Source organism: Oratosquilla oratoria, chromosome 4 (assembly GCF_046742065.1).
Source record: "Oratosquilla oratoria isolate Oo_2021 chromosome 4, ASM4674206v1, whole genome shotgun sequence".
NCBI lineage: Eukaryota > Metazoa > Arthropoda > Malacostraca > Stomatopoda > Squillidae > Oratosquilla > Oratosquilla oratoria.
The window spans coordinates 26,456,900-26,519,393 of NC_134780.1; the positions used below are offsets into that span (position 1 = coordinate 26,456,900).

Genomic DNA, 62,494 nt, shown 5'->3' on the forward strand with positions numbered 1-62,494 from the left:
CCTGCCGTCCTAATGCCTTCCGGGCCATCGCCCTCCACCACCTGTCAGCGCCCGCAATGCGCTGCCCTTCGCAGGTGTGTAAATCACGGGGATGGGCCCACGCGGTCGACGTATCTCACGCGACCCCCTCCCCCCCAACAGGACACTTCTGGGTGACCACACTCCGTCACCTGTCAGTGCCCATGCCGTATCGCCTGACAACGCAGGTGCGGAATCGCAGGGATAGGCACTCGGCACCTAGGCATGTTGGAGATATCAAGAGCTCTGCAGCCGCCGCTCTCAGCGCAGACAACGCGGTCGACGTATCTCACGCGACCCCCTCCCCCCCAACAGGACACTTCTGGGTGACCGCCCCCCGTCACCTGTCAGTGCCCGTGCCGTATCGCCTGACAACGCAGGTGCGGAATTACAGGGATAGGCACTCGGCACCTAGACACGCCGCTCTTGGCGCCGACGACGCACTCGATCTCACGTGAACCCCCCGCGACGAACGCTCCCCGGACCCTGTCCTGGCGATGACATACGCAAACAGGTGCGCCGAGCTGACATTGCCCATGGACAGCTCCCGGCCGCCACTCGCGACTGCTTCCTACGGTACTTTAGTGACGTGCTGGTCTCCAAGGACGACCCCAGCATCTCCTGCCCTAGGAAAGACCATGGTTCTCCCCCCCCCCCTTCGTGAGAACCCACCTGCAAGCCGACGCGACGCCCCACGCCGCCCGCACGCCCAGGCCGATACCGCTCGCATTTTAGGTTCAAGCGAAGGAAGACTTGACTCAATGGTGCAGCAAGGTATCGTTACGCCCGTCGTGAGGCGAGCTCTGTCGCCACCGCCCGTGCTGGCGCCCTTCGAGCATCGGGCTGACCTCTCCGCTCGGCGAAGGATTTGTCGTCCTCGTGGGCGGACCCCCTTCGGTTCCGCCCCCGACGCAGTTTATATGCGTGACTGAAATATCGCGCACTTCCGCCTCGTCCAGTGTGGCTTACGGTTTCCGACGGATGCCGAAACCTGATACGCCACTACCACTGGAGACGCTTGCTGCCATCTGGGCCGCACCCAATTGCAAGCCATGCCCGTTTGGATGGCCCCACTTCTCGTGGATGACGGACCACCGTTCGTTCATCCCCTTCTTCACGTCAGGAACTCCGTCACCGGCAATACCGGCGCCCCGCATTGACGACCCGTCTCCAGCCGCCGACACCGACGGAGCGCTCTGAAGATCACGCCGCGGCACGGATAAGCCCCGCCTACGGTCACCCGCTGACCTGCGTGACCTCCGGGCTCCTGTCCGACTACCGCGCCCTACCCAACTCCATCTCTCCGTATTGGAACCTCCGCACCGCCTCTTCCGTTGACGAACCCCGGCATCTCCAGGAGCGACCACAGGTCTTGAAAGAAGCCGCCCCGTCGCGTTCCTTTGGTGGAGGACATGCCGTCCTCATGCGCGGATCCCCCTACTTCCGCCTCCGCCGCTCGCCCGCGAGCGCGGAGGGTGGGGGAGGTGTGGTGTAGTGTTATCCTGGGCCCTGGCGCTCGACACGACGAGCAGGGCACCATAGGTTTAGAAGGACTCTCGGGCACAAGGCCCTCATTGTTAGATATGTAGGACAAGGCATAGATTTCCCTCTGCGCAGGGAATACGGCGTACCCACCAAGTCAGTCTAGAACTGTCCCTCATACGGTGAGCATGTAGCTCTCCTGTTGTGACTCACCTATGTACGCATAACCCACTTAGTAATAAAGACACCAAACGTCCCCTCGCGTTTCTGTTGCACACGAAGAAACACTAGGTATAGAAATGAAGAAGAACCATCAAGACTAGACCTAATAATCACATCAGAACCTGAAATAGTGGAAAAGATAGAATACCAGGCACCAATAAGTAAAAGTGACCACATATTGATAGAACTAGAACTAAATGAGAAAAAATATATGAAAAGAAATGAACAATATAGAAAAGGAAGAATGATGTATGAAAAAACAAACTGATAAAATAAGAGAATTCTTTCAAAAAGAAAACTGGGAAGGAATATACAAATAAGAAACAACAGTGGAAGAGAAATGGAATATTTTGACAAAAATTTATAAAAAAAAAAAAAAAAAAAGGAGTGGGGAAGTATGTCCCAAGACAAAAACAAGAAGAAGAAAAAAAAAAGTAAAATGCTGGTACAACAAAAGTTGTAGGGAATTAAAAGACAAAAGAGACAAAGCTTGGACCAGATGGAAAAAATACAAAAGGCCTGAAAAATGGAAAATATATACTTGTTATAGAAATGAATATGTACAAACGTGCAGAGAGGAAAAGAGAAAATATGAAAAAGATGTCATAGAAAAATGTAAAGATCAACCAAATCTATTTTACAGATTTGTAAACAACAAACTGAAAAACAAACAAGACTTGGAGAAATTAAGACAAGGAGTTGAATACACAGAGGAAATTGAAATGGCGGAAATTATGAACAAACATTTTAAATCAGTGTTTACAAGGGAGAACATACAACCTGAAGAGATCGAATGGAAAGAGAAAGTCCCCCTTATGAAAGAAATAGAAGTAACAAAGAATGAAATGTTGAAACACTTGAGTAATCTTGATGTCAGAAAATCGCATGGACCAGATGAAATAGCAAACTGGATTTTGAAAAAAAAATGCATGAACTGGCAGACAAAATACATAACATAATAAACAGTTCCTTGAAAGAAGAAAAAGTTCCAGAAGATTGGAAAAAAAGCAAATATAGTACCTATTTATAAAGGGGGAAATAAAGAAGACCCTAACAACTATAGACCAGTCTCTCTAACAAGTACAATAGCAAAAACTTGTGAAAGAATTGTCAAAAGTAGATGGGTAAAATATTTAGAAAAAAACAACAACGTGCTAAATCCAAGGCAATTTGGATTCAGACAAGGACGATCATGCGTCACCAATTTAATATGTTTCTATTCAAGGCTAATAGATATAATACAAGAAAGAGATGGATGGGCTGATTGTGCATTTCTAGACCTAAAAAAAGCTTTTGACAAAGTACCACATAAGAAGTTGCTTAAGAAATTAGAAACTCAAGGAGGAATACAGGGAAAACTGCTTAATTGGATGGAAGACTTTTTGCAAGAAAGAAAAATGAGAGTAGTGATAAGAGACAAACACTCAAAATGGGATGAAGTAATAAGCAGTGTTCCACAAGGAACAGTTCTGGCCCCAATAATGTTTGCGATATATATCAATGATATGGATGAAGGAATTGAAAGCTATATGAGCTTCTTTGCAGATGATGCAAAACTATTGAAAAAAGTGAACATGGAAGAAGATTGTGAATCACTACAGAATTATCTAAATAAAGTACAGGAATTGAGTAGGAAGTGGGAGATGGAGTTCAATACAAAAAAAATGTAGTATAATGGAATTTGGAAAAAACAAAAACAGAATAACAGGATCATATAAATTGGGAGAAGAAGGAATAAAAAAAAAGTAGAAAATGAGAAGGACCTGGGAGTCATTGTTATGAATAATATGTCACCTGAGAAACATATAAATAAGATTTTTGGAGAAACTTATAATTTAATAAGAACAATCAAAGTTGCATTTACATACCTGGATGAAGAAATGGTGAAGAAAATTCTAATCACCCTGATAAGACCAAGATTGGAATATGCAGCAATGATATGGTCACCAAGTACAAAAAAAATGTATAAAAAAAAACTTGAAAGAATACAAAGAGCAATTACAAAATTGGCACCAACACTCTCAAAACTATCATATGAAGAGAGACTAGCAAAACTTGAACTACAGACACTAGAGCAAAGAAGAGAGAGAGGAGATTTGATAGCTATTTACAGAATCATGAAAGGCATAGAAATTACTGATAGAGAGAATCTGATAAAATGGGATGATAGAAATACAAGAGGACACGGAAAGAAAATCAAGAAAGACAGCTATAGAAGAGATGTGAAAAAGAACAGCTTTCCTCACAGAGTAATAGACAGTTGGAACAAGTTAGATGAGAAAGTGGTGTGTGCAAAAACAATACATGAATTTAAAAATAGTTTAGATAAAATGAGATATGAAGACGGGACCCCACGAGCATAGCTCCCCTTCCCGTAAAATACAACTAGGTAAATACACACACACACACACATATATATATATATATATATATATATATATATATATATAATATATATATATATACACATATATATGTATGTATATAAGTATAGTACGTATATCGTGTTAATGTATGCATTCCTTTAAAATATCAAGCCTGACTGCTAAGGAAAGTTTTGTTCTCTATTGCATTTTCAAGTTAAAGTAACGGCACTAGTACCACCACTACTTCTACTGATGATGATTATTCATTCGGAAGTTGTGTCGTCTAAATTCTGTTCATCACCAAAAGATTGAGTCGAAAGAAAACTAACGAAGAGGAAATCCCATCTCGATTAATTCATCATCTTGGATATATGTGTTAGGTTTAATGTCGGGTGGTATTCAACAAAGGGACCCCATTTTTTGTAACAGCAATAACGATTTCCTGCATCCTGAGGAATAGTAGCACCCAGGACCTTATCATAACACAACTCGCTCCGGAATGCCATAAGGTTGAGGTGCGGTCGGGACTTGAATCCATATAAAAATAAATAAATAAATAAATGAAATAATAATAATGATAGTAATAATAATAATAATAATAATAATAATAATAATAATAATAATAATAATAATAATAATAATAATAACAATAATAATAATAATAATAAAATTAATAAAATAATAATAATAATAATTATAATAATAATAAAAATAATAAATAAAAGAATAACTTAAAAACAAATCGGGTATCAGTGCGCCTTATCTCCAAAAAGGGAATTAAAACTGTCTCGACTGGATTAAGTTGTACTTCATCAAAAATAAATTGTTTTTGCTGGTGGTTCTCAGTCAGATTCGTCCTAGATATTTCATTGGATTGGCTAATGTCGTGTTACACGTTACGATACTATGCCTACAAGAGAGGCGATGAAATTTTAGAATAGAAATAATGAAGTCTTATGTATTCAGACACTTTTATTCGGTGTCGCGGCGACATATAAGCATGGCCCTAAACATACTGGGGTGGGGGGCATATTCTCGGGGGCGGCAATTCTAACCTGGACTTACCGCTGACAAAATAATAATAAAAAAAGGTCAAAGGCGTCCTGAATTTTTTACCATATTCACAGAATTTTGCGTTAGAATCAACAAAATATTAAATTTTCCCTTATCCTTTCTGTCATAGGGACCTAAAAATATATATATATATATATTTTTTCGCAAGCCAATAGCTAAATTAGGCAGTAAGGGATCGTGGGGGTGGAGAAAGACAAGGTATGTAAGGACTGCGTAAAAGTGGTCAGTACACGGACGTTGGACCTTGGGAAGGAACTTCGTATTTTGAAAATGTGTAGTGTGTTTAAGGTATATGTCAACCACAGCAAACTGATCAAATAATGCTACTGTCAGTCGAGTCGAAAATTCTGTAGACTTGAACAAAAACAAAAGACAACAGGTATTTTAGATGCGAATTTGTGCAGACTGCCTGCCTGGATCTCGGCTTTATTCTAGCATCATACAAACACATTTTCACTAATCTCGCTTTTGCATTTCAAGAATCTATTTTTCCATGGAATAAGTGCGTTAGGTTAGGTCAGGATATTTTGGGCAACATGAATTCCATGCTCGCACGATTCTCGAAAGGTTAGGATTTTGGAAATTCAGGTACCATACCTATAATGCGACTTAAAACACACCCGACCATGACGTGTATTACCGAACTTAGCTTAACCCATTAGCAACCAAAGTTGATTCACCACGGTTTTGGATAATGTGTTGGACTCGTGATTAACACCAATTAGCCTTCCAGATAGGAGTTTAGAGCTCATATACTTATGGGTATTGCATTGGTCTTAGATACACACTACACACACAAACTCCTTGCCCACCAGAGTTTGAGTGCCGACTCATACTGCAGTGATGCTGAATTTTTTTTAGCATTGGGTGGGTCTCGAACTCGGGTCGCTGAATTAGTTATCGAGAACGGTACCGCTACACCGTTGAGCCACGTGTTCATGTGTGCTGAACAAAATTATCTGGCACTAACTGAAACAAGGTATCAAGAAAATATTGGGTGGGTGGAGGTTGCTGCCGTTATGGATTTTGCATATTGTCGTTTTGGCCAAGTAATTGAACCACAATCCCTATTAAAAATATCAGTTTTGATGTAAGAACAGACACTAACTGTGGCAGGCATGGGATGTTAGTAAGGCCTCTCCAGTGAACACCATGGAGAAAAACAAAATGCATGAAAAAGTTTTATATATTTTAGATTATTATATTACAGTGCATGTCTCCATTCAGAAAATCTATGCCACAAAATACACTATTTCACATTGTGGAAAGATTGAATAAACATTAGGTCATTTGTCCGAACAGAATGTGCAAGTTCAAGCCATCATTCAGTCATATATGACAAGATAACAACCATATTGACAACTCTTCAACATATATTCTATGTAAAAACCTGGTGTAAGGCTTGTAATTCTAATTTCAATTATTTGCTTTAATCATTAACATTAAAGTGTTCATAATATTTAATACATTCATAAGATCACAAAATAGATTACAGCATATCACACTCATGTAATAATGATCATGTCTGTTTGCCAAGCTCATTCCCAGCTTCAGTTTTAAAATTCATCCCAGTTGACACTATTATGTCCAAAGCACCACAATTCAAGACTAAAATGGTCTGTGGCTCAGTTGTAAAATATTCTCAAAATTAACGACAAACTTATGTGACCAACATATATGCTATGCTGTATGTCTTCTTGAACATCTCTGAACTCTATTCATGGAGAAATAATAGGGTCGTGTATGGACGTGACTCATATACAACTGAATACATAAAGTGCAGGCACATCTTGTCAGATACTCTATTTATCCACATGAAATCAAAGTATGGGTTTGCAAAGTGCCTTCAGATTTTATTGTAATAACAGCTCCATCTTCATTGTACTTTTGAGTAAAGGAATGAAAATATATGCATGTACCAGCAACTTCTGTGTTCAGCACTGTACATACAGCAATAAATTATGTGTCTCAAATATAAAATAAGACTAGTTTAAAATCATAATTTTTCCATGAGAACACTGGCTAAACCCCCCACACACACAACAGACACTATATCCTGATAGAAATTACACAGTAATGCCAGTTCAGTCTAAATACCCACTGGCAAATTACTACAGCTGAATATATAAAAAATCAAACATCATACATACAGATATAACAAAAGGCTTTATTTCTCCCTATAAAAGGGATGGCCAAATCAAAACGTACATTCACCCTACACCTATACCCCACCCAACCAAAAACCCATTCATTGTCCCTCCCATCTTAGCACCTCGTGGATGATTGGTCATCCCTGTCCCTCACCACACTGCTTGGGTCAGAGGTAATGCCGCAGGATGTAGCACTTCTACAGCAGGACGCAACACCCAGTTAGTTTACCTCCACTGCTTCATTACATGGCATTCCCCATTCCCCTAACCAATTTGAGAAATTTACAGCAGACAAGAACATCCCTTCAGGTTGCACCATTCTTTCATCCATTTATAACCACTCTCCTTTCATTCCCATCTTTTGCACTCTTTCTTCCTTGTTCAACACACATTCTTCTATCCAGTGCCCCGTTCACCTTGTCCATCCACCTCATTCTTTATCTTTCCACACTTTTTGCTTGTCTTTCTTAACTCTTCTCCAGATGCCTCAACCATCTGAGTATTCATCAGTCAACTTGATCTGCCATCTCTCTTTGCACTCCCACTTTCCTACCCGTCCACATAAACCCCCACCATACTTCTCATACACTTCATCTCAAACACATTTAGGTTTTCAGTATTACTACAAATAAACACCATACTGTACAGTAGTTGAATATTGCTATTGTGATATTTGTTGCACAGCAATCCTTTACTATTTCCACTCTTTCCATCTACAAAGAACTTATCATCACACTCCACAAACAATAAGCCAAGAGTACACAAATAACAGTTAGAAATTTAGTCATTTTCACTCACCTTGTATTTTCATAACTTGAAATGATTTGTTTGTTGACATACCAGTCCTTCTTGCACGTTGACAAGAATGTCTCTATACCAAGGGCTTTTCCCCCATTATATAGGAGGTAGCCAAGTCAAGAGCACCCACCCCCTCCCATTCACCACCCTTGTTACCCTCTCATCTTAGCTCCTCATGGATGTAGGGTTATTCCCATCTCCTGCCCACTGCCTGGGTCAGAAGCAATGATACTAGTTTTGGATGTAAGGAGCTTGTACTGCTAATTCAGTCTGTATTTCAACATCTATCATTTCATTTGTTTCCATATAAGCTAAACAAGTTCCCATTTTAAATTGAATGGTTCACAAATGCACATACCACTTCCCCATATGGTGACCAACTTTATCTACTCAAAATAAACTGTAAGCCAGATGAGAACATTCCTTTGAGCCATGTCATTCCTTCATCCATTCACAATCACCTTACCACTTCCATCTTTTGCACTCTTTCTTGTTCAATTGATATTCCACTATCACCCAAACCCCTCTTCAACCCATTCATCCATCTCCTGGTACTTGAGAGTTGATGTGGCCACTCTGAGCACTGAGTACACAGCAGGAGCTCCAGGAAGGCCCTGTCTGTCTCAACGAGTTCCCAGCTCTAGCAAAAATAGGGACGGAGGTTGCGACCTGGAGTTCTGACAAGTCTGTGAGGAAGTTAGTTAGCTCTGCTCCAGGATATAACAACATGAGGAAGAATATAGAGCCTGAGGATGTATGAATCTGCGGCGTTGTAAGTATGACCAAGAGAGGTAGACCATGGAAAAGATGGAGAGTGAAGTTATAGGGGCATGTGATCAGGGTGTTCAACAAGCAAAAATATACATAGGTGACAGAATGAGTTGGAGGTGAGTGTATGGAATAAGGCCATGACCTGTGGTCAAATTTTCTTATGGTGAATGTAGGGAATGAAAAGAATGAGCAAGACGGAGATAACCCTCCTTTTGATACCTTGCTGGTCTTGCACAGTAATAAATGTTGTATAGATTTCAGTCCATAATATTCCTCATTGATATAAACAATAAACGGAAGTGGCCCAAAAACAGAATCCTTTTGATACCTTGTTGGTTGTGCACAGTAATAAATGTTGTATAGATTTCAGTCCATAATATTCCTCATTGATATAAACAATGAACAGAAGTGGCCCAAAAACAGAGACCTTTTGATACCTTGCTGGTCTTGCACAGTAATAAATGTTGTATAGATTTCAGTCCATAATATTCCTCATTGATATAAACAATGAACAGAAGTGGCCCAAAAACAGAATCCTGATGTTTTTATCATAACACCTTTCAGATATATATATTTTTTTAATTTCAAACAATTCATTGTGTCCAGTTACCAATGACAAATCTTCAGGTTACTTCTTACTTTATGCATATCAAATTTAGTTGTCCTTCATGTAAGACATTAACTGATCTTTTTCAATATTTATATACCTAAAGCTTTCCTCTAGGAAAGTGTAGTTTAGGGGATGACTTTGTCAAAGTACACAGCCACATCAGGAAGAAAAAAGAAAATACATGAAAAATAAATAACTCAACCATCCACCCCATCTCCTCACCTTAGGGATGAAAGGTCACCCTATCTTCTACCACACTGCTTGGGTGAAATGAAATGCAGCAAGACACAGCAGGATCAGACACCTAAAGATGGTTTACCCCCAACTGCTTTATTTGCAAAAAGTCCCCATCCTCATATCAATTGTCTATGAAGGGATGTGGGGAACATCTTGAGCCGTGTCCACTTGTCCACTCACAATTTCCTATTTCTTTCATGCTCTCTTCTCTCTGACACACATGTACATCCACAAAATTTTTCATCCTATTCATTCAGCCCATGAGCTGAACATCTGGCTGCCCTTCATAACCAGTCAATACTCTCACAACCATCTGATGGGCCTAGGATCTCTATAATTTTCGAAAGTATTTCCTCCACTTTTTCACCAAATGGTGACAAATAGCACCTGCTAACCTCCTACCAATACAAAGCCACACAGGAATAGTACCACACTAATACAACATATACAAGAGTCTCCTTCTTCCCAGAGATATACGGGAGAGCCCAAGGTTCATTGTCAGTCACTGTGGGGTTGCAGGATTTCAGTCAGTGAAAACATCAATCATTATTGCCATTTCATTTACAGTCTTCCTACTGGATTCACTACACCTCTGCTTTCTATATACTCTTTACTTGTCATTCATCTCATGTTCACTCTTTCCATTCACCCACACCACCTCAACACTTTGGTCTATTCTATTGGACAACCTTCTTCCAATACTCATTCTCTGTGTCACCTCCACTGTTCTTACTACATCCTTGGAAAATATAATTTTTCTAAAAATACATTATTTTAGAAATATTCAGGAGTCTTTCATAATTGAATAATTAAAAACAAGACCTCATCCTTTAGGAGGGAGGATACCAAACTTCAGTGTTTAAGTTTTGGAAACAAATACAATCCTCCGTATGTATCTTATCCTTTGGAAGTACGGGGAAGAAGAAGAAGAATCAACATTCAGTAACTTGCATATATATATGTATCATAATACCAATAGTTGTCCCCGGACTCAAACCAAGACTTGTGCAGAGGCAGCCAGTCACTCTACCAACTGAGCTACTGAGACTATAATCTTAGTAGCTCTGTTGGTATTATGATATATATATATATATATATATATATATATATATATATCATAATACCAAGTTGTCTCCAGACTTTAACCGAGACTTGTGCGAAGGCAGGCTGTCGGTAGAGTGACGGCCTGCCTCTGTGCAAGTCTCAGTTCGAGTCCGGGGACAACTGTCGGAATTCTTTATTGACATTGTCGTCATTGGTGATTCTATTCAGATATATATATTTATATATATGTGTGTGTATATATATATATATATATATATATATATATACACGTGCCTTAACAGCTTTTACAACTTTCAATGCTCTTTGTATCTCTTCTTTTCTGGTCCTATCATTCTCCTCTACCATCAATCATTTTCCTGGCATATCCAGCATCACAATCAAACCTTTTCAAACCACCTCCTCCACTTTCAACAAATCCCTGAAATACTCTAATCATCATCTTATCACATTCACTTCCATTTGCTCCTTTTACCTTCCCCTCTACCTGACTCACCTACCCTCACATTTTTCATTTTCCTTCCAGAAACTTTTATACTTAAAAATTCTCCATCAAACACCTACCGACATTTAATCTTCTCTCATTTCTGCCACCCTCACCATGCATTTCGCTTCTCTTTCTTCTGTACATCTCATGTTTCCCTAGTTCTATGTTGTGACCTATCGTTACTTGTACGCGTTTTTTCTTCCACCATCTACACCTCATCCCACCACTGCCTCTCCTCCTGTTTCCTCCTACATTCCATGTCCCACATACAATCTTTGTACACTTTAGCACTTCCTACTTGGAACATATCTATTCTTCCTTTTCTCCCATTTCTCTTTTGTCCTTCACTACCTCACAAACTTCTCTCCACTTCTCCTTGTATTATTTTTATTTCTCGTTGTCATTTGACTTGTTTACCTTCAGAAAGAGGAAAGGGACAAAAGGTAGGGAGGTGCTTAGAGTGAACTCTTTAACTGAAAAGGAAAAGGAGAAGGAGTACAAGAAGAAGCTGAAGGAGGAGTGGGAGGGAGTGAAGGATAGAGTAGAGCTAGGTGTGGAGGAGGAATGGGGATGGTTCAAGGAGGGAGTCACAAAGTGTGCAAGGATGGTGTGTGGAACAAGAAGGACAGGAGGAAATAGAAGGAAAGGTAGTGAATAGTGGGATGAGGACAAAGAAGGTTGTAGAAGAGAAGAAGCGAGCTTTCACAGATTGGTTACAAATTAGGACAAGGGAGTCATATGAGAGGTACAAAGAAAAGAAAAGAGAAGTAAAGCAAAAGGTAAAGGAGGCAAAGAGGAGAGCAGATGTGAAGTGGGGTAAGAGTATGACAGAAAATTTTGAAAGTAATAAAAAGATGTTTTGGAAAGAAATTAAGAGGAAGAGGAGGCGAATCAAGTAGAGAAGAGAAGATAAAAGGTGCAGATGGAGAGATGATAATGGAAGAGAAGACAGTAAGGGGAAGATGGGCAGAATATTTTAGGGAGTTGCTAAATGTGAAGGAGGATAGGGAGGGAAAAATAGTTGCAGTGGGAAATGCTAAGAAAATGACCGTGATGAGTGATGAAAATGGAGGAGAAATAAGGAAGAATGAAGTGAAGGCAGTTGTTAAGATGATGAAAGCAGGTAAGGCACCTGGTCTGGAGGGATGCCATGCAGAATGTCTAAAGAAAGGAGGCACAGTGATGGTGGACTGGCTGGTGAGGTTATTTAATGCTTGCTGGAGAGAGGGTAGAGTGCCGGAGGACTGGAGGAGTGCCTGTATAGTTCCACTTTACAAGGGAAAAGGGGACAAGTGTGAATGTAGTAGTTTCAGAGGGATTAGCTTGTTAAGTGTAGTTGGGAAGGCTTATGGGAGGATCTTGATTGAGAGGATTAGGAGAGGAACAGAGGGAGTAATTGGTGAGGAACAGTGTGGATTTAGGACGGGTAGAGGTTGTGTAGATCAGATCTTTGTAAGACAAATATGTGAGAAAGCTATATGAAAGGGGAAGGATGTTTTTTGGGCTTTTATGGATCTGGAAAAGGCTTACGATAGGGTAGACAGGAAGGCACTGTGGGAGGTAATGCAGATATATGGGATAAGAGGAAAGCTTTTGGGAGCTGTCAAGAGTTTTTATGAGAATAGTAGAGCTTGTGTCAGGATTAGAAATGGAGAGAGTGAGTGGTTCGAGGTAAAGGTGGGACTTCGTCAAGGATGCGTTATGTCGCCATGGCTGTTCAACATATACATGGATGGGGTAGTGCGAGAGGTAAATGTAAGGGTAGTGGGTCAGGGATTGGAGATGGTTAAAGAAAATGGAGAAAAGTGGGAGGTGAGCCAGCTGTTGTTTGCTGACGACATTGCGCTTGTGGCAGGATCGGAGGAGGGACTGAGGAAGTTGGTGACAGAGTTTGGGAGAGTATGTGATAGAAGAAAGCTAAAGATAAATGTGGGTAAAAGTAAGGTGATGAGATGTACAAGGGGTGAAAGTGGCAGTAGACTGGAAGTGAGCATTAACCACTTCAATACGGGACTTAAATCTCGCGGGCAGCAGCCAATGCCAGCCGTACGACGTAACGAAATAATATTCGCATCATAAAATATAGTCGCCGCTTATATCGATCGTTCTCTCTTTCACCCGCGAATTTTGAAAACCACAGAGAATGGGATTAAGGGCGCATTTGGGAGAATGTAAAAACACAGGGGGGACTACAATAAATATAATCAAGACGCCGATATGGCAGCGTCGCGAATCCACTTGCTCCTCATGACGCCTACGTGTGCGGCACCGTATGGAAGGGGTTAAGGGAGAGTGACTGGAGGAAGTGGATAGTTTTAGATACTTGGGTGCAAATGTCGCAGGAAAAGGTGGAGTGAAGGTGGAGGTAGAATGTAGATTGAGAGAAGCGAGTAAATGCCTTGGTGGATTGAAGTGTAATGAGGAATAGACATTTGGGAATGGATGCTAAGAGGAGACTGTATGAAGGAGTGATTGTGCCAACAGCACTGTATGGAGCAGAAACATGGAACATAAGAGAGGAAGAGAGAAGGAGTTTGAATGTGTTTGAGATAAGGTGTCTGAGAAGTATGATGGGGGTTACTAGGCTAGATAGAGTGAGAAATGAGGTGAGGAGAAGAACGGGGGAGGAAAGGGAGTTGGGAGATAGGGTTGATGAAAGAGCATTAGGATGGTTTGGACACATGGAAAGATGTGGCAGATGTGGAGGGAGTGAACATGAGGGGATGTCCTAGGATGAGGTGGATGGATGGGGTGAAGAGGGCTTTGGGGAAGAGGGGAATGTCTGTTGAGGGAGGACGGGAGAGGACAGAAGACAGGGCTGAATGGAGAATGGTTGTATATGGATGATGTTGTGATGCATGAGGTGGAATGGGCGGGGGGATGAGGTAGTATGTGTGAGCAAAATTTGACGCAGCCCGAAGGGATTTCTCCCCGTCTTCTCCTTTTATGCATGGGGGGATGGAGAGGGGGGGTCGCCGATTTAATGAAGCGGCATTGCTGTGGATGTGCTGTGTCTGGCGACACTACTTCTGACCCAGGGCAGTGGACAAGGTGCAGGGATGAGCCGTCATCCAGGAGGTGCTAAGATAAGAGGGAGGGTGGAGGGGTGTGGAGTGTATTCAGGGATGGAATGGGTGGGAATGATTTTATGCCTTTTCCTTTTTGGCTACCTCCCTTGTAAGGGGGAAAAAGCCTTGGTATATGTATGTACCCTCAGCACTTCTCTGCCTCCCTCCCTTAAATCTGAAAAAATCATTTTTGATTCCTTGGGTCAGGTATATTGCTGAATTTCACACAAACTGATAAATTTTGTTTGTGTTCCTTTAAAATAATTCAGTTTACATCAAGTGTATTACAGAAAGCTGGTATTGCCTTTGTAGGTATGAACTTCTCATTAAATGTAGAGTATTTTTCTCCTTGTGCATGTCTACTTTTACTCCCAACCAGCTAAAACAAACCATTTATTAAATGACAAGTTTATTTTACAAAATTTATCATATTGAGAGAAAAAAAAAAAAAAATGGGACAACAGTGAACTGTTACAATGTTCTCTTCTGTCCTATATCACTACAATCATTTTTGTATCAACCATATCTATGGGGTACAGAAGTCCCCATTACCATGTTATTTGCTGTAATCATTCTTTACTGCTTACACTATCCCACAATCCTATCTTTACTATCATGTTTTAATATAATTAGAGTATTGCTGATCTGGGTTACTAGTGCTGCTATTTGCAGAAAAAAATCTGCAAGATATTACTGTCCTCTCGAACATTCATTTTCCAATTTTTAAATCTTCCTTAACTCTCCATCGCATGAGTTCCATACAAGTTATTGCATCTTCTGCACTGTCATGGCCTCCAACTGCAAAGTAAATTACATAATCCCTGTTAATTTCCCTGCAGACATTGTTATACACAAGGTTTAATATATAATTCCATTCATTTTCTTTCAAAATTTCTGGGTTTTTGTGAACTTAAAAAAATAAATTAATGAAAAATAAAAAAACAATTAATAAAAGATAAATAATAATAATATTAAAAAATTAAATGAATAGTCTTCCACAAATATTTCAAACTATAGCTGTTTAAATCACTATGGAACAATTATAATGAACAAATATGATGAACACCATTCTTGATATGAATACATCTGCATTACATTTTACACCATTTACATATGTTGTTTGGCACCCTTCACTGAAGGAAAATGAACAGTGACAATACAATCTTGGTGGGAGAGTTTAATTAAAGAAATGAGTTCAGAGAACAGAAAGTAGATGAACTGATAATTGCTGTGATGGATAACACAGTGACCCTATGGGTCAAAGATATGACAAGATAAAGACATGATACTCAGGGGGGACAAAATATTTATTTTTACAAAAGCAGAACTAACAGAGTAAAATACATTGCTTGGATGCCAAGGGGATATATAGATGTACATGTGTGTGTGTGTGTGTGTGTGTGTGTGTGTGTGTGTATATATATATATATATATATTATATATATATATATATAATATATATGTGTGTATATATATATATGTGTGTATATATATATATATATGTGTGTGTATATATATATGTGTATATATATATGTGTGTGTATATATATGTATATATGTATATATATATATGTGTATATATATATGTGTATATATGTGTGTATATATATATGTGTATATATATACGTGTATATATATATGTGTGTATATATATGTATGTGTATATATATATATATATGTATGTATATGTATACATATGTATATGTATATATATGTATATATATGTATGTATATGTATATATATATATAAGAGAGTGAGAGTGAGAGAGAGAGAGAGAAGGAAAACATCAAAAAGTAAAAAAAAAAAAAAAGGATATAATCTCAACTGTTCCAATACTTCATATCAACCACATAAAATTATTACTATGCTTTTCATTATATAGCATGATTCATAAGCCAGACAACCTGTATATGAATTCTAGATGAACAAAATGTCACAATTTTTATTAAGGAGACTTTGATACTCAATCATAAATGATAATGGGATGAATTCTGATATCTCTAATCAACTAACCATCATTCTGAATAATCTTTTTCAGATACTCCGAGGCAAGATTTTTAAGAGCTCTCTTGAAAGGTGGTCCCATTTTGTGAGGAAATACGACACTGGTATCTACAACAGTATCATGGATCATCTGAAATTATGAACAACATATCAGTAAAATGAAATAATACATATATCAAAGGGTCTTTCCCCTTTACCAAGGAGGTAGCCAAAGTCAAAAGTCATAATTCCACTCCCACCTATTTCACCCCCCCCCCCTCTTGGCTCCTCATGAATGACAGGTCATCCCTGCATCTCACCCACTACCCTGGGTCAGTAGCAGTGTCACAAGACACACCCCACCTCCGCTCTGTCACCTCATGCAGAATCATTGAAGATCCCTTTGAGATGTGTTAAAATATCATTCACACACAACCCCTAACCCATCATCCCTCACCCACTCCCTCTCATGCATCAAAGTATCATCCACACACAGCAATTCTCCTTTCACTCTTATCTTCTGCCTTCTCCCCTCCTTTCTCAACAGACACCCCACTCTTGCTCAACATCCCTTTCACCTCATCCTTGGTCACCCCCTCATGTTCACTCCACCTCTGCCTTCCACACTTCTTTTACTAATCTTTCTTCATTTATTCTTTCCATGTGTCCATACCATCCTAATACTCTTTCATAAACCCTATCTCCCATCTCTTTTTCCATCCCCACTTACCTCCTTATTTCTCACTTTATCCAGGCTCGTAACTCCTACCATACTTCTCAGACATTTCATCTCGTACACCTTTAAAATCTTCTTTCTTATATTCCATGTCTCTGCATCCATTCCCAAACGTCTATTTCTCATTACATTTTTTAATCTCCCAAGGCACTTACCTGTTTCTCTCAATGTACATTATAATTAATAATAGAAAAACAGAATAAAACATACATAAAAATATATATATTAATAATAATAAATTAAATGACATACATACATACATACCAATGGCTATTTCCCCCTTACAACATAAATCCACTCCCACCCATTCCATCCCCACATATTCCACTCTAATTCACCTCTCTCCCTCCCTCTCATCTTGGCTCTTCCTGGATGATGAGTTATCCCTGCATCTCGCCAACCACCCTGGGTCAGAAGCAGTGCAGCAAGACACGGCACATTCACAATTTACATAAATCTCCATTTATAAAACAACTTTTCAATTAAATAAATATTTAAAAGCTATTAAAACAAAACACCTTCCTACTAAAAAATATTTTTAATTACACCTTAAAACTAACCCTTTACTTATGAAATAGCAAGTCAGTAACTACCCCTATGTCATTCCAACATATTCATTCTATTAAGCAATAAAAACTGTTAACTTGAGTTTCATTAACTGGATATCCACAGCCCCACTGGAGGTAAGGTTCTTCAAGACCTCCCATCAATACCCCTGAGAAGAAACACTGGACTATTGCCTGTGCTGTATTAATGTATTTATTTACCTATTTGTAGTTTAATGAAGTGGCCTTGCTTGGATGTGATGTGTCTTGTGACACTGCTTCTGACTCAGGGTAGTGGGCAAGATGCAGGGATGACCCGTCATCCAGGAGGTGCCAAGATAAGAGGGAGGGAAGAGGGTGGACGGGAGTGGAGTATGTTAGGGATGGAATGGGTGGGAGTGGTTTTTATGCCTTTGTTTTTTGGTTACCTCCCATGTAAGGGGGAAAAAAACTTTGGTATATGTATGTATGTAGTTTAAAGGAATGGTGCAACCCTCGTTGGGTACCATCTCCTGTTCTCTAATTTTCTAACATACCTAGACTCAAATTCATGTACAACTCCAACTTGTTCTATATCTTTGATTTCCAAATATAGATTTGAATTCATGTACTGAAATTGGGCTATATCACCTTCTAAGCTATTCCACATATTTATACATCTATGTGGAAAACTGTTTCTTCACATCCTTTGACATGTGAAGTGCCTGTTCCTCTATCACTGACTGGTAAGAACAGGAGGGGAGGAGTTGCCAGTTGTCAACTTCCTTTATATGAAAACAGGGGAATAATAGTCAAATGATAGAGTTCTTGGTCCAGGTCAGAAGACAAAGTGCCAAAACCTCATGGCTGCCCCTCCAGATGGAGGTGAAAGTGTTGGAGGGATTTGGAGATGAATGTCATGAAGATGATTCTTTCAAACTTCCATTTTTCAGCAAGAAATAGAACAAAGATGTAAGTGTCTGGGTGATGAACACAAGTACTGAGCTGCACAAGTGAGTGATTGGACCCACGGCACTGTTTGGAGGAGAAACTTGGAATTTGAAGAAGGCAGAAAGAGCCTTAAACATGTTTTAGACAAAATGTTTAATTTTGAACTAAATCATGTGAACTTAAATCAAGTGGAAATGCTTCAAAGAAAAATATAAGAAATACAACATAAAGATGCATTACCGACTTCCTCTTTTACATACCTTCAGAGCACAGAAATCAGATTCCAAACTATGTCCCATTAGAATAGTTTTACTGGAAAACTGTGTAAGTAGTACCGCCTGCACATCACGAATTGTCGTCTTTACTCCATCTAGATCCTCCTCAGTAATACCAGAAAATCTGTAAATATATAAAATTACAAAGCATTTATATTAAAGACCCATCATCCATGAGGATCTAAGATGAGGAGGGGGGAAGGGGGAGAGGGTGGATGGGAGTGGAATGGGTAGGACTAGGTGCATGCCTTTGACTTGACCATCTCCCTTATAATGGGGAAAAATCTCTTGGTATATATAGATTAATATAAATAATATAAATACTAGTAGAAACATTTTAAACAGATAATCAAGAGCTGCTTTCAATGGTGAACAGGTTCTTATAACTTTCAAATGTATAGTATTAAAAGAATGCAATCACTGTATCTTTAAAGAACACCCTTACCTGGTATTATAATCTAATATAGGATTATCTGGCCTCACTAAAGCTTCATATACAGTACCACCATCTTCTCCAATGACTGTAATACGTGTAAGTTCATTTCCAGCAGTAGTGTAACACATTTCACAATCTGGAAAATATATGACTCATAAGTATTTCTCAATTAATCTGCTATGCCATTTCTCTCTTTCAAGAGACCTGCAGCCTCCAGTATAATCCAAGGTCCCAGGATCCATCCCATTAGTCACTCAGTGAAACAAAGTTCCAGCCTGTTAGGGATTCATATTCACATATTCAAGTGGTGGTGGGGATAGACGAGTTGCTCTGGTTGATGTCTTAATAGCTGGTCCCTCTCTGACTCCTACACATGCTCTTCTACTCACGTAAGAAATTTGGACCACCCTCAATGGACTTTCCCTTTTCCCACACATCCACAACACACTCATTACTACTTCCCTGTCAATCCTGTTATACACATTCAAAGCTCAAAAGGCATCCTTGCCCTTTGCCAAAAGCTTCTTGCGTATCTTACTACAAAAACTTGATATGCACTTTCTTCCTCTACTTAACCCGCACTGATTCTTACAAATAATTCTTTCAGTGACTGGAAACCCAATGATCCACAGTGGATGACAACAGTCCTTAGGCCCTCTCTTATATATTACAGAGAAGAAACTTTAAACCACTGTCTGTATTATAATATATGGGGCACTTACCAACTTATTGTAGTAGTAGCAGATGTGAAATGGGGTAAGAGTATGACAGAAAATTTTGAAAGTAATAAAAAGATGTTTTGGAATGAAATTAAGAGAGGAAGAGGAGGCGAATCACGTAGAGAAGAAAAGGTAAAAGGTGCAGATGGAGAGATGATAATGGAAAAGAAGGCAGTAAGGGGAAGATGGGCAGAATATTTTAGAGAGTTGCTAAATGTGAAGGAGGATAGGGAGGGAAAGATAGCTGCAGTGGGAAACATTAAGAAAATGACTGTGATGAGTGATGAAAAGGGAGGAGAAATAAGGAAGGATGAAGTGAAGGCAGTTGTTAAGATGATGAAAGCAGGTAAGGCACCTGGTCTGGATGGATGCCATGCAGTATGTCTAAAAAAAGGAGGTACAGTGATGGTGGACTGGCTGGTGAGGTTATTTAATGTTTGCTGGAGAGAGGGTAGAGTGCCGGAGGACTGGAGGAGTGCCTGTATAGTTCCTCTTTACAAGGGAAAAGGGGACAAGTGTGAATGCGGTAGTTTCAGAGGGAATAGCTTGTTAAGTGTAGTTGGGAAGGCTTATGGGAGGATCTTGATTAAGAGGATTAGGAGAGGAACAGAGGGAGTAATTGGTGAGGAACAGTGTGGATTTAGGATGGGTAGAGGTTGTGTAGATCAGATTTTTGTGGTAAGACAGATATGTGAGAAAGCTATAGGAAAGGGGAAGGATTTTTTTTGGGCCTTCATGGATCTGGAAAAGGCTTACGATAGGGTAGACAGGAAGGCACTGTGGGAGGTTTTGCGGATATATGGGATAGGAGGAAAGCTTCTAGGAGCTGTCAAGAGTTTTTATAAGAGTAGTAGAGCTTGTGTCAGGATTAGAAATGGAGAGAGTGAGTGGTTCGAGGTAAAGGTGGGACTTTGTCAAGGATGCGTTATGTTGCCCTGGCTGTTCAATTTATACATGGATGGGGTAGTGCGAGAGGTAAATGTAAGGGTAGTGGGTCAGGGATTGGAGATGGTTAAAGAAAATGGAGAAAAGTGGGAGGTGAGCCAGCTGTTGTTTGCGGACGACATTGCGCTTGTGGCAGGATCGGAGGAGGGATTGAGGAAGTTGGTGGCAGAGTTTGGAAGAGTGTGTGATAGAAGAAGGCTGAAGATAAATGTGGGTAAAAATAAGGTGATGAGATGTACAAGGGGTGAAAGTGGCAGTAGTCTGGAAATGAGCATTAAGGGAGAGCGACTGGAGGAAGTGGATAGTTTTAGATACTTGGGTGCAAATGTGGCAGGAAAAGGTGGAGTGAAGGTGGAGGTAGAATGTAGATTGAAAGAAGCGAGTAAATGCCTTGGTGGATTAAAGTGTAATGAGGAATAGACATTTGGGATTGGATGCTAAGAGGAGACTATATGAAGGAGTGATTGTGCCAACAGAACTGTATGGGGCAGAAACATGGAACATAAGAGAGAAAGAGTTTTAATGTGTTTGAGATGAGGTGTCTAAGAAGTATGATGGGGGTTACTAGGCTGGATTGTGTGAGAAATGAGGAGGTGAGGAGGAGAACAGGGGTGGAAAGGGAGTTGGGAGATAGGGTTGATGAAAGAGTATTAAGATGGTTTGGACACATGGAAAGAATGAGTGAAGAAAGACTAGTAAAAGAGGTATGGAAGGCAGATGTGGAGGGAGTGAATATGAAGGGACGTCCTAGGATGAGGTGGATGGATGGGGTGAAGAGGGCTTTGGGGAAGAGGGGAATGTCTGTTGAAGAAGGACGGGAGAGGACAGAAGACAGGGCTGAATGGAGAATGGTTGTATATGGATGATGTTATGATGCATGAGGTGGAATGGGCGGGGGGATGGGGGGTGTTCTAGTATGTGTGAGCAATGTTTGACGCAGCCCGAAGGGATTTCTACCCGTCTTCTCCTTTATACATGGGGGGACGGAGAGGGGGGGTCGCCGATTTAATGAAGCGGCCTTGCTGTGGATGTGCTGTGTCTGGCGACACTGCTTCTGACCCAGGGCAGTGGACAAGGTGCAGGGATGACCCGTCATCCAGGAGGTGCTAAGATGAGAGGGAGGGTGGAGGGATGAGTGTATTCAGGGATGGAATGAGTGGGAATGATTTTTATGCCTTTTTTTTCTTATCTTTTTATGCCTTTTCCTTTTTGGCTACCTCCCTTGTAAGGGGGAAAAAGCCTTGGTATATGTATATGTATGTAGGAGGAAAAGAAAAGCTGTGACCAGTTGTCTGCTTTCCTTTGGTGAAACATGGTGAAGGAAAAACAACTGAAGTTGTTTGAGAGATTGGCCCAGGGCTATACCAATTCTCACCCCTCAGGGCTACAAAGGTATGGGTGTAACATGTTTTGAGGATCGGTAGATGAAAGACAATTCTAACATGTAGAACCACCACTTGATGGCACTTGTCACTGGTCCATCTGACAAATGTGATTCATACATACATATATCAAAGGCTTTCTCCCCCTTACAAGGGAGGTAGCCAAAAAGATAAAGGCATAAAAACCATTCCCACCCATTCCATCCCTAATACACTCCACTCCCCTCCACCCACCCTTTTATCTTTGCACCTCCTGGATGATGGGTCATCCCTGCATCTTGTCCACTGCCCTGGGTCAGAGGCAGTGTTGCACGACAGGACATCCACAGCAAGGCTGCTTCATTAAATTGGCGACCCCCCCTCTCCATCCCCTCATGCAGAAAAGGAGATGGGGAGAAATCCCTTTGGGCTGCGTCAAATTTTTCTCACACATACTACCTCACCCCCCATCCATTCCACCTCATGCATCACATCATCATCCATATACAACCATTCTCCATTCACTCCCTGTGATTAATACAAAGGAATAACACATTCAAGAGTACCCTAGGAGATCCACATAAATGATCCTTCAAAACACTGAGAATGCCCATCCAAACACATGTTCTTCCTCTGACATGTTTTTAGCTCTACAATACCAAGTTAAATTAAACAACACTCACCTAAGGCATATACTGCATGATTGGCCGATGAATGTCTGTCTTTTACCATGGTGCGTACATATCCTGTTAGTTCTTTAGGATTAAAATTATCAGACACATGAGTTGTGCCTTGACAACAACCTTCTGATTCATTATCACCCTGGCAACAGGAGTATCTAGTTTCCATTCCTGAATAGCCACGCCTCTTGTATGGCCGACCCCAATGGTAAACACAGGGGAGGGTTGTTGTTGGGAAGCCCCATTTATCAACCATAAATAGTTTTGAACAGCGAGCACAATATCGCTCCGTGGGACTTGGGCTTATCTTCTTGCGGGAATCCACCTTAAATGGTAAAAAAATAAATAAATAAATAAACAAATAAACAAATGAATAGATAAAAAAATAAATAAATAAATAATAATAATAATAATAATAATAATAATGGCCCTATTAACATACATACATACATATACCAAGGCTTTTTTCCCCCTTACCAGGGGGGTAGCCAAAAAGGACAAGGCACAAAAATATTCCCACCCATTTCATCCCCGAAAACACTCCACACCCCTCCAATCTTTGCACCTCCTAGATGAAAGCTTCTGGGAGCTGTCAAAAGTTTTTATGAGAGTAGTAGAGCATGTGTTAGGATTAGAAATGGAGAGAGTGAGTGGTTTGAAGTAAAGGTGGGACTTCGTCAAGGATGCGTTATGTCGCCCTGGCTGTTCAACTTATACATGGATGGGGTGGTGCGAGAGGTGAATGCTAGGGTAGTGAGTCAGGGATTGGAGATGGTTAAAAAAAATGGAGAAAAGTGGGAGGTGAGCCAGCTGTTGTTTGCGGACGACACTGCGCTTGTGGATGCGAAGAGGAGACTGTATGAAGGAGTGATTGTGCCAACAGCACTGTATGGGGCAGAAACGTGGAACATAAGAGAAGAAGAGAGAAGGAGTTTGAATGTGTTTGAGATGAGGTGTCTGAGAAGTATGGTGGGGGTTACTAGGCTGGATAGAGTGAGAAATGAGGAGGTGAGGAGGAGAACAGGGGTGAAAAAGGATTTGGGAGATAGGGTTGATGAAAGAATATTAGGATGGTTTGGACACATGGAAAGAATGAGTGAAGAAAGACTAGTAAAAGAGGTATGGAAGGCAGATGTGGAGGGAGTGAACATGAGGGGACGTCCTAGGATGAGGTGGATGGATGGGGTGAAGGGGGCTTTGGGGAAGAGGGGAATGTCTGTTGAGGAAGGAAGGGAGAGGACGGAAGACAGAGGTGAGTGGAGAATGGTTGTATATGGATGATGTTGTGACTGCATGAGGAGGAATGGGCGGGGAAGTGGGGGGAGGGGTAGTGTGTGTGAGTAAATTTTGACGCAGCTCGAAGGGATTTCTCCCCGTCCTCGCCTTATATGCAAAGGGGGACGGAGAGGGGGGGTCGCCGATTAAATGAAGCGGCCTTGCTGTGGATGTACTGTGTCTTCCGACACTGCTTCTGACCCAGGGCGGTGGGCAGGGTGCAGGGATGACCCGTCATCCAGGAGGTGCTCAGATGAGAGGAAGGGTGGGAGGGGTGTGGAGTGTATTTAGGGATGAAATGGGTGGGAGTGTTTTTATGCCTTTCCCTTTTTGGCTACCTCCCTTGGAAGGGGGAAAAAGCCTTGGTATATGTATGTATGTAGATGACGGGTCATCCCTGCACCCTGTCCACTGCCCTGGGTCAGAAGCAGTGTCGCAGGACACAGCACATCCACAGCAAGGCCGCTTCATTAAATCGGCGACCCCCCCCCTCTCCGTCCCCCCATATAAAGGAGCTAATTTCAATAGCAGAATATCTCAGCTTAGGGGAAAAATGTTTGCTAAATCAGGCACATTTCCATTATCTGGCATTGCACTATAGATTAAAACAAAAATTTCTATATTTTTGTACAGTGCTGTTATGATGGACTATAGATTAAAACAAACATTTCTATATTTTTGTACAGTGCTGTTATGATGTATTCTTTTATTTTTTACTATTTTGTTATGCTAATGACCAATGGTATTTTGCAGAAAGACTCACAATATAATGGAAAATTCTTATGTTCTATGTTAAATAGGGTGTCAATAATGAACATACAATTTAGCAGAACAATTTACTTAATGACCTCTCCCTTGGCTGAATTAGTTTGCTAAATCGGACTTCTACTGTATCAAAAATACACATCAATTCTAGAGAAGCTTTCCATAACACCCTTAAGGTACAATCACAAAATATCAGTTTATGAGAGATGAAAGAATAGTTGAATCTTTCAAAAACAAAATCTTGTTATGGAAAGAAACAGAATATTAACTGGAAAGTGAGAGCAGGGTGGGAGGAAAGTTTAATGGTGAAAAAAATGACATGTAGAGTACAAAAAAGAAAGAAATTTAGGTAACCACGTAACTGTTGCCTTGGCTGGCTACCTTAATTACATGGGTGAAGAAGCCTTTTGGTAAATGATTTGGTTAAATGTCACAAACTCCCCCCTATCTGAAGGCTAGGACGGTGCCCCTTACAGTAGACTTTGTAGCGTGGAATTTAATGAACCATGCCCTTAGTTCAACTTTGCCAGTGGCATGATTTGAACCGCCATCCCCCCAACCTACGTTGCAAATAACAGCGACCTAACTCCCTCAGCCAGCAAGCTATTGGTAAATAGAAAGAGAAAATATCCTTGAATTTTACTGACTGGATATGTTTCCCTGTAATGACTGGCAACAATCCTCAGGCCTTCAACACATGTCTCTGGGAAGAAACACTGGACTGTCTGTGTTGTAAAGGTGTGGGATATTTCAATATTACCAGCTTGTAGTAACTGGAGAACAATTTGCAGCTGTCAATTCCCTTTATGTGAAAAGGCGGAGAAGGAATGAAGTTCATACAAAGAGACCTTGTCAACAGGAGTTGCACAAGTCTACACCCCCTTACTGAGATGAAGGTATTGATGGATTTTGTTGACAGGTGGTAAGGAAATGAATTACCTTCCATCTAGCAGGAGCACCACAAGCAGGTACCATTACTGGTCCAAGAAATACTTATAAAAAATAATGAAGATAACACATAATTATACATTGGAGTGAGGACTGAAGAAGGAAATAGTTGATTGATTTATGAAATTTTTGGCTTGAAGGCCAAGTGCCAGAGCCAGTAGAAGGAAATAGTGGTAAATAAGAAAAGATGAGTGATGTGTGCGTGGGTGGAGGTTGAATCTCAAAAGTATCTATGTAAAATAGAAAGAAGTTTGGTCATGTTGTGGGAATAGATGAAAGTAAATATCTCCAAGAGATTAATGGATATTTGAGAGCAATTATTCCTTGTACAATTCAAGAAGAAAAATGAGCAAAATACAAACTAGGAAGGATGGTTCGTCCATTCTACAGCAAAAATGCGGCTAAGGCTGAAGTAATACGATTGTGTGAGGAAAATGAATTGAAGGTGATAATGTGAAGGAATTAAAATGAGGACGATACACAAAAATCAAAACAGGGCATTAATGAGAGCTGGGCACAAGTGCCAATGATTGAGCTAAATTAGTCTTCAAATGGGCAGCTGAAGGATGTGATATGAGCAGATGTGAAAGGAGAGAAGGATGAGTGCTGGAATAGTGTATATTGCTGAGAGAAAAGATTGTATGGCACAGTATATACAAACCACAAGAGGCAAAAATAAATTACCTTGACCATTATTGCTCTTCCTTTATTTTCTGGATCAACTCTTGGGAAACTATTTTCTTCTAACATCTCATCACTCAAGATGTACTTCTTCAAATTTTTGTAGAACGATTCACCTTTAGAGAAAAATCTAAATAAATTTCTAGTTTCCTATTGTGCAAACATGCACAGGTAAATGAAGTTTATGATGTACTTCTTCAAATTTTTGTAGAACGATTCACCTTCAGAGAAAAATCTAAATAAATTTCTAGTTTCCTATTGTGTAAACATGCACAGGTAAATGAAGTTTATGGTGAAAGAACACAATTTATCAGATGCTTGTGGTCTGTTTTGGTTTTAGGAAAAAGAGCAAAGTCTTTTTCCAGACCCTTGGTATATATTATGGTTGAAGACATTTGTCAGGGAATTTTACTGTTATGTGGCCCAAATATTTTAATTTTATATCGTGTCTGGAACGTTTATGTGTGAGTTTTTCAGTGTCTTGTTTGCTTCTTTTGTGCCTTTATAGATGAAAAGTACGGCAGTTAAATATCTATTTTTACCTAGTGAACTTTTTCCCCCCCCGTTTTCTGGTGTTTTCAGAGTGTTTTACTGCATCTCTTTACTGTGTATGAAATGACCATGTGCTATGTCTTGGCCATCCTTTTACAAGGTAAAATGGGCCTTTAGTGTTCGAGTGTTATTTGGTTTGATTCAGTTTAACGTCACAGTGCCCCCACCAATATTTTTGTTTTTCTTTTTGCATACATGGGAGCGAATAATGCTTGGTGGTTCTCTCCTAACCAAGTCCCACTATTTTTTACACATATCACTGTTTGATGGGTGTGGTGTGGCTGTATGCTTTGGCTTAGCCAACCCCCCCCCCACTTTTAGAAGCAAAATCAGTCTAATACCAGCTTAAGAGCACCAAATTGAATAACAAAATAGGTACCCAAACAACATTATGGGATAGTTGTCCCTAATAAGTTCTTCTCAATAAAGCAAAGTGAACAATAAGTTACTTGGAAGGTTTGAAGTTTTGTGTTTTTACTGAATCATGGTCCTACCTTTTTATCAAGGTAGCATACTTTACATTTTTTATAGCATCTGCAATTTCCAATCAACTCAAGAGTAAACCATACAATGAAAGTGTCAATGAAATGTGAATACTTAAGTCATGAGAACCACTCTCACAAGACTAGAAAATATCTGGCTTGACACAGGAGAAAACCTACAAATTATGCTCATCTCCCTGAAGAATGTGGCTGGATCAGGGTTTTCCCACAAATCCTTTATATAGTTTATTGTACTGTTTGTGTGCACGATTGTGTACAATGCAGTCTTACATAATGTGTTGTATAGTATAGTGAAATGTTACATCCTGGGCAATGTGGTCATCCAGGCTCTCCTGGTAACTTGAAAAGTTCTGGATGGTGGCCGCATTGCAGATTGACAAGTTTTACTTATTATACAGCCTACTGGTATTTTTTTCTAATTACCTACTACAACCAGCACTTACCTACATTAATGGAAAACAACTATTTTTTTTTGAGAATTCATCAATCCTGCTAAGGTCCTGTCCCTGGCAGCCTCCCAATTTCCTGTGCTTGTCCACATAGCTGAAAAATTTTCTCGTTACCCACCCTTCTAATCTTTCCTAACTTATAGCTTCCAATTAACTCCTTCAGTGTGCAAGGGGCTTACACCAGCTGAACTAACCTGTGATAAGAAAGTAGTAGTTATTTGCCTGCCCATCCCCTTATAAGGCCTTTTGGTATATATGTGCCAATATCTGTCTAGTTACTATGAACTCTTAACACTTATCAGAGGCACTCCACTATTTTGTTTGCGATTACCAAGTCTATTGTCACAGTTCCTTCTTGCTGAAAATCTTCAGCCTCATGGTGTCATGTGCATTTTCGGTATATGACATCTGCTTTCAAACCAATTCAAGTGTTGACACTGCTTCAGTGCTTGGAGTTTACATGATCAGAGGTGGGCTATTGTAATTCTTGAGTCATGGGGAGAATTTTCTGGCAGGTAATATTAGCTTTGCAATCTATGTATGTACATATTTAGTAATAACAATTGTTGCTTAGATTTCACTGACCTGAAACCCATAGCCCCAAAATAGCAAGCACTCATCTGTGGGTTATTCCTGTGATATCTCTAGGGAAAATACACTGAACTTAATGTGGGTCTGCTTCCCTGTTCATCAATAAGGTTAAGAAAGGAAGCAATCATTGGTGTTCTCCAAGTGTGAAAAAGTGGAAGATAAAGTTGACAAAAATAATTGTTGGGCCCCATCCTGATTGACTGCCATTTGCACCTAGAGATGGAAGCAAGGATGTTGTTGTTGTTGTCGTTCCCTAGACTGTCTGTCCGAGCAGTCCCGTCTCCCCAAGGAATGCCACAGCCAAAACTGGGTTTTCCCACAAATCCTTTATAGAGTGTATGTTGTGTTGTTTGCGTGCATGATTGTGAATAATGCAGTTTCCCATTATGTGTTGTATGGTATGGGGTGAAGTGTTACATCCTGGGCAATTGTTTACCATGCGGTCATCCAGCCTCTTCTGGTAGCTTAGAAGTGCTGGCCGCACCACAGTCTGGCCAGGTGGACTCTGTCCTTTCGTGGGAGAGAGGATTCAGAAGGGTGGATATCAGGGGGTCTGGCATGCAGCAATGTGTTGTCTTTCAGAGTGTTAATGGAGTGGTGAGTGATATGATTATGAATATGTTTCCGGAGGCTGGTATTTGGTGGTTGTGGAGGAAGAGAAGAGAGTATCTGTGTGTGATACAGGTCTTTGGGTGTTGTTTTAATGTTTCTTGGTGTGTGTGGGTGTTCTGCTATGTAGTGTAGCGGGTGTGATGTGTTTGTGATGGTCCTGGAGCCGTAGCGTCTATGTCGTGGGACCACCCCCCAACCCCAAGAGTTGGGGGCCAAACAGCAGCAACCAGCCCTGGCCACCGGCTCTACGCAGGTGGCACCAATCCTCAAGCAAGGATGTTGTTGTTGTTGTTGTCGTTCCCTAGACTGTCTGTCCGAGCAGTCCCGTCTCCCCAAGGAATGCCATAGCCGAAACTGGGTTTTCCCACAAATCCTTTATAGAGCGTAGGTTGTGTTGTTTGCGTGCATGATTGTGTATAATGCAGTCTTCCATTATGTGTTGTATGGTATGGGGTGAAGTGTTACATCCTGGGCAGCTGTTCACAACACGGTCATCCAGCCTCTTCTGGTAGCTTAGAAGTGCTGGGTGGTGACCGCACCGCAGTCTGGCCAAGTGGACTCTGTCCTTTCGTGGGAGAGAGGATTCAGAAGGGTGGATATCAGGGGGTCTGGCATGCAGCAGTGTGTTGTCTTTCAGTGTGTTAATGGAGTGGTGAGTGATATGATTATGAATATGTTTCCGGAGGCTGGTATTTGGTGGTTGTGGAGGAAGAGAAGAGAGTATCTGTGCGTGATAAAGGTCTTTGGGTGTTCTGCTATGTAGTGTAGCGGGTGTAATGTGTTTGTGGTGGCTGCGGCAAGTGTTTGAGTGCCTCTCATGTCGAGGTGGTCCTTGACTTTGAGGACTTTTGTTTCATGGTGTAAATGGTCTGTAGGTGTTGTATTTGTGCAGCCTGTAATTGTTTTTAGGGCTTTGTTTTGTATGATTTGAAGGGTGTTGTGGTGTGTCTCACTGAGATTAGGAGCCCATGCAGGACTCGCATAATTCAACACTGAGCGTATGCATTGTTTGTATATTGTTATATTAGTTTCTTTGTTTTGTCCAAATGTTGTTCCAGTGATTGACTTAAGTGCGTTAAGTCTGGGTGTGCATTTGTTTTTTTTGTTTGTGATGTGTTGTTTGAAAGACATGGATGTATCGTATGTTACACCAAGAATTTTCGGTGTGTTTGTGTGTGGTATTAGAGTGTTGTTGATGTAGAGATGAGGTATGTATTTGTGTTCTTTTGTCCAGTTGGTGAGAAGTGTTGCTGTAGATTTGGTTGGAGCTATTTTGAGTCTGTTTGTGATGAACCATGTGTTGAGTGTGTCAAGGTATGGCTGGATTATTTCTGCAGCTTTGTCTGTGTTACGATGTGTGCATGTGATTGTTATGTCGTCTGCGTAGGAAGAGATTTGTATTTCTGAGGTGTCTGGCGTGGGTAAGTCATGCATGTATAGATTAAATAGTGTGGGGGATAGAACCGAGCCCTGTGGTACTCCGTTCTTAATGTTTCTGATGTGCGATGATTGGCCATTATATGACACGTAAGCATTCCTACCTGCCAGATAATTGGCCAGCCATCTTTTGGTGTTATTGTGCATGTCTGTGTTATATATTTTACTTGTTAGGTTGTGGCGGGGGATAGCATCAAAAGCTTTACTAATGTCTAATGTTATAAGAAGTGTTCTTTGGTGGGGCCTATCTGAATTGATGCCATCTAAAATTCTTTGTGTGAGGTTTGTCAGAAGAGTGTTTGTGGAGTGTAGTGGCCTAAAACCGTGTTGTGAGTCAGCAAGGGGAATATGTGGTGTGACAAGTTTAAGTATTAGGCATTCAATGACTTTAGAGGGGGTGCAGAGAAGTGTGATTGGACGGTGCGATGTTGGGATTGTTGGGTCTTTGTTCGTCGTTTTGGAGCTGCAGCGTCTACGTCGTGGGACCACCCCCCAACCCCAAGAGTTGGGGGCCAAACAGCAGCAACTACCCCTGGCCACCGGCTCTACGCAGGTGGCACCGATCCCCAAGAGGAGCTACGCCTACCTTGGGGAGTACCACAATCAAGCAAGGATGTTGGTAGATGTGCCTAAGTTGTGTGATTTTATGAAAGGGATGGGAGGTTGGGAGGTTTAAGTGCCTTGCATACAAGTATGCACCAATCATTTTCATGTACTGGTCTATGGGGAACATCTTAGTTCCAGATCATGTTCCCCCAATACAGATTTCCCCACCCCCTCCAACCTAAAGAGGAAGAAGACTCCAAGTTTCCATGAATATTTATAAAATCTTAACTGATGTTTAAAAATATTAGCGAGTTACTGAGTATATATATATATATATATATTCAGCTGTAAGCAACCACTCAATTGTTACTGTTTTCTCTTGGAGTTTCCTAGGAAACATGCCATGGTCATTAATTCTGCTGTTTAATAATTCAAAGTAGAGATTCTGAGGAGCTGTATGGGGGTGAATGTGCTGAATAAAGTGCTCTGTGTTGGTACTATTCCTGAGTGGGTTGGCGACTTACATGTACATATTTAGCTGCAAAACCCATACACATTCTGCTGTTCACATTTATCTATGAAACTGCCTTCCAGTGAAATAGTAGTTATCATGTCTACATTTCTACTAAAAAATTCAGAGTTTTCTGAAACTAATATCCTAAGGGCTGTCAATTAAGCTGACTCTAATTTATATAACCTAAGCTTTTATTCCCCTCCTAATACAATACAGAAACTTTACAGGTTCCAATTTTCAATAATCATATATAGTTACTAATGAATATATCATACACCACTTTCATATAATTTTGTCTTTACCCTTCACCCCTTATATATTATGCACCATTGAACAAGGGAGATTTTCACTCAACATATTAAATACTTAAAATGTCTTGAAACAGTTTTAGATATTAAAGACAGATTGAATAAATGTATAAATAAATGAATAAATGGAAGTACCACCCCCTCCCCTTGCTAAATGTTTGAAAAGAAGACACTAAAAGGAAAATAATAATAATGACGATGATATGCCTTGCTGCATCGCTCAGTTATATCCAAGTTTCACTCAACTTTCAACATCCTTGTGAATGCACTCATTCTTTCACTGACTTTAAACATGATGCTTGACCTTTGAGCTCCCTGTTGATGTCTACATCCGATGCTTTCTTTGGTTTTTCAATACTCCAGGAGCCTTTTTGCCCGCCTCCAGCAATGATGGTAAAATGAGATTCACTCCGGTGGTTCTGGTTGACTGGGTGAGATGACAGGTTTGCTGATGAATTCCCTGAGGACGTTGATGCCTCTCCAATATCTGGAGCACTGATTGATGCTGCAACTATTCAAGAAAATGCAAAATTACCATCTACAACTTCAAGCTGATAACTATGTTCAAAATATTTTCCACACTATAGTAGCTACTTCACTCAACACAATAGTAACTGTCTTACTATCAGGTTTTTTCTCAAGGATTTCTTCTGCTGCCTGACTAATTTCTTTGGCTCTTAAACGTTTAATTGTATTCACTGCTAAACTGAGATACACCATCCTTGTTGGTGCTCTGTTATAGCATGCTTGTTCTTCTGCAACAGCCTGGTTAAAAATTAACACATTATCATACAGAAAGTTTATGACATACAGTGAAAACAATTATTCCATTAATATAAGTTAATAGTCACAATCTATGACAAAGGAAATTACTTTAAAAAATTAATGTTATGAACAATGATAGAGAAAAGAGATATGGCTCAGATTCTATAATATAGTAAAATGCTGCTTAAACCCAACAACTATAAAGCTCCTAACCTTATTGTAGGCATCTAATTTGTTTTCACAAAATTTGAGACATTCATCAACAAAAGTATTGAGGTATCGTTGTCTCACATTCAGTGGGACTTTGCTCCCAGGCTCAGCTGGCAGTGTTGGTCGGGTAAGAGTTTCCTGAAACCAAATTTCCAGCAATCATGAACATATGCGAGTATTTATATATATATATATATATATATATATATTATATATATATATATATATATATATTATATATATATATATATATACATATATATATATATATACATATCTATATATATATACATATATATATATATACATGTATATATATATATATATACCGTATATATATAAATATATATATATATATATATATATATTATATAGGGCATTTTCTCACATTTTCATACAATGCTATAACTAAACATTCAAGGCATATGAAACAACTTTGACTATTATATGACAAAACATATATCTTACTGGTTTCTTTACAGTAAAAAAGGCATCTTCTGTCAAGCTGAAAGTACATACATACATACATATACCAAGGCTTTTTTCCCCTTACAAGGGGGGTAGCCAAAAAGAAAAAAGGCATAAAATCATTCCCACCCATTCCATTCCTGAAAACACTCCACACCCCTCCACCCTCCCTCTTATCTTAGCACCTCCTGAATGATGGGTCATCCCTGCACCTTGTCCACTGCCCTGGGTCAGAAGCAGTGTCGCAAGACACAGCACATCCACAGCAAGGCCACTTCATTAAATCGGCGACCCCCCATTGCATAAAATGAGAGGACGGGGAGAAATCCCTTCGGGCTGCGTCAAATTTTGCTCACACATACTACCTCACCCCCCCATTCCACCTCATGCTATCACAACATCATCCATATACAACCACTCTCCATTCACCCCTGTCTTCTGTCCTTCCTCAACAGACATTCCCCTCTTCCCCAAAGCCCCCTTCACCCCATCCATCCACCTCATCCTAGGACGCCCCCTCATGTTCACTCCCTCCACATCTGCCTTCCATACCTCTTTTACTAGTCTTTCTTCACTCATTCTTTCCATGTGTCCAAACCATCCTAATATTCTTTCATCAACCCTATCTCCCAGCTCCTTTTCCACCCCTGTTCTCCTCCTCACCTCCTCATTTCTCACTCTATCTAACCTAGTAACCCCCATCATACTTCTCAGACACCTCATCTCAAACACATTCAAACTCCTTCTCTCTTCTTCTCTTATGTTCCATGTTTCTGTCCCATACAGTGCTTTTGGCACAATCACTCCTTCATACAGTCTCCTCTTAGCATCTATTCCCAAATGTCTATTCCTCATTACACTCTTTAATCCACCAAGGCATTTACTCGCTTCTCTCAATCTACATTCTACCTCCACCTTTCCCTGCCACATTTGCACCCAAGTATCTAAAACTATCCACTTCCTCCAGTCGCTCTCCCTTAATGCTCACTTCCAGTCTACTGCCACTTTCACCCCTTGTACGAGGGGTGATCAGAAAGTAATGACAGTCGAACTCGTAGCTGAGAGACTATAAGTGTTGGGGGGGCGGGGAGCAAGGGGCAGCAAGTGTTGCCTGTTGTTACATGTTTGAGCTTGTCGCTGTTTGTCTAGCTTACATTTTATCGTTGCGCTGTGCGATTGCGTCATTGTTGGTTTGCCTCTCTAACCAGAAACATGGATTTTTCGAAAGAAGGCTGCAGATTCTACACCTTCACAAGGTGGAAACTCGGGAAAAAAGCAACGGAGATCAGAGAGGAATTGTTGCAAGTTTTTCCCGAGTCTACTCCATCACTGGAAACTGTTTCCCGCTGGATTCGAGCTTTCGCAGCCGGAAAATTGCAGCTAGAAGATGATCATCGTCCTGGCCGCCCTCGGACATCCGTGACCGAAGCAACGATGGTCCATGCGCGGGCCATCATTGACGAAGATCCAACTGTTACTCTTCGATTCTTATCCTTGGAGCTCGGTGTCAGTTATGGGAGCGCACATGACATCGTGCATGAACACTTAGGGTTGAGGAAGAAGTGTGCTCGATGGATACCTCATTTGCTTATGGAAGAGCAGAAGAGCGAACGGGTGCGGATTTGTCGTCTATGGCTGGCTGAATTCGAGCCAAATGGTCCGAAACGGTTCTCAGATGTAGCTACCGGAGATGAGTGTTGGATTTCTTTCTTCACCACCAGAGACAAGCAGTCTAACATGGTGTGGTTGAGTGATGAAGGACCTCGACCTCAGATTCTGAAGGAAGGATTTCGCAGCAGGAAGCGCCTTTTCACCATCTTCTTCAATTCACAAGGACCAATGTGTGTGGATGTAATGCCTCAACAGTGTACTATCACAGCCCAGTACTACACTGATCACGTCCTTCCTCGAGTCCTGGAATATCAGGCCAAGACTGCACCAACCCGTCGCCGATCGCGCCTTTTGCTGCACCATGACAATGCTGCCCCCCACAAAGCTCGCCTCACTGTGCAGTTCCTGGAGCAGCAGGGGATCACACTTCTCCCACACCCACCCTACTCGCCTGACCTTGCTCCCTGTGATTTTTGGTTGTTTCCAAAGATCAAGGGTGCAATCACAGGGAAGCTGTTTCATCGCATCCAAGATCTGGCGCGAGCAGTCAATTCAGAGCTATGAGGTATATCGGCTTCTGAGTACCGTGAGTGCTTCATGAAGTGGCGAAAGAGGATGGAACGTTGCATAGAGGCAGGAGGGGAGTACTTTGAAGGAATGTAGGCCACTATTTGGATTTACCTCTGTACCGTGAAAATATATGGTATTACTGTCATTACTTTTTTATCACCCCTCGTACATCTCATCACCTTACTTTTACCCACATTTAAAAGTATGAAGTAATATAAATGCTCAATCTTATTCATCTTGCACAATTTAATTTGAGTTTTCTCTACTCCTGTTCCTTCTTAGCTCTTCCAGAACCTCTACCTTTCCCCAACATTGTAAGTAAAGAAACCACCTGACCTTGGATTTTCATGGCTGGTCCAGACTGGGAATTTGTGAAGCTTCACTTCATCTACATTTTTTTCTCAAATATTAATTACCACCATTAATGGTGGTGATAGCAATTTAATTGTTTTTCACATTTGCAAGGTGGGGTAAAAATTTGAATTGCCGTAGCAAGTTATTAACTTAAAAAATAATAACCTATGTTTCACAAAAAAAAAAAAATAATAATAATAATAATAATAATAATACATACATATACCAAGGCTTTTTCCCCCTTACAAGGGAGGTAGCCAAAAAGGGAAAGGCATAAAAACACTCCCACCCATTTCATCCCTAAATACACTCCACACCCCTCCCACCCTCCCTCTCATCTGAGCAATAATAATAATAAAAATAAATAAAAAAAAATAAAAAAAATTGTGAGCGAGGAGTAACTTCATTATTTCCCAAATGTACAAGTTGCTTTCAAGCTGGTAAGCCTTGTACAAACTTATAACTGCTAATGCCAAACGACTCCACCCATATCTTAAGCAGGATATACTCAAAAGAAAGAATGCATAGCTCCATCCCACAAGCCCCTTACATTTCAACATTTTGTTAACCTTTTACAGTTGCTTCAAGACCACAATCCCTGTACTAACTGGTGTGCCACGCCATAAAATTCCCATGCAGAGATAGTCATTTCTTAAAACAAAATTTTCAATGGGATAACACTTACAGTTTTGGGTTGATGAGCCGTTCTTTTAGCCCTTTTGTGACTCTGTGCAGTGGTCTGTTGGGAGTGGGAGTCGCTTGTTTGTGCTGAACTTGATGACGGCTGAGAGTGCTGGCTGGCTTTAGGGTGAGACTTGAGGTTATCCTTGGGTTTCATGAAAGCTGCCACATTGGACACAGGTGCCATTCTTTTTCTGACTAAAAGTGTGAAGGGACAAGTTTGAGGGAAATGAAGCATAGTCTCCTTTACAAAGTTACAAAAAACACAAAAATATGTACTACAAAATATTGCTAATCTTCCGGAAAATTCTAAATAGTAGCATTCTGGTAGTATATTCATCTCATTCCAGTACAAAATGTATTTATAAAAGTACAGGGTGGTCCGAATGTCTTGCTACCCCTACAAATAGACTATAGAGGTACAATTATTAAAGCAATACACAATACATGTCCTGGATTCAGTTTATTTACTTTAAGAGCAATAGAACAAAATAAGAACACAGTATTGTCATATTAGGAGGAGATGATTTACAGAATCTTTTAGTGACGTCATGTCGAACTGACTCGCACAGCCCCCATGCTCTTGCCTAAATGGGCATGCTCATGTGCTCACTTACAAGCAGTTTTCATCCAGAACGTGCATTTTGTATTATTGTAATATTGTACCTTAATTGGTAGAAGTAACAATACATTCGGACCACCCTGTACATTCAAACGTTACCTGCTGAATGCGCTTTCATGCTAAACGATGATGATGATGAAGATTTTGGTGAAGATGTGACGGGAAAACTTTTATCAGCGGCTTGTTCCTTTAACTTTCGTTGCAATATAGCATGTTCTTCCTTTAGCTTCTGATACCTTTCCATCATAATCTGTTTCAACAAAAATCAGCATTAACATAAAATAAACTCGGCTTACCTTTTTGGTACTCTACTTTTAATTAATGGTTTCGCCGAATTGCATATGTTACTAAATGCAGCTATGAAGGCGTGAGAGCTGAGAAGGTAAAGTCACAAATGTTTATAATCTAGCCGAGCGCATGTTCACACATGCGAACTCATTTGAGTTCGTTTGAGTAGAAACGACTTCGTTGACAATTTTTTCGAATCTTCGAATACCATATTACCATTACGCCATATAGTGAGAAGCTTTATGATGAACTAAGAGAAGTTAAACCTATGCGAATATTAGACACACTGTCGACTTGACCTTAAGAAAGTATAGAATACTATTGGCAAAGTTGTCCTGCAGATTTTCAAATTCAAAATCTGACGAGAGTCGTAAACTCGTAATACGTAACTAAAGGCGGCAGCGTGGGAGGAAGATACGTCACAAACGTTCATATCCTAATGCCCTAGACCATGGGTGTGCAACCTTTTTTCCCAAAGGGCCACAACTCTGTTGGTATGGAGGGCCACATAACCTTACTATATCATTTTATTTACTACGATCGAAGACATATTATGTGAGATTATACTGATAAAGATAGTTTCTTACTGATTTTATCTAAATTGGGATCACAAAAATAAGAATTGTCCGAAACAAATGTATTTTCCTTACTATAACTGAGCAGCCCTAGGGGATTTCTCCCCGTCCTCTCCTTTTATGCAATGGGGGGGGGGGCGGAGAGGGGGTCGCCGATTTAATGAAGCGGCCTTGCTGTGGATGTGCTGTGTCTTGCGACACTGCTTCTGACCCAGGGCAGTGGACAAGGTGCAGGGATGGCCCGTGATCCAGGAGGTGCTCAGATAAGATGGAGGGTGGAGGGGTGTGGAGTGTATTCAGGGATGGAATGGGTGGAAATGATTTTATGCCTTTCCCTTTTTGGCTACCTCCCTTGTAAGGGGAAAAAAGCCTTGGTATATGTATGTATAAATGAGCAAATGAAAGGCTACCGTAACTTATTTTTGTAACGTACAAACATAAATAATTACTTAATATTGGTTAACTGGGATCATTAACATAAGAATAAGAGTTAGACTTACAGTACCGGTAATCACAACAAATGAATTCACAACGGAGACTGGTTGGGCAGCGGTACTGACAGGCGGGAACACACGTACCATACTACAGTACCAGCCTACCAGGTTTGCCATATGTAAAATGCCGAAAGTCGCGAGCTGCAGGACTAAAAGTCGCAAATTTCTGGCTAAAGTAGCCATATATATATATATATATATATATATATATATATATATATATATATATATATATATGTATATATATATATATATATATTGCAGTAATTCACAAGGCACACGTGAAAATAATATGCAGAAAAAACACTGGTAAATAAAAAGCTTAGTCCGAACGTTTTCGTTTTCGCCTTAAATAGACGAAAACGTTCGGACTAAGCCTCTTATTTCCCAGTGGTTTTTTCTGCATATATATATATATATATATATATATATATATATATATATATATATATATATATATATATATATATATACAGTATATATATATTGCAGGAGCTCGCACTTGATGCTGACGGCATTTATACTTTCAAGAGTTCACTCAGATGATCAATTGACTGAATAGAAGAATGACATTCTACATATACAGAGAGACGAATTTCAAATTTCCTAAGTTTATCTTCCTTCTTTGATAGAACAGACTTGATGCTCATCTGCTTGTCATTTACTTTCGATACATTTTGTTTTAATTAGACTCACTGTGTTTTTTTAAATCCGTTCTGTGAGCTCTCATGTCCGTTCTACAAACTTTACAACGTGCCTTATTTCCATCCTCTTTCACTTCCGCTAACCATTTTTCAAACAGGGGATCCTTTAACCAGGCACACTGAAACGTTTTCGAGTAGTTTGACCACCTCTTCATTTCTAGATCATAGTGTTGTGAGTTCCACAGATCTAAAAATGAAGAGGTGGTCAAACTACTCGAAAACGTTTCAGTGTGCCTGGATAAAGGATCCCCCGTTTGAAAAATGGTTAGCGGAAATGAAAGAAGATGGAAATAAGGCACGTTGTAAAGTTTGTAGAAAGGACATGAGAGCTCACAGAACGGATTTAAAAAACACAGTGAGTCGTTAAAACACGAACAAAATGTATCGAAAGTGACAAGCAGATGAGCATCAAGTCTGTTCTATCAAAGAAAGAAGATAAACTTAGTAAATTTGAAATTCGTCTCTCTCTATATGTAGCATGTCATTCTTCTATTCAGTCAATTGATCATCTGAGTGAACTCTTGAAAGTAGAAATGCCATCAACACCAAGTGCGAGCTCCTGCAATTTACATATATATATATATATATATATATATATATATATATATATATATATATATATATATATGTATATCATACATATATATATTATACATATATATGTATACTTATATATTGGGCTACTTTAGCCAGAAATTTGCGACTTTCAGTCCTGCAGCTCGCGACTTTCGGCAGTTTACATCTGGCAACCCTGCTTGCATAGTCTCCGGTTATACGTAAATTGCGTTATATGGTGGGAAGCTGAATGACGAACTAATGTACAGTAAGTTAAACCTATACGAATATTGTTGAACTGTCCTTGGTGAAGGCTTGAATAATCAAACGTCTATCAAAGTTTATTGTGCCATGACATAAACGATTCACAAAATTGTATTGCCTTTATGATTTATCTAACGAGAGAGAGAGAGAGAGACGACTCGAGAGTCCGCTGCGCATTCCGCGCTTCCAACGGGTAACGTGTGACGTCATGTCGCTTTGCTTTCTGAGACATTGACAGACTGGAAAAAGTACAACGGCGAGCCACAAAACTGATTCCAAATATCAAAAATAAATCATACGAAAATCGACTTAAACATATGAATCTGTTTTCCCTAAAAAAGCGTAGACTCAGAGGTGACTTGATACAGGTCTTTAAAATTCTAAAGGGAATTGACAACATCAAAAGTGACAAAATTTTTACATTGAATGAGAATCAGACAAGAAACAATGGTCTCAAACTGTCCGGAAATAGATTCAATTTGGAAGTAGGTAGAAACAACTTTGCCAACCGTGTAGTAAATGAATGGAATAAACTTCCTGCACAGGTAGTGCAATGTAGTTCAGTTCGAAGCTTTAAGAATCATTTAGATAAATACCTAAGTAAGATGCTGTAATGATTATGATTTATCTTATATTATTTGTTTTTGTTTTATCATTTGTCTGTCTGATTTTCATTTATTATTAGTTATATGTCAATTTATTATTATTTACTATTTACCTGTTTGTTTATTATTTAACTATACCTATGCATTTATTTATGTATTTTATTTGTTATTTACATTATCATAGTTTTTATTTATTATTTTATTATTAATATGATTTTTTTTTCACATCCGACCTAGATATGGATCAAAAGGTCTCCTGTCGGCATGCTCCGCCTTTGTAATCCTGACAGAACCTCACGAAAATAAGTGGATATTTAAATAAATAAATAAACAGATAAATAAATTAATAAACCAAGAAGTTAACAAATAAATAATTAAATGGGTAAATAAATATATATTTTAATAGTGTTCGTCACGCTCCTTAGGTTCCATGAAGACAATTCAAACGTCTGTTCAAGTTTATCCATAGATTCCTTGACGATAATTCAAACGTCTATACATGCCTCTCCTGCACATACACAAGTATATTTTGGATGGATTCATTTTATCATGGATACTACAAATTATATAGTTCGTCAAACTACAAAACTTAGTTGTTATTTTGACTTGAAATTACTGGTATTTCAACTAAAGCCCAAAACATGGAAGAGTGAGACAACAGAGTGAGGCAGCAAGGGAACCCCAGAGAAGAAGACGAGAAGAATTACAAGCACAAGAAAGACAAATAATGCGAGACCATAATAGAGAACAAATGCAAGCATTGAGGAATAATATGAACAATCAAGAGAGAGAAAATCATCTTGAAAGTTTGCGGAACAGATTTACAGTGAAGAGATGATATGAATGAAGAGGAAAGAAGGCAGTATCTTGAAAATATGAGGAACAGAATAAGACAACGAAGAAATAATGTAAATGAAGGTAGACATTTGAGGTATTATATTGGTCAAATGAACATAGTTTACCACCATTGTCAGGCTTTAAGATTTTCAAGTGAAAATTTTCACAGGTTCTGCTAGTAAGGTATTAAAGTCCCTCCCTCTGTGACTGCAGGATCAACAAAGCATGTTACAGAGATTGCAAAATATATTTGTATTTCTTTTTATAATTTTGGTCAGGGATTATACCTGTTACATCATTTAATAGTCTAATTTCACCCATTTATAACACAATTAATGTCTTTCTCAACATTTATCTAAAAATTATAAATTCTAGTTGAATTTCCCCCATATCCAAGATTGTATGCCAATTTCGCCTACATATGTTCATGCAAGTTATATACATTTTTGGGAATAAGAGGGCTACATAAAAAGGCATTATTTTCACAGTTATTACCAGGGTAGCAAAAGTCTACCTAAAATTTTTCGTCATCTCTCATGATCTAGTTCATGATTATGAACAGTAACTTCCTTGTCTCTGCTTCACATGAAGTCTTTGACACAATTACCCCTTCAAACAATCTCTTCTTTGCATCCATTCCTAGATGCCTATTTCTCATGGCACTTTTTAATCACCAAAGGCATTAACTTGCTTCTCTCAATCTACAATTTACCTCTACCTCTGCTCCTCCTTTTACTACCACATAGAGCCCCAAATACCTTAAGCTATCCACTTCCTCCAGCCCCTCTCCTTTAAGACATTTCCAACTTGCTCCCATCCTCTCTCCTTGTACATCTCATCACCTTGCTTTTACCTACATTTACATTCAGTTTCCTTCTATCACATACCTTTCCAAACTCTATCACTAACTCCCTTAATCCCCCATCTGACCCTGCCACAAGTGCAGTGTTATCAGCAAACAACAACTAGCTTACCTCCCACTTTTCTCCATTTTCTTAAACCACCTCCAGTCCCCTGTCCATTAGCCTCACCTTTACCTCCTGCACCACCATGTACACACTGAGCAGCCATGGTGACATGACATCTTCCTGACGCAGTCCCACCTCTACCTCAAACCACTTGCTCTCTCTCCATCTCCCATTCTAACACAGGCTCTTCTACTCTCATAAAAACTCTTTACACTCCTTAACAACTTTCCCTCAATCCCATATATCTGCAAAAGCTCCCACAGTAACTTCCTGTCTACCCTGTCATAAGTCTTTTCCAAATCCATAAAGCCCCAAAATACATCCTTACCCATTATTAACAGATGAAGTTGTTGGGAAGTGTGGAGTGCCATAGTGGAGAGATAATGGAGGATATGTGTATGAAAAGAGAGTTGATGATATCTGATACAGTGTTTAGTAAGAAAGTCAAACATAAGTACACATGGGAGAGAGTGGTGGATGGAAGGGTAGTTGATAAGGCTTTAACCAGTTTGATATGATGATGCCTACACAGGCGTCATGAGTCGCAAGTGGGTACACAAGGATGTCGATGTCAGCAGCTTGATTTGTAGTTGTACATGAGTTACCCCAGGATTCTGTGAACTGGTTTGATCACGTTTTCTGTGTTTATTATTATTTATTATTATTAGAGTAAAAGAGAATGAATAATACAGCAGTGGCTTTAAATTTCATAATGCAAGTAGTGTGATGAATCATACACATGGCAGCTGATGCTGCGTATGAGAATTTGACTCGTACTGAAGTGGCTAATGGACTATGTAGCAGTATCCAGGAAAAGAGTAAGAAAAGTTCTGGATGTCCATGTTCTTAGGGGAAAGAGTGGGGAAATATCAGATACTTTTTTGGTGGAAGGTGAGCTGAGAATGGGGGATAGGTGGAGAAAGAGGAAAAGGGCAGGAGGTAGAGAGGTGTTTAGAGTAAACTCCTTAAATGAGAAGGAAAAGGAGCAGGAATACAAGGAGAAGCTGCGAGAAGTGTGGGAGTTGGTGAAGGATAGAGTGGAAGTAGGAGTGGAAGAGGAGTATGGTGTTTCAAAGAGGAAGTGACAAGGTGGGCAAAGATATGTCAAACAAAGAGAATAGGAGGAAATAGAAGGAAAGGTAGTGAGTGGTGGAATGATGAAGTGAAGACGGTAGTAGAAGAGAAAAAAGAAGCATTCATGGACTGGTTGCAAAGTAGGATGAGAGAAAAATATGAGTTAAAAGAAAAAAGAAGAGAATCAAAACAAAAGATAAAGGAGACTAAGAGAAGAGTAGATGTAAAATGGGGAGGAGTATGAGAGAAAATTTTGAAAGCAATAAAAAGATGTTTTGGAAGGAAATTAAGAGAGGAAGGGAATGCAAGTCAAGTAGAGAAGAAAAGGTAAACGGTGCAGATGGACAGATCTTAATGGAAGAGAAGGTGAAGATGGGAAGAGTATTTTAGAGAGCTGTTCAATGTAGAGAAGGATTGGAAGGGACTGGTGGTAGCAATGGGAGGCACTAAGAAAATGATGATGGGAGAGGAAAATGGAGGAGAAATAAGAAAAGATGAGGTGTATGTAGCTCTGAAATTGATGAGAGCAGGTAAGGAACATGGGTTAGATGAATGTCATGCAGTGGGTTTGAAGGGAGGTACAGTAATAGTGGACTGGTTAGTGAGGTTGCTTAATGTGTGTCTAAAGGAGGGTAGAGTGCCAAAGGACTGGAGGAGTGTCTGTGTAGTTCCACTTTACAAGGGAAAAAGGGACAAATGTGAGTGTAGTAGTTTCACAGGGATCATTTTGATGAATGTAGATGGGAAGGCTTATGGGAGGGTTTTAATTGAGAGGATTAGGAGTGGAAATGAGGGAGTAATTGGTGAGAATAGGTGTGGATTTAGGAGAGGCAGGGGTTGTGTGGATCAGATTTTTGTGGTAAGGCAGTGTGACAAAGGGTAAGGATATTTTTGGGCCTTTACGAAAGTTGCAACTAATCAAATAAAAATAGAAAAAGGGCGGCAAATTACTGCTCCATAAACAACTTGGTAAAGAATACATTGGTTCAAAATAAAGACGAGGGAAATCAAAACAATCTCTCAACAAATGCACTGAATGAATACACATACATACATCAAGGGGCCTTATCTCCCTTATAAAGGTGTGTGTGTGGCCTGAATGAATATATATTGTGCAAATTCACAATTCCAGCTATCAAATTACAATTATGAAATTATTTCCTTGATACTCACCTGAGTAGGAGTCTTCTTCTTCTTCACAGCAGGCTTTGGGATCATGTTACCAAACGCTCCTTCTTTTGCAATGCGTTGCTTCTTTGAATAGCTAGTTTCCTCCTCCTCTGAAGGCCTCTTTTTCATCTATATGAAAAATAAAGATAATTTTTTTTTTAACATATAATTAGTATAAATAATTTTTTCAACACTTCAGTCACCACCTGCTCTGCGAGATAACCTGGCATGAATGTCTTTGTTGAAGTTTGTAGATTTAAGACTACATGCAAACTTTTAATCTTGTAGCTATTACTTTCCATATCCTATCTTTAGCGTTTATCTATATTCAGTCAGTTTTATTGAAGAGAAAATGTTCATGGCATTTTTCTCTTTCCTTAGTGGATTAAATTACAAGTTCTTAGCCATAGCCAGCACAAAGACCAAAAGGCAATTCAACATGGATATGGCTATGATTATGATTTCATTCTATCTGTTCTTTTTCCATACAAATTTTTTTCCTTAAGCTGAGTACAGTAGGTTCCACAAGTTGCCAGGGACAAGTGTGGAGACTCACACTTCAAATGACACATACATACATACATATACCAAAAGCTTTTTCCCCCTTACACGGGGGGGTAGCCAAAAAGAAAAAGGCATAGAAATCACTCCCACCCATTTCATTTCCCATATATTCCACTCCCCTCCACCCTTCTCCCTCCCTCCTATCTTGGCACCTCCTGGATGATGGGTCATCCCTGCATTCTGTCCACTGCCCTGGGTCAGAAGCAGTGTCACAAGACACAGCACATCCACAGCAAGGCCGCTTCATATATTCGGCGACCCCCCTCTCCGTCCCCTCATGCAGAAAAGGAGAAAGACGGGGAGAAATCCCTTCGGGCTGCGTCAATTTTTTTTTCATACATACTTCCTCACTCCCCATCCCCCACCCACTCCCTGTCATGCATCACAGCCTCATCTATACACAACCCTTCTCCACTCACCCCTATCTTCTGTCCTCTCCCGTCCTTCCTCCACTGACATTCCTCTCTTTTGTAAAGCCCCTTTCACCCCATCCATCCACCTCATCCTAGGACGCCCCCTCATATTCACTCCTTCCACACTTCTTTTACTAATCTTTCTTCACTCATTGTTTCCATGTGTCCAAACCATCCTAATACTTTTTCATCAACCCTATCTCCCAACTCCCTTTCCACCCCTGTTCTCCTCCTCACCTCCTCATTTCTTACTCTATCTAGCCTAGTAACCCCTATCATACTTCTCAGACATTTCATCTCAAACACATTCAAACTCCTTCTCTCTTCCTCTCTCATGTTCCATGTTTCTGCCCCATACAGTGCTGTTGGCACAATCACTCCTTCATATAACCTCCTCTTAGCATCCATTCCCAGATGTCTATTTCTCATTACACTTTTTAATCCACCAAGGCATTTACTCGCTTCTCTCAATCTACATTCTACCTCCACCCCCACTCCTCCCTTTCCTGTCACATTCACACCCAAGTATCTAAAACTATCCACTTCCTCCAGTTTCTCACCTTTAATGCTCACTTCCAGCCTACTGTCACTCTCTCCCCTTGTATATCTCATCACCTTACTTTTACCCACATTTATCTTCAGCTTCCTTCTTTCACACACCTTCTCAAACTCTGTCACTAACTTCCTCAATCCCTCCTCTGATCCTGACACAAGCGCAGTGTCGTCAGCAAACAACAGCTGGCTCACCTCCCACTTTTCTCCATTTTCTTTACTCATCTCCAACCCCTGACCCACTACCCTTGCATTCACCTCTCACACCACCCCATCCATGTAAAGATTGAACAGCCAGGGCGACATAACACATCTCTGATGAAGTCCCACCTTTACCTCGAACCACTCACTTTCTCCATTTCTAATCCTAATGCAAGCTCTACTACTCTCATAAAAACTCTTGACTGCTCTTAACAGCTTTCCTCCTATCCCATATATCTGCAGTACCTCCCACAGTGCCTTCCTGTCTACCCTGTCGTAAGCCTTTTCCAGATCCATGAAAGCCCAAAAAACATCCTTACCTTTTCATATAGCTTTCTCACATATCTGCCTTACCAAAAAAATCTGATCTACACATCCCCTACCTGTCCTAAACCCACACTGCTCCTCACCAATTACTCCCTCTGTTCCTCTCCTAATCCTCTCAATCAAGACCCTCCCATAAGCCTTCCCAACTACACTCAACAAGCTGATCCCTCTGAAACTACTACACTCACACTTGTCCCCCTTTCCTTTGTAAAGCGGAACTATACAGGCACTCCTCCAGTCCTCCGGCACTCTACCCTCTCTTAAACAAACATTAAATAACCTCACCAGCCAGTCCACCATAACTGTACCTCCTTTCTTCAGACATTCTGCATGCCTTACCTGCTCTCATCATCTTAACAGCTGCTTTCACTTTGTCCTTCCCTATTTCTCCTCCATTTTCATCACTCATCACTCTCATTTTCTTAGCACTTCCCACTGCAACTACCTTTCCCTCCCTATCCTCCTTCACATTTAGCAACTCCCTAAAATACTCTGCCCACCTTCCTCTCACTGCCTTCTCTTCCATTATCATTTCTCCATCTGCACCTTTTACCTTTTCTTCTCTACTTGATTCGCCTACTCTTCCTCTTTTTATTTCCTTCCAAAACATCTTTTTATTACTTTCAAAATTTTCTGTCATACTCTTTCCCCATTTCACATCTGCTCTCCTTTTTGCTTCCTTTATCTTATGCTTAACTTCCTTCCTCTTTACTTTGTACCTCTCATACGATTCCCTCGTCCTAATTTGTAGCCACTCTATGAATGCCTGCTTCTTCTTTTACACCCTTCTTTGCTTCCTCATCCCACCACTCACTACCCTTCCTTCTATTTCCTCCCGCCCTCCTCGTTCCACACACCATCTTTGCACACCTTATGACTCCCTCCTTGAACCATCCCCATTCTTCCTCCACTCCTAGTTCTACTCTATCCTTTATTCTCTCCCACTCCTCTCTCAACTTCTTCTTATACTCATTCTCTTTTTTTTCCTCATTTAAGCAGTTCACTCTAAGTACCTCCCTACCTTCTGCCCTTTTCCTCTTTCTCCACCTATTCTCCACTCTCAATTTACCTTCCACCAGGAAATGATCTGATATTCCCCCACTCTCTCCCCTTAGAATATGTACATCCTTAACTCTTCCTACCATACTCCTGGTCACCACTATATAGTCCATTAATGCTCTATCAAAGGATTACAAAGGATTACAAAGGCGGAGCATGCCGACAGGAGACCTTTTGATCCATATCTAGGTCGGATGCGAAAATAAAAAACATATTAATAATAAATAAAAACTATAATGATGTGAATAACAAATAAAATACATAAATAAATGCATAGGTATAGTTAAATAATAAACAAACAGGTAAATAGTAAATAATAATAAATTGACATATAACTAATAATAAATGAAAATCACAGACAAATGATAACAAAACAAGAACAAATAATATAAGATAAATTATAATCATTACAGCATCCACCACCCTCTCCCATGTGTACTTATGCTTGACTTTCTTCTTAAACACTGTATTTGCTATCATCAACTCTCTTTCAAGACACATCTCCACCATCAATTCTCCACTACGATTTTTACCTGGAACTCCATACTTCCCAATCACTCCATCAATTGGTTCATTTCCTACCCTAGCATTTAGGTCTCCCAATACAACTACATTGACATTTCTCCCTAATCCCTCTATGCACTCATTTATATCTACCCAAAAAGCCTCCCTTTCCTCTACGCTCTTTTCACTACCAGGCCCATACGCACTTACAAAAACCCACATCTCCTTTCCCAGCTTCACCTTCATCCACATCAACCTTGATGACACCTCCTTCCACTCCACTACCCGCTTACTTATCTCTTCACTTACTAGTATAGCCACCCCTTCTCTCCCTCGTCCCCTCTTCACTCCTGAGTACCTCCCAGCTACACTCCCAAACTCACAGTTGCCCTTTCCTTTCATTTTAGTTTCACTCAAAGCCAGTACATCCATCTTTCTTCTCACAAACATACTGCCTATCTCTTCCCTTTTACTCTCATCTGTACCACATCCACGCACATTAAAAGACCCAAACCTTAGGGTACTGGTTGGAAAGCTCCCAGACCCTCTTATGCCTTTACTTTCTTTTTTAGGAATATCCCCTTTTGGGGCTACAGGTAGTAGGACTCCTAATCCCATCCCCCATCCCTTTTTTGTTGCCTTTTACGACTCAAGTGGAAATACTTGGTGGCAGTATTCTTTTGCCCCCACCACACGGTACGTAGGCGAAAAAAAGGAAATGAATATTCAGAGAAATGGTACAGGACAGTAACAAGGGGTTGGGGGACAGCATAATGGAGGGACAGTCATGGTATAAAAGTGTCATCATTTCTCTATGTACAGAGTTTTCCTCTATCACAGACAAAATGATGCGTGGCTCTGGTCCGTAGGGGCGCCTCATATAGACCCTAAAGTATCAACTGCATGCTACTCTGCCACAATAACATGCAGCCAATACCCCAGACAGGATATTACTGTGTCAAATGACACAGTAATCATTAATCAATCAACAACATAAACACAAAACTGCAGCCAAGAATAGTAACACCTATCTCATTGGGCATAACTGCTGACCCCCAACATGACAACAGCATACCCCCAAAAAACCTTCATTTATACTGCCTACCTTGAAAGTTGTATATCTCAAAACTCTACCATCACTCTGAACTGTCAGCACATACATACAAATTGGCCACTTCCCCCTATAAAGGAAGCGATGCAGTGACTATCAGCACCACAATTGTTTCTATGAACTGGAGCTTTGTTAACTCTACTGTTTCATTATCATGCCACCCTTCCCACGTCTACTAAAAAAAAAATATATTGCAGAGAACATCTATTTGGACTGTGTCCTTTTTTTCATCCATTTACAAGCACTCTCCATTCACTCCTATTTTCTGCACTATCTCTTCCTTGCTCAACAGACATTCCTCTTGCATCTAATACCCCCTACTTCCTATTCTCAGTCTTCCTCTCAAATTCACTCCATCCACTTCTGTTTTGTACATTCTTTTTTGCTAGTCTTTTCTCGTGCATTCTTTCCATATGCCCATATAACTGTCAGTGAAACTTTTGTCAACAATTATAATTGCTGTTTGATTAAAGAAGACATAAGTATTGGCCATGGACTAACAATGATAGTGATATTTATCACTATTACTGTTCCTTCTACTGTTGAGGAAGGAAGGGAGAGGACGGAAGACAGAGGTGAGTGGAGAATGGTTGTATATGGATGATGTTGTGACTGCATGAGGAGGAATGGGCGGGGAAGTGGGGGGTGGGGTAGTGTGTGTGAGTAGATTTTGACGCAGCCCGAAGGGATTTCTCCCCGTCCTCACCTTATATGCAAAGGGGGACGGAGAGGGGGGGTCGCCGATTAAATGAAGCGGCCTCGCTGTGGATGTACTGTGTCTTGCGACACTGCTTCTGACCCAGGGCGGTGGGCAGGGTGCAGGGATGACCCGTCATCCAGGAGGTGCTCAGATGAGAGGAAGGGTGGGAGGGGTGTGGAGTGTATTTAGGGATGAAATGGGTGGGAGTGTTTTTATGCCTTTCCCTTTTTGGCTACCTCCCTTGGAAGGGGGAAAAAGCCTTGGTATATGTATGTATGTATGTACTGTTAGTCCATGTCCAATGCTTATGTCTTCTTTAATCAAACAACAATAACACATAACACTATTTGTATTCTGATATTTTCATAAGTAGAATTAAAAGTAAACACGTACAAAAGAAAATGATGACTTCGAAAGTTACTTAAAATCACTGAATGTTAATTTCCTTATTCTGCTAGGAAAAATTGTAATACTATGTACCATCCATAATATGTTTCTTTGGAAAAAAAATATCTGACTTGGCATTTTACCTTCCGTAGAGATGCTAATAAGGCTTCATCCTCCTCACATTCTTCTGGGCTGTATTCATCAAACATTTGACGACATTCCTCTAAAACATCTGGATCACTGGGATCAAAGCCATCGACATCATCGTGGTCAGAACTTTGATCATCATCTATTTTGGCCAAGTCATACTGATCAGACTCTGATGACCGATTCTAAAAATTGAAGAATAAAAAAGTCATGTAGAAATCAACCATGTACATAAGAAATTACTGTCTTGTTTCCATTGTGGAACTTTGCTAAAAAAAAATAAAAAAGGGCAATACATATGCACATAATACTTTACAATATTGTTATACATATACTTACCTTTGTGTGAGCATTATCACTAACATCATTCATAAGATCATTCCAGTCTTCTTCTGGAATTTGTTCCAAAGCTGATGTATCTGGTGACCCTTCCCCAGCATCTGTTGACAGTGTTACTCAACTTTAGTCAAGAATCACACTGGCAAATATTTGACATTCTTATACAAATCTACATCTTTCTCTGAAACACTTCTCTTTCACATACCTTTAGAGTCCTTTCTCTTCTTTATGTTTTCATGTTTACTGCTCCCCAATTCACCTGTGCCGCTACTGCTTGACCTCTTACTTCCACTATTTGAGCTGGACTTCTTGCTTCCAGAGCTAGTGCTGTCTCTTCTACTGCTGCTTTCTCCTCTATGAGAACTCTTACTATGATGCCCACTGATCTTGCTTTTGGAGCTACTACTGATACTACTATGATGCTGACTTGGTTTGCTTTTAGAACTGCTACTGATACTACTGTGCTTATCGCTTGATTTGTCTTTGGTGCTACTTTTTTGAGAAGATGATTCACTAGAATGTTTGTGAGACTTGCTATCTCTTTTTGATGAATGAGAATGGTGAGATAAACTGTGCTCTTTGCTGCTGCTGCTGTGTGAACTTTCTTTTCCTGAGCTTCCTCTACTTGTTGAAGATTTTTTTGATGCATCAGTACCACTTTCACCTGTCTGTCCACCAACATCATTGAATACTGAAACTTCAGTGAGAACTTTCTTCTTTGGGGCCAGCTTCTTAACATTTGAAATTACAATGTCAAACATGGACATTTGCTCAGGAGCTGTTGAAAAAATGCTGTCGGATGAATCTGGTGGCGAGGACAAATCCACCTCTGTACTGCGATTATGAGTTGAAGGAGTGGCTAAGAAGTCTGAGGAAGTGTCTGTCAACACACGTGTGGGTGTTCTGGCTGTGCTATAAACATCTCCATTTTGTGCATTACCTTTTGTACTTTCTGTCTCACTAGCACTCTTTCTTTCTCTTCCATCTCTCATTTGGTCTCCCTGCTTAGAGGTTCCTAAGGTATTTGTTTGTTCTTGAGTTCTTGAATCTCTGTCTGAACGACTTCGATAAACTTCTTTCTCAGATTCTCTTTCACTTTCCCTTCTTTCTTTTTCAGTGCTTGTCTTTCTCTGTCTTTCCCTAAAATCTTCTTTCTCAGACCTTTTTTCACTCTCTCTCCTTTCTCTATCAGTACTTGGCCTTCTAATTGATTCTTTATACAAATGACTTCGATGTTCATCTTTCTCAGACCTTTTTTCACTTTCTCGTCTTTCCTTGTCAGTGCTTGGCCGTCTGCCTGGCTCTTTATACGAATGACTTCGATTTTCTTCTTTTTCCGACTTTCTTTCAATCTCTCTTCTTTCCTTCTCAGTACTCGGCCTTCTGCTCGACTCTTTATGGGAATGACTTCGATGTTCATCTTTCTCAGACTTTCTTTCGCTTTCTCTCCTTTCCTTTTCAATGTTCAGTCTTCCCTGTCTCTCTCTGGTCTTATCATCTGTGTCATGCGTTGTATTGTCATCTTCTATGCTTCCATGCTTCTTGCTTGTGCTATATCTATCCTTTATACTTCCCAGCCTATCAGAATCAGTGGATCTATTTTTTCTATCTTCTATACTTGACTTTCTTTCACTGGATCTGTGTGATTTCCTCTCATGCTCAGGATCATCTACCATAAGCTTTGATTTATCCTTGTCTGAGCTGGGTCTCCTTTCACTTCTGCTCGTCATGCGGACATACTCATCTGATTTATTAGAAGTTATCCTCCTTTCTTCTGAATGATCCTGTGTTAAAGCCACCATAACATTTTCCTCATCTTTGGAGTTCTCAACACTTGATCGTTTCTTTGAGGATTCAACAAGGTCTCTTTCATCCTCCTCTGATGAATCCGAATCTGATTGACTATCAGACTTGCTCCTATGTGAATCTCTCCTTTTCCTACTTTTTTTGTGTTTACTTCGTTTCTTGTGTTTTGATCTACTTTTCTTACTCTTACGACTTGATCTTTTGTGTTTATTTTTCTTTTTATGTTTTCTACTTTTCCCTTCACCACTGGTTTCTTCACTCTCATCATCACTTCTCTCACTTGAAGAACCTTCAGAGGCAGGTTTTTTGTCTTTGTGATGTTTATGTTTTTTACTTTTGCTTCTTTTCCTTTTTAAATTTTTCCTCTTTTTCCTTGAATAATATTCATCTGAATCTTGGGAATCAACTGATTTACTTCGCTTTCTCTTACTTCTTTCATCTTCTGAAGACAAACTTGTGAGGGAATGTTCATCACTGGCTTTCCCCGCCAAAGACTTCCTACTTTCATTGCCACTCTCTGATTCACTGCCATCAGGTTTACGAACATCTTGTTCTTGTTTTTCATCATCTTTACTGCATTCCTCCTGTGGTTGCTGCTCATCTGATACCTGTGAAGTAGTCTCTGCCTCTTTCCTAGATTTCAGAGGAAACATTAGACTTTGAATCTCCTTGTCCAAATCAACTTTGTAACCTGTTGGCTTCCCTTCCCGAGACGTTGCTCTTCCACTCTGGATTGTATCATCTCTGCTGCTACTATTACTGTCGCCATCAAACCTCTGCAAGAGCATATCCATATTATCCTCAACACTCTTAGAAGAGTGAGAATGTGACTGTGCACGGGTCTTTGACGGGTCTTTGACGGGTCTTTTCAGTTTCGGCATACTTATGGAGGATACAACTTGAGGAAGAAAATTATGACCTGATAATCCTTTTCTCTCCTTTTTCATATCCTCTTTTACTGACTTACTTACAGAAGGAGGAGTGGTCTCAGTACACTCCTGGTTACTGGTAACTTTTGCCTTGGAGACTTCTTTATTTTCACCTGTTTTAACAGACCAGTGAGTCTGTTTGCTCTCCCTTCGGACTGAATCAATATTACCCTTATCTTTCTCACCTGTTGTGGAACCAATGCAGTTAACAGAACTGAATTCATTAAAGCTATCACTAGAAGAAGTAAAAACAGGAGAGGGTGGGAGGAAGGATGACAAATTAGCACTCTTATCTGAATCATTTCCTTGGACAGACTTCTGTTCTCTAACCCCTCCTGCTTTGGTAGTTTCAGTAGTTTCTGTACATGGTGGATCAGCTATGTTCAAAGCTTCTTTACTAGCAGAATGCTCACTCCTTACTTTTTTCATAATTTTCCCTATTGTCTTCTTCTGTGATCGTTTTGAAGTTTTCCTGTTTAGAGAATCTTCGACAAGAACTTCCTCCAGCAAATCAAATTCACTTTTACGTTTACTGGCCTCTTCATCATCCGAGGAAAAATCTGTAATATCACTATCGTTTTCTAGTTTTTCTATGTCTAATGTATCTACCGAAGCTGCTACATTTTTCTTACGTTTATTTAACTCGCTAATCGGAGTTGGGTTGTAACTGGGAGTGCCTGGTGGGGGTAAGTACAGGCGATGCTTTTTTACTGATTTACCAGAGGAACTCTTATCCTGATCACGGTTAACATTATTACTATGTGAATCTTTAGTTTCATCTTCTAAGCTTTTGCTTGTACTTGCTATAAGAGCATTCGTATCAATCTTTTTCATAAGCGTTGCATGATCAACTCCAGCAAGAATGGGGTTCTCACTAATAATCTTCTGGATTGCCTCCCCAACTAATTTCTGCATAAGTGCAGATTTATCTCCTAAAACAGAAAAATCCATTTCCTTTGATCCTCTATTACCACTAGAATCTGCAACAGAATAGTTTATTTCAGTGAGAAGATTATCAATTCCATATAGACGCATATACTCATAGGTCATATTTCTACATGCTAACTTTCATAAAGATGCATATATTCATTGTCATACTCCTACATCCTAACTTTCAACCAACCTTGATTTGTACTATGTGGCAAGCTATCCATTACTGGGTACTATACTGGTAAAATACAGGTACACCTCCCCTTGATCTCTCTGCAGGAAAAGGTATTGATTAACTAATTTAGATTATAAAAGTACTCTATAAATAATGTAATACCTTAAAACATCCATCTGCAAATTAGATAAATAAAGGAATTTATGTATTCATACCATAAGACCTTTTCAAGCCATACACCCATCCAAAACCCATTCATTCCCCATCCCATCTGAGCATCTTGTAGATGGAAAGTCATCCCTGACCCCTGCAACACCACTTGGGTATAAGGTAATGCAGCAAAACACAGCACTTGCACACTTGAACCCAAGAGCCAGTGATGGTTTATTCCCACCACTCCACTATATAGCAACCCTCATTAGTAAAAACAATACAAGAAATATTCTTGCTTGAAGTTTCACTTACTGGAAACTAAGGATGCATTTTGGAAAATTATACCACAGTCACTACGGCAATTTCTCATGGATTCCCCTCGTATCCTTTGTGTGATGGCTCTATATGTGTCAGGTTGTTTCTATCGCCAGGCCTATTCTGTGCTGGTACTTTCTTAGTGCTGTATGGTGACCTCACCACAAGCATGCTAGTGTGGCTCTTGTTTCTCTTTGGAGAGATTTTTCTGTATGGCTGATATATCAATGGAGAAGAGTTTGGTGGCCTGTCTTAAAGAGCTTGTTTTTTTTTTATCTCTATGTGAATGTGTCGATGTACTGTGTAGTACAAACTGTAGGTTGTAGATATTAGAGGAACTGGTGTAGTTTTTTGTTGCATTCAGATGCTTAGGCTTGTGTGATTTATGGAGCTGGAGTTCTCCCAGAAACATATTGGTTTGTGTGTGTACATGTTCATCTAGGGTGGTTTTTGGTGCATCCTGTTATCATCCTCAATGCTTCTTTGGTATAGTTTGTAAGGTGTCCATGGGTGGAGTGAAGAGGTACACCAGGAGGTGCATAGCTACAACCAAAGCCACACCTTTACCCAATGCACTTGGACTGTTGGGGAACCTAACAGCCACTGCTGACAATCAGAGAATAGTGCAGGATTCAAACCCACAACTTAGCAAATGCAAGACCACCATGCTTCTGATTATGCCATCAACAAATAAGGTTTTTATTTAGTGCTTGTTTTTATGAGTGTCAGGAACCATGCTGATGAAGTGCACTGCATGGTTTTCAAGAATTGTTTGTAGACTGGGATTAGTTTCCTTCTGCTATTAAGCCTATGGTTATGATTGATTTTAGGATGTTTATTTTCTTAACTTTCACTGTCAGATCTATGTGTGGGATGAAGGTTATGGGAGTATATATATAAAAAAAAAAAGAGAGAGAGAGAGACCTAGAATTTTGGGTCCTTCTACAGTGGAAAGATTTAACAATTTAATTATACTATTTGCTAGTCAAATCTTAATGTGACTTCAATATGATCTAGCCTGACTCAGCCTGATCACACATAACCTAATCCTTGCTTCTACCTATATACCTAGAGGATTCTTCCCCTTTATATGGGAGATTGGCAGCCAAGGCCCCCCACCCCCTACACATCCCACTCCTATATGTCACTTACTTATTTTCCTTCTATCTCAGCTCTTTGTGGATGAAGAGTCATCCCTGTGCCCCACCCGCTGCCTGAGTCAGAAGCAATCCAGCAAGACACAGCAAGGCCAGCCGCTTCATTAACACAGCAATTTTCACTCCTTGTCCCCTTGTCATATATGAGTGTGTTACTTGGGCTACGTGATGTAAGGAGAGAGTGATGCGGAGTTTTGTTTGTATACTTTATTCTAGTGAAGGTACCTGTGTCAGAGGCAGATGTGGTGTGGTCCCCAACTGGGGGACTGACTGCGAAGGCCTAGTGATGTGTAACAAGTTGAGTACAGAGAACTAACTGGCCTGTCCGCTCAGGGCAGGCCATGTCTGTCTCTAACACATGTCTTAGAATAAAGTATACAAACGAAACTGCCCATCACTCTCTCCTTACATCACCTAACCCAAGTAACACACTCATATGTTATATTGGTGACACTGGAGTGACCTGTCAATACCAGCGTCGGGTCCTATACACTCCAATTCCAAATGCACACAATTTGCACCAATACTAGAATACTTGTGGGGTACATGTACACCACACCCTTGAGTGAAAATAGAGAAGACAAGGAGAAAGTCCCATGGGCTGCATCAACCTATAGTCCATTCTCAATAAATAAAATTCACGCTCAATACAATTCTAATTTATCATAATCAAAATACTGCATGGCCCTTTTCCTCCCAAAACATAGTTACCTTATAGTGTGAGAGTGAAACCTAGATAGCATATTATAGTATATATAGTGACAATGATCACTTAAAAGTGTGAAATTTTAAGAATTTGTTTCATGTACTCCATCTTGCTCCACTACATGCACTACAGAGAATTACCATTCTCCTTTATGCACCCTACCCATGAATACTGATCACTTAACAAAATACTAACCTTCATGCTATCAATATCTAGTAACATTACTCATTTATACTGCCTCAAAAATATAATTTTTAAAAATCAACTAGTTATGCATTAACATCACACAAAATGTAAATATAAAAATTCCTTTCCAGCACAAATTGTCATATTAAATTTTACACTGATATCACTGACCCAAGACACCATAAAACACTTTCCTCACACAAAGGTTAAAGTAGGATCTGAAATGTGGTAATTGCCAAAACTAGCTATTACTAAGCTTCCATTACCTACACAGCATACTTGAGATGCAGCCTCGAATGCATTAGATGAAACTCAACAGCTTCATGTATGTTAACATCCCGTGCACAAGACGTAAATCACATTAATATTAATTGCCAGCACAATTGTTCATGTCATGATGAACATGACAGCGACACTACCGACCCGAAACATCATAAACACTTAGGTCAAGGGTTAATTAATACAGAACTTAAGGTGGTTACTGCGAGTGTAACATCCATTGCACTCGTCTATATATTCATGTACACTTAATATGTCACAACAGGGATTTCACGCTTAAATAAGATATATTCTATCACCGTTTGTAGTTCATATAATAAATGGGAGGAAACTCCATCGGTCTTCAGCTCCACAGTAGACATTAATCTTCTCACACTTTTAATGTCTCTTTTATTAAATGAAAGTATCCATGTTACTAATGGATTACCAAGTTATTCAAAATAGACGTCATGGTTACCCATAACTATATAATTTACCCTTGAAAAATGCCCATGTCCTAGCGTCTAATGACTGCAATGTTTTGGTAGTCAGAACTTGCGTTCGAGTAGTATGTAAAATGATAAAAATTCGATCTTATGTGACTTACATCATCAAATAATGTGCTAGCAATTTTATGGAGAGTATTGAATATATTTTCAAATAATCATATTTGATAAAACTTACTCAAAACATGGCTAGACATATATAAATTTGAACATTCGATAACATGTCGCAGTTTTAAGAACGAAATGAGCATGGGATTGTTGACATTACGAACTTGATTTGGCGTCCATACCGTGCTGAAGGTTACAATTTTTGTTTTTATTCGTGCCGACAAGAAGTAACTGCCTATAAGTTACACATAGAAATTCTTATATACTATACGTTTGTCTGTTAACACAGCTGTTTCTTTTTTTTTTTTCCTTGCTTGGCCAGGCCCACATGAACTTGCGTACTTCCGTTCAAGCACGTACACGTACGGTATGAAGCACTAACTACGCTGACATGTTATGTCAGGTTCTGAACTCTTCATAAGTAATGAATAGTTGGTATTGCCTCACAAGTATGTACATGTGGATGCATAATAAAATATACAATAAAAGTAAATGAAAACAGGTTAGGTACCCGTTCATTCGTGCGCATTGGCCCCAACCATCATTCCGAAAGGTGGTCTCCGATCGAGCGTTTGCAACAAGTTTCTAGATGAATTATTCGATAATTCTCAAAGCTGAATAAAATCGTCTCCTGTATAGTCACTCATCAGTGCCAATGAGCCACTAATAATTATATTACTCTGAATACTCGAAACTTACATAAAGTAACATATACTATTCATAGTACTTGCCCACTCCGTCCTGAGATTCAGGTAAAATGTTAGATTTAATTAATAGGTAACCCTAGCTGCAGTGTAGGATTCACTATAACTACATGTTGTTACAGATGTAGAATATTGTAGTATATCATTAATGGTCCTACTCTGATATAGTACTCACTCATACATGTTGATACAGATGTAGAAAAATGCAATATATTATTAATGGTACTACTCCGATATAGTACTCACTCATACTGTTTTGTTACAGTTTAACATTATTTTGTTGTTCCTTTGCTTAATGCAAGGTTCCTTTTGGATGGTGCTCAAATATTTGGACTCAATGTTCCTATGTGTACAAACATTTCAGTAATATTAGCAAATCTATAACAATGTTTACGTGTCATATGTGTACTGACTGGTATTACTCATGAGTGTCTCTGGTCCCCTCAACCCCCTATGTATGTTTGTCCGTGTGACTTAATGTAGAAAAATTACCTGATGAGGACCACAATGGAAATAAGCGTTCATGCTTTTTGTGTTATCCTCGGCAATTTACATTTATTATTTCGAACTATGTGTTCTTGTCATTATTTGCACTTCATGTACATTGATTTATTGCCAAATAAAGTCTATCTATCTATCTATCGTAAGCATCATAATATTTGCATAATTAAAATTGCATTTAAAATTTCTCTATTTTTCATTCAAGCAATTTTTGTAACTAACGAAAGAACACGAAAGATAGGAGGGGATTTCTTCTTCTTCTGACTCTTCTATAAACGAAATATACAGTCTGCGAAATAATATTAATGCATTGACAACAGTTCTTACCTGTGTATACATAGCAAGGAAGACGCAATACCTTCGACGACATGACGTCAGGAAGTCAGATGCATGAATTTCATGTAGATTATCGTTAAAAAAAAATGATTTTAGAAGAGGTCAAAGACCCTGCGGGCCACCTCGAGTTCTGAATATCTGAGGTTGTTTGAGTGTACTAGGATTCCAAATTTGACTTTTGTGCATCCTACCATGAACTTTGTAGTTATCGGTGCATTGACGATAAACGACTCCATACAACTAAGCCTGAATATGCGGAGTATTTCTATAATATAGTGATGATTTTTTTCTTGCATATTTTTGGTGATGTTCTCTGATGAAAAAACGCTTCTACCTTATGAAATAAAAAAAAACTCAATTTAAATATAATCGCTGCATACTTTATTCAAAAATTTATAAAAATTTGTCATATCACTCCAAATTCTTCTGAAAGCTGGAATAGACAATTCCAGTGTCACTCTCTCCTTTCGTTGCGGCATACACACACACACACACACAACATTAAGAAATGTTGCATAATGGAGTTTGGAAAGAGTAAAAAAAAGAATATCAGGATAATATACAATTGGAACAAAGGAAGTGAAGAAAGTGGGATTTGAAAAAAAACTGGGAGTAATTATCTCAAATGACTTGTCCCCTGATAAACAAGTAAACAAAATTGTCGAATCCTACAACTTGCTAAGATCAATAAAGGTGGCTTTTACCTATTTAGACGAAGAATTTGTTTAAAAATACTAGTCACAATAATAAGACCTAGACTGGAGTATGGTGCGACACTATGGTCACCTACTACCAAAAGGAATATAAAGAAATTTGAAAGAATCCAGAGAGCAACCACGAAAATGACACCAGCACTTTCAAACCTGTCATATGAGGAGAGACTGGCTAAATTGAAATTACCGACTTTGGAACAAAGAAGAGAAAGTGGCGACCTACTGACCATCTACAGAATCATGAAAGGCACGGAAGTCCTTGATAGAGAGGACTTACTAAAATGGGATAAGAGAAATACAAGGGGACATGGAAAGAAACTCAAAAAGGACAGTTTCAGAAGAGACCTGAAAAAACAGTCTCCCACACAGAGTGGAACAAACTGGACAAAACAATAGTGTGTGCTAAAAACATACACGAATTTAAGAGCAAACTAGACACTGCGAGATACAAAGACGGGACACATACGAGCATAGTGATGGTGGACTGGATGGTGAGGTTATTTAATGTTTGCTGGAGAGAGGGTAGAGTGCCGGAGGACTGGAGGAGTGCCTGTATAGTTCCTCTTTACAAGGGAAAAGGGGACAAGTGTGAATGTAGTAGTTTCAGAGGGATTAGCTTGTTAAGTGTAGTTGGGAAGGCTTATGGGAGGATATTGATTGAGAGGATTAGGAGAGGAACAGAGGGAGTAATTGGTGAGGAACAGTGTGGATTTAGGATGGGTAGAGGTTGTGTAGATCAGATTTTTGTGGTAAGACAGATATGTGAGAAAGCTATAGGAAAGGGGAAGGATGTTTTTTGGGCTTTTATGGATCTGGAAAAGCTTACGATAGGGTAGACAGAAAGGCACTGTGGGAGGTTATGCAGATATACGGGATAGGAAGAAAGCTACTGGGAGCTGTCAAGAGTTTTTATGAGAGTAGTAGAGCTTGTGTCAGGATTAGAAATGGAGAGAGTGAGTGGTTCGAGGTAAAGGTGGGACTTCGTCAAGGATGCGTTATGTCGCCCTGGCTGTTCAACTTATACATGGATGGGGTAGTGCGAGAGGTAAATGCAAGGGTAGTGGGTCAGGGATTGGAGATGGTTAAAGAAAATGGAGAGAAGTGGGAGGTGAGCCAGCTGTTGTTTGCGGACGACACTGCGCTTGTGGAGGAAGGACGGGAGAGGACAGAAGATAGGGGTGGATGGAGAATGGATGATGTTGTCATGCATGAGGTGGAATGGGCGGGGGGGGGATGGGGGTGAGGTAGTATGTGTGAGCAAAATTTGACGCAGCCCGAAGGGATTTCTCCCCGTCTTCTCCTTTTATGCAATGGGGGGATGGAGAGGGGGGGGTCGCCGATTTAATGAAGCGGCCTTGCTGTGGATGTGTTGTGTCTTGTGACACTGCTTCTGACTCAGGGCAGTGGACAAGATGCAGGGATGACCCGTCATCCAGGAGGTGCTAAGATAAGAGGGAGGGTGAAGGGGTTTGCGATATACACTAAACTTCAACTCACTTTCACGGCGGTAGATATTACAATCAAGGAAAGGCAAAATACCTTCACTCTCTATCTCCACCGTGAAGGTATTTTGCCTTTCCTTGATTGTAATATCTACCGCCGTGAAAGTGAGTTGAAGTTTAGTGTATATCGCAAACCAACCAATGTTTGTTCATACATACACTATTATTCCTCGCACCCTGGTGGCGTAAAGAGATCTGTTTTTTCGTCGATGTTCCTCAGGGCCCTACGCATTTGCAGCCCAGAGTACATCGA

At 40.0% G+C, this 62,494-nt stretch overlaps 1 protein-coding gene across 2 annotated transcripts; it reads right to left on the minus strand.

Moving 5' to 3' along the window:
• Nucleotides 1–14,737: 14,737 nt before the first annotated feature.
• Nucleotides 14,738–60,189, minus strand: LOC143024695 (uncharacterized). 2 transcript variants are annotated; one of them, XM_076183707.1, is made up of 17 exons: nt 60,018–60,189; nt 55,115–55,194; nt 51,462–54,971; nt 51,257–51,357; nt 50,914–51,102; nt 44,956–45,081; nt 37,518–37,668; nt 36,801–36,994; nt 33,116–33,250; nt 32,761–32,902; nt 32,442–32,648; nt 26,629–26,741; nt 22,960–23,281; nt 19,261–19,387; nt 18,801–18,939; nt 16,360–16,480; nt 14,738–15,143 (listed from the first exon to the last, which is right to left on the minus strand). In XM_076183707.1, the coding sequence occupies exons 2-17, from the start codon at nt 55,143–55,145 to the stop codon at nt 15,055–15,057; spliced, it is 5,697 nt and encodes a 1,898-aa protein (XP_076039822.1). In that variant the 5' UTR covers nt 55,146–55,194; nt 60,018–60,189; the 3' UTR covers nt 14,738–15,054. The 2 variants fall into 2 exon arrangements, with proteins under 2 accessions (XP_076039822.1, XP_076039821.1); XM_076183706.1 differs by lacking the exon at nt 60,018–60,189 and adding an exon at nt 58,369–58,430.
• Nucleotides 60,190–62,494: the final 2,305 nt, after the last annotated feature.

What these genes read in the sequence shown, in the direction of transcription:
- LOC143024695 (XM_076183707.1), bottom strand. Translation starts at nt 55,145, where the DNA reads ATGGATAGCTTGCCACATAGTACAAATCAAG. An exon ending in GTGATAATGCTCACACAAAG is followed by an intron (nt 51,103 to 51,256) that starts GTAAGTATATGT and finishes TTCAATTTTTAG; the next exon opens with AATCGGTCATCAGAGTCTGA. An exon ending in CTGATTTCTGTGCTCTGAAG is followed by an intron (nt 16,481 to 18,800) that starts GTATGTAAAAGA and finishes TCATAATTTCAG; the next exon opens with ATGATCCATGATACTGTTGT.